This window comes from Drosophila novamexicana, unplaced genomic scaffold (assembly GCF_003285875.2).
Source record: "Drosophila novamexicana strain 15010-1031.04,08,12 unplaced genomic scaffold, DnovRS2.1 tig00001939-arrow-arrow-pilon, whole genome shotgun sequence".
Classification (NCBI taxonomy): Eukaryota; Metazoa; Arthropoda; class Insecta; order Diptera; family Drosophilidae; genus Drosophila; species Drosophila novamexicana.
Window position 1 is genome coordinate 75499 of NW_020824911.1, and position 72089 is coordinate 147587.

At 42.8% G+C, this 72089-nt stretch overlaps 4 protein-coding genes across 4 annotated transcripts; 1 reads left to right on the forward strand and 3 right to left on the reverse strand.

The window, feature by feature from the left end:
• Window positions 1-601: 601 nt before the first annotated feature.
• LOC115768691 (protein tweety) lies at window positions 602-31006 on the reverse strand. The gene is given in 10 exon segments (XM_030713378.1): window positions 602-4421; window positions 6480-6752; window positions 6818-7090; window positions 7498-7616; window positions 7688-7939; window positions 8008-8235; window positions 13567-13661; window positions 14609-14786; window positions 29417-29961; window positions 30976-31006. Coding segments are annotated over 9 exon segments (4314 nt in total). The 5' UTR covers window positions 29528-29961; window positions 30976-31006; the 3' UTR covers window positions 602-1636.
• A 2419-nt stretch (window positions 31007-33425) lies between these two features.
• On the forward strand, window positions 33426-34858 carry LOC115768693 (S-adenosylmethionine decarboxylase proenzyme). The gene has a single exon (XM_030713380.1). The coding sequence runs from the start codon at window positions 33744-33746 to the stop codon at window positions 34797-34799; it is 1056 nt and encodes a 351-aa protein (XP_030569240.1). The 5' UTR covers window positions 33426-33743; the 3' UTR covers window positions 34800-34858.
• A 214-nt stretch (window positions 34859-35072) lies between these two features.
• LOC115768692 (ATP-dependent DNA helicase DDX11) lies at window positions 35073-38562 on the reverse strand. The gene is made up of 3 exons (XM_030713379.1): window positions 36728-38562; window positions 36474-36671; window positions 35073-35745 (listed from the first exon to the last, which is right to left on the reverse strand). The coding sequence occupies exons 1-3, from the start codon at window positions 38474-38476 to the stop codon at window positions 35095-35097; spliced, it is 2598 nt and encodes an 865-aa protein (XP_030569239.1). The 5' UTR covers window positions 38477-38562; the 3' UTR covers window positions 35073-35094.
• An 8324-nt stretch (window positions 38563-46886) lies between these two features.
• Window positions 46887-57441, reverse strand: LOC115768689 (activating transcription factor 3). Its single transcript, XM_030713375.1, has 3 exons — window positions 57085-57441; window positions 56929-57018; window positions 46887-49150 (listed from the first exon to the last, which is right to left on the reverse strand). Exons 1-3 carry the CDS (start codon window positions 57295-57297, stop codon window positions 47540-47542), a joined length of 1914 nt encoding a protein of 637 aa, XP_030569235.1. The 5' UTR covers window positions 57298-57441; the 3' UTR covers window positions 46887-47539.
• Between the last annotated feature and the right edge of the window lie 14648 nt (window positions 57442-72089).

The following is a 72089-nucleotide window of genomic DNA, read 5'->3' on the forward strand; positions in this document are numbered from 1 at the left end:
GTATGGTATGGTATGTATGCTTGTATGTATATATATATATATGTATATATCTTCTTATTCTGTTTTTGTTTTTTGTATATAAAAGGAGCATATCTTTAACGCCTAACAAATTTGTTTTTAAATGCAGTTGTTGACCTGAACATTCGTTAATTATATATTTGCATTGTTATTATTATTATAATTATTCATATACGTATTTCATTAAGTTTTTGCATATATGTATGTGTTATGTTTATGTTTATGTATATTTATATATATTTGTTTTTGTTGTTGTTCTTGTTGTTGTTGTTATTTTGTTTTTGCTAGATTGTAAATAGTTAAACAGTTTGTGTTTTGCTTGGTTTTCTATGGCTTGCAGTGTTCATTTTTATTTTTTTATATTTATTTTTGTTGTTGTTATTGTTTTTTTTTTGTTTTGTTTTTCTGCTGTTTAACATTTAAAAATGGAATTACAATTACAGTTGTTGTTGTTGTTGTTTTGTGCTTTGTTTTGCTTTTGTTCACTTTTCTCTTTAGATTTCTGACGTCACAAAAATTACGAACTTTTCGCTGTTGTTGTTTGCGCTTTCGCAACGGATTTTTAAATAATAAACAAATTGAAAAGAAAATTGTTTTCAAATAAACAAAAAGGGGTCTATAAAAATGATTTTAAATGCAAATCAGGTATCTGTTTGGGCTTGAGGGATACGTGTGTGTGTGTGTGTGTGTGTGTCGATAAGGGGGTGGCAGGGAGTGGGGGAAGGGGCGGGCTTTGCTTAGTTGCATAAATAAATAATTATAGCTTAGATGGACTTAACGAGACTGCACTAAACTTAAATATAAACACATTTATGATTAATTATCGTTAATATCTATGTAGATGAATATATATATATATAAATATATTTAAAAAAAAAAAAAAGAACGAATTTTTCGTTAATTATATATAACAATAGGCAACAACACGGAGCAAAAGTTTGATTTGATGTTTCAATTGATAAATGGGGCAGCAGCTGCAGCTGCAACTGCTGCAGTTGGCAACTGTAACACATATGAGAATGAGAACCGAATAGAGCGGCGCATTTTGTGTGCGGGGCAGGAGCGCGGCATGTACAAGTATGTGTGAGCGTGTTGTGTGTGTTGTGTGTGTGTTGTGTGTGTGTGAGTGTGCTGTGTGTGCATTTGCATGAGGCACGGCTTGTCTTATTGCAAGTTGCACGTGCTGCACAACTTGCCTTCACTTTTCACTTAATTGAACAAATTTTCGCATCGATTTTCATTGAACTCTTCGCCAATATCGGCAATACAAATTGCTACAAATATTTTCGTTTACACATTTCAGGGGCGTGGTTGGCAGGTTTTGGTGAGGGGGCGGATCGTAAGTTAAAGGTGCATTCTGGACTCATATATAATTAGCTTTCATTTCGCGGGTGTGTGTGTGTGTGTGTGTGTGTGCAATTTTCTTATTATTAGAAAAATCCGCAACGCTGGCTGGCTCCAACGTCGTCGTCGTCGTTGCTGTTGTTGTTGCTTCTGTTCAGCGCGTGCGTCGCCTGCGCTTAGCTGCAACAGCAGCAACATCAACGCCGCCGCCGTCGTCGTCGTGTTTGTAGCCAACTTGTCGCGGGCTGGGCAATTTTTATGACGTCTCTAAAAATCATACTTTGAATGTTTTCTCCCGTCGCTGCTGCTGCTGTTGCTGTTGTTGCTGCTGCTGCTGCTGTTGCTGATGATGGCTGCGATGCGACTGCTGCTGCTGTGCGCTGCCATTGGCTGGCAGCAGGCTCATGGAGCCGGCGCTGCACAGAGCCGCCGCAGCTGCATCCTCGCAGGCATAGCTGGCAATGCGATGATCGCTGCGGGAACGTTCCCGGTCGTGTGTGCGATGATGATGATGCCCCTGCCCCTGCTGCTGCTGCTGTTGCTGCTGCTGCTGGTCGCTGGCTGCTGTTGCGCCATTTCGCTTGCTGCTGGCCGCCTGCTGCTGGGAGCGTCGATTTCCCAGACGCTTCAGCTCGTAGTCGCGCGCATCCGCCAGGTCAAAGGTGGCCGCGCGCTGCTGCTTGCCATGTCGTGAGCTCTGCTGCTGCGGCTGATGCTGCTGCTGCGATTCATATTGCTGCGGGCAATACTCGTCGTACTCGTGTTCATCGCACAGATTCGCATTGCAGGGCAGCTGCTGCTGTTGCTGTTGCTGCTGTTGCTGCTGCTGCTGCTGTGCGCGATGCTTTTTGGGCGGCAGCGGTATGGGCGCCTGGCTGAGCTGCGTTTGCGTCTGTGTTTGTGTCTGTGTGCTGGCTGAGGCTGCCGCCGCCGCTGCGTGCAGCGCCGTTGATGCTGCGCTCGTGCCCGTCGAACAGTTCGTGGCACGCCGCACATCAACGCCGCCGCCGCAGCAGGCGCACTCCTACAATTCCGTCACAGAATACAAATCGCTGTTGGCATGACCAGACGCTGTCACAATACCAGCTGCCACGCCCCCGCCACCTCCACCGCCGCTGCTGCGCTTCAGCGAGCGATACAAGAGCGCCTGTTGCTGCTCCACCAGCAACTGTTGCTGATGATGCTTGCTGCTGGCGCTGCTCGACACTGTGCCATGATAGTTGTTGTTGTGCTGCCGCTGTTGGTAGTAGGCCGCCTGCTGCTGCTGGTGGTGCTGCTGCTGGTGGTGGTAGGTACTGCTGTCGTAGGAGTGCTGCTTCTTCATGCTGCTGAGCAGGGGTTGGACTCCATATTGCTGCTGCTCGGCGTAGCTGCGCGCATTGTCCAGCGTTTCGGCGCGACGTGGTCGCTCCCGTTCGCGATCTCTTTCACGCTCACGCTCCCGCTCACGCTCTCGCTCTCGCTCACGCTCACGCTCTCTGTCGCGCTCGCGCTCATAGCCAAAGCTGGCGGTTTGCTGCTGGCGCAGGCTCGCAGATTTGGGCGGCAACGTTTGCATATGATTCGCATTGTTCACATCCCGCGAGTTCTTGTGCCTATTCTTGGGAGGCAGAGAAGGCGGTTGCTGCTGCTGCTGCGCGGCAAGCTGCAGCTTCTGCTGTGCCGCTGCCTGTGGCCGCTGCAGCGAGCGATACTGGCCCAAGGTGGCAGCGCACAGCGGCTGCTGAGATGAGATCTTTGACTGGGTGGCGGGCGTGCCGCTGTTGCCGGTGGGCGACTGCACGGGTATCTCCGGCAACGGCTGATTGACTATCGAGGCTGGGTTTAGGGAGCGCTGCACGCGTGGCGCCGCCGTTGGTGCTGCCTGCTGCGCCGCTGCTGCTGCCGCAGGGTAAACGCTGCTGCTCTCAATGCTGTACACGGCCGAGGGGGGCAGAATGTGTGTGGTCGGTGGATGATGATGATGATGCTGCTGCTGCTGCTGTTGTTGTTGTTGTTGCTGCTGTTGCTGTTGCTGCTGTTGCTGTTGTTGTTGCAGCTGTTGCAAGGCGAGCAGTTGCTGCTGTTGTTGCTGCTGCAGCGCCAGCAGCTGTTGCTGCTCCTTGGCATAGGAGCTGCCCACGCCCGTGGTGCCGGGTATTTCCGTAAAGGTGTTGACTATCTTTGGCTTGGGTGGCGGCGGTGGTGCGGGCTGTGGCTGCAACAGCTGCTGCTGCTGTGGCGGCGGCGGCGGTGGCGCCACCTGCTGCACCACCAACTGCATTTGCAGCTGCTGCTGTTGCTGCTGCTGCTGCTGTTGCGATGGTGGCGGCGGTGGCTGCTGCTGCTGCACCACCTGCGCCGTCGTGCTGGGCACCAGCATGTCCGTCGAGCCAGCGGCATAGACCTGCGGCATGCACTCAGCCTGCTGGCAATAGTCCTTGGACACCGTCGCTATGGATGGCGTCTTGGCGCTGCGCAAGTTGGGCGACGGCGAGGCGCCCTTCAGGGAGCCACCATAGCGACCCACATGCCGCAGCGTGGCGCACTTGTTGGCCGTGGCGGCCGCAACAATATTCAAATTGTTGTTGCCGCGCACCGCCTTGGGCCCGATGCTAATGTACTTGGGATCGAAGCGATTGAAGCTGTTGTTGGTGACATCGCGCGGATCACGATCGTCGATCAGCACATCGGCTGCGTCCAGGCCGTTGCCCGTCGACTTGCAAATGGCATTGGCCGTCTGTGCGGACAGCACGGAGCGTATGGAGCTGCCTGTGGAGCGGGGCAGCGTTGCCGATGCGAATATGTTCTTCAATGTGTTGCTGCTGCTGCTGCTGTGGTGTTGTTGTTGTTGCTGCTGCAGTTGCTGCTGCTGCTGATTGATGTTGCTGCTGTGCTGCGTGTTGTTGCTATTGCCTGCATACGTGCTGCAGGCAAGCGAATCTCAGTAGAAGTCGTTCGATTCGAGCGTCTTACACTGCTTGCTGAGCGTCGCATATTTGCCATTGTTCGGCCCGGGCAGATGCGACGCCGACTGTTGGTGGTGCGATGGCAGGCGACCCAGCGTATGGTGGCCCGATCTGTGAACACATAACGGTAAGCATATATATATGTGAGTAATATGTTGTTAATATGGCAGGCCAATTGCCACAGTTGCTAGGTTGTGTAGGCTAAAACGTTAACTAGTCGCAGCAACATTAGGGGTAGTCAGGCGATGATATTTCTTTTTGTTGGTTAGCTTTACATACAATATTGATAACATATATATTTACAATGAGCTAACGTATACAACAAAAAATAAATAATATTTATATCAATTTTTTATTAACTTTATCCCATTCTAATATTCTCATTTCATTCTCTAACATTGATGTTCTAGCCTAATGCAACTTTAAAAGATGTTTTCTACCTTCTTCTAAGCTCTATTTCTACAATCAAAATGAGTTGCACTTGAATCTCGCCTTTAATTAGAGGTACTCCCTCTATGGAGCTATGGTACATGTTTACACATAATGTCGCCATATAAAGACATAATTTTTTTTTTATCTTTATTAACTTAGAAACCTAATACTTAATGTGTTAAATATATAAAATATAAAAAAAAAAAACGTGCTTATGTTTTATGTAAAATATTTTCATTACGAATTGATTAGCTCTTACTTTTCTATTGGCAACTAATGGAAGTAACTGCTATAAGTTATAGAAAGCAGATCAAGTAGATCAGAAAAACCAACCAAGTAAATGCAAATCTGTACCATCAAGAGACTAAATAGTATGTATAGCTTTTCATTTTACTAAGAATCCTAATGACAGTTCATTATTTTTACCTTTTTTTCTTTTAATTTACTTGCATAACATCTGAAACAATAATATTTCTTCACTTTCCTTACAAAATGTTTGCACCCAAAAAGTAGATAATATATATTTATATAGGAATACTTGCAGCAATGGAAAATGAGCTACATTTTAATGAACTTTGAAATTCAATCCATATATCGTCCTTGTTTTAAATTTGTTTCAAAATTTAGGCACATGTTTTTGAGCATGAAAATCCTAGTTGTATTATTTTATGAATGATATATGTATATACATATAACACACAAATATATGTATATATCATGGTCAAATTCCTCTCATTGATAAAATAAAAATTATTATTACGATGACAATAATTATTGAAATCAAAGAGAAACCAAAACAGACTGAATGTATATGTGTATTAATTTGTGAATCCTTATGCATATATATTAAATAATAATATATATTATATATTTTTCCGTAGCCTGTTGTTTATAGGCAAGTTCTACTGTACTCATGGCAAGAAAACCAAATGGTGTTATTACCGCTGAACCGATCAAATTATAAAGCCGAATCAGTCGCAAATGGTGTTATATAGAATAGTTAAGTAATGTGCCACCCTGTTGCATGACTACCCCTAATGCCGGTGCATATGTCGTGTGTGCGTTATGCGTGTTGTCCATGTACGATCGAGATATAGGCATATGTACATTGGTATTGGTTAAATAGACTGTGATTTGAGCTACTACGAAATACGTATGAAATACATGTAAGTCATGCAGTTGGGCGTGGCCAAGTGCTGGGCAGAGGGCACACAACAACAACAACGGGAAATAAATGAAAAATTTGAAAATCGAAAATAATAATGAAATGAAAATAAACCAAAGACAACTGGATGAAACAAACATAATGTACACAGGACAAATAAAAAGTAAAATAAAATCTTTTGTATATATGTACATATATATATATATATATAAATATATATATAGTATATGGTAGATGTTAGGAAACTGTGCGATCGACTGTCTTTTAAGGCACTGCTACGACTAAAACTAAGACAAAACTAAGAAGTACACGAAACGAAATAAAAATCAAATTAAACTTCATGCCTTGTGCCATGCACCAAATCATAGCCGGGCGGCGGCGACGGCGAACGGCGGCCGCCATTGGAGCGGCTGGACAGCGATGAGGCCGCCGCCGCCGCAGTCGCCGCTGCCGCCGTTGAGTTAGTTCTATGCTGTGTATTGTTGTGGTTGTAGTGGTGGTTGTTGTTGTGGTGGTGGTAAGTTGTAGTAGATGATGTATTGTTGCTTGATTGTGATGATGGTGATGCCAACCCTTGTCGCAGGCCCGCTGTGCCATTCCTGTAGGGTCCGGCGCCATTGCCGCCAGCCAAGCTGTTGCTGCTGGGCAGCGTGCCCGTGTGCCCGGCTCCAGCGCCGCCGGCAACGCTGCCACCAATGGGACCACCATGCGCCTGCTGATGATGCAGCAGCGTCCGATTGATGGTGCCGGTGCTCATGGGCGCCGTTGGCGAAATGCTGGCGCTTGGCGCATTCGAGGCCGAGAACAGCGGCGCTGTCTCCGACTTGTCGCCATCCATTGTGGGCCTGCGATATATAAAATACAAAAGATCTTAAATTTGACTCAATTTGCCAATGGCCAGCACATTTACCGCTTGCTCAGATAAATCCAGGCATGCGAGTCCGCATAGACGAGTATCGTGAGCAGAAACGAGGTCAACAGACCGGCGACCATCATCAGACTGAGCCCGAGTAGGCCGCCGCCGCAGAGGCCGTGCAACGCCTCCGCATAGTGGCGATCGATGGCGCGTCTGTCCAGCGTGGCCGAAAGATTGGTCAGATTGCGTTTCGTCTCCTCCAGATCGTTGTCCATGGCGTTAAGCGTGCGCTGTATATCAATGCGTGGATACGTGTCCTGGCTCATGCTGTGCCAAATATACAAAATAGGTTAATATTAATGTAAAGGTGAATATTTCGCGCTGGGTGAAACATGGTTGCGTTTAAGATCTAGATCTTTGAAAATACGTTAGAAGCCGAACGGACAAACTCTAAAGTTGCTCCCTTATCTTCCACCTTGGTTGGCGGTTTCGATTGGGATTAGAATACGATCGTAAAGTAAATAGATATTTCACCTATTTTCCGCACGTGTATGTGAATATTGCGTTTAATTTCAGTAAGCTAGAGCTTGGAAAATACGTTTGAAGCCGAACGGACAACAACTAAAGTTTCTCCCCTATCTTCCATCTAGTTTGGCGGTTTTGATTGAGATTTGAATGCGATCGTAAAGTAAATAAACTCTCTTTTAAACAATTTCCACCCATGGTGTATTTACCGTTGCATCATTTCAACACTCTCACGGGCACGTTCCACCAGATCCCGGGACTCGTTGAGGCGCAGTATAAAGCGATTGCGCAATGTGCCACAGTTGAGGAAATAGACATAGGGACTGCGCTGTAAACACAAATAGAAAGAGAGGACATTAGGTGTGTGTGCGTGTGTGTGTGTATGCGTCGGGTACTTACCATGCCCACCTGGCGGCACATATACTCATGCGGTCGCATACAAAAGTCGCCGGCTGCCACGCTAGAGGCCAAGTAGATGCCAGCCAATAGCCAGCAGATGATGATGCAGAACAAACCCGAAACGCTGAAGAAAATCAAAGTGCAGCGCGAACGACGGGCAACGCCGATGACCAGCACGGTGCACAGGAATAGAAGCAGAGTGAGGAAGGCCAATGTGGCCGGCCAGCGTATAGATTCGTATAGGTCGCCCAGCTAACAGAGAGAGAGAGAGAGAAGCTATATTGAAAGGGCTCTTCAATTAAATGCCGTGAAAGACCTACGTGCAGAATGCCCATCAACGAGGTCTCATTCTCGCTGCCCTTGGTCTTCATGAAGTAGAGCACCATGTTGTCCAGCGAGGTGACCGCACGTGAGGTATTCTCCCGCACCAGACGGGACGTCTCGATGAGCAGCATGACAGCGGTTTGATTGTATTGCTGTCTCTCCACCTGATTCACAACGTTGTGCGAAGCCATTTTCGTTTCCAGATCGCGCTTGATGGTTTCAGTCTGTCAACAAGAGAAAATCAAAAAGAAGTTGCTGTAGATTAGATGTGATGTTGAAAATAAGAAATTCCAATAATATTTGCACATTTTATAGAAGTTATTTCTTGGCACGAGACTGCAAGCTGGTTCAAGTCCGGCAAGCTTTAACCGGCTTAGTTGAATTAAGAAGACCAATTCTGATGAAATGATTTGTGGCTCACTTTGGGCACTTTTGACAGAGTCAGGAGCTGAACAGAATATATGCGGCTTTGCCCGAGCACGAACTAAATTGCCTTAAGCCACAATTCCACTCAGCGGAGTGGATTTATCGCAATCACATTTCAAATGAAAATTGCAACTTGCAGTTTTACGCCCTTTCTTTATTTTGTTCTTTGAAATAGATTTAACTTGAAATTTTACCCTTACAACCTTTGGCCAGCCTTTTCCACTTAAGGGGGATGTATTTTTTGCGAAAGGTGTGAAATCGCTTTCTAAATAAATATTCACGAAAATATTTGAAATCAATTTTGAGGCCAATCGGATGTTGGACACAAAAGTTTCATCAATTTTCCACATTTACGTGTGAATTGAGCCGAAATTCCGCCTTGGCAGGAAATTCAACTGTTTAGCTCATATAATTATGAAGCCCAAACAGTCAATCAGTCAGTCAGTTAGTCAATCAATCAATCAGAATGAATCCTTTTCAATCAGAAATATAGAACTTTAAACGATTTTTGATCTGCTTCTACGCATTATAGTGCAGGAGGACTGACCCAATTGAAAGTGCGCACGATATGCCCTGGGCGAAACAGCCCGGCTAGCCTTTTCCCGGGCCGGCCCAACGCGAACCCTCAACAAGTAGAAGTAATTTGGCTAGATTAAAGTTGTTCTCGCTGACAGGATGTTGTCGCAGGTGATTATGAAAGCGATATCCGGCGACAACTACCCCCGAAAAGCCATTGAATGTGCGCATAATAGTTGGACAGCACGGGCTGGAATCCAGTTCGAGTCTGGGTTTGGGTTTGGGCCGTTCGGCTCTTTGTTGTCCCATTACTTAAGCTCTGGGCCGAGCCGCTGACTCACGGCAGCGGCAGGTGAGAGCAGTTCAAAAGTTAATGACCAAAAGTGGGCAAAGGGAAAGCGTCGCGCAAAAAGGACTCACACACACACAGGCAGACGCTACTGATAGAGGGGAGACAGACCCGCTGGAACAAAGGACGAAAACGTTGCACATAAATATAGTAGTTTTTTTTTTCCTTTATTTTTTTTATTTTCTTAACCCATAATGCTTTTGCTTCCGCACTTGTGCAAGGATTAAAGTACACAGCCAAAGCAAAGAGAAAGCATAAAAACGAAGGGGACTGCAGGATGCAGAAGGGCAGCACGGCAGCACGGCAGCACGGCAGAGGGGGCAGCGGTGCAAAGGGGGCGGCAGACATGGAAAGCGTGACAGGGCGTAGGGTCGAGAGCTTGCCTAAGAGCAGCGACAGCAGCCCCACGCACGGAGCCCCGCCCACCGTCTGGCAGGCACCCAAAACGTGTGTGTGTGTGTGTGTGTGTGTGTGTGTGTGTGTGTGTGTGTGTGTGTGTGTGTGTGTGTGTGTGTGTGTGTGTGTGTGTGTGTGTGTGTGTGTGTGTGTGTGAGAGTATGCGAGTGTTTAGTCCTGTGCCTAGATAATTAATAGCGTTTTACTCAAGGGCCAAGCAATGCCAGCCATCTGTTTGGGCCGCAGCCTCAACTTGTCCGCACCTCACATCTGCCCGCCCACCTCCCCACTCCCACTCCGCTCCACGCTGAGCCGGAGCACCACACTCCCCCCCCCCCCCTTCCTGCATTCACTTTTTTTGCTCAACTCGCTCTCTTAACCTTTTGCCTTATCGGCTTCTTTTATGTACGTATAAACATATAAATGTGAATGTCTACATATATAAATATATACAAACACATACATACATGAATGCATACTTATATAGACTATACACATATATATACACACACATGTGTGTGTCTGTAAGCTGACAAAGTTTATGAATAGCAAAAGCCAAAGCGTCTCCCCCGCAGCTCCGCTTATCCTGCCGCTGTCTACAGATGTGAGATATGTCTCTCTCTCTCTGTGTGTGTGTGTGTGTGTGTGGGAAGTTACAGTTGCGGCGACTTGGGCAAAGAAATCAGTGTTGGAAATGGGTGGGTTTGCGCTGTCTAACGGAATATATTTCAAGCACAACACCAACCCCCCCCCCCCCCCCCTCCTTCCGTACATCAACCCATTAAAAAAATTAGTTAAGAAGTGCATTAATTGAATGAAATATGTTTATCGATATCTGCTTTGGCGCCCACACTTAGCAAATGCAATTGAAATTTAATCTGATTTAATGTGATGAGGCGCAGCCAACTTAGCTGAGAAATGTGTAAAGTCTGGCAACGCCAGAACGCGAAACGGTTTAAACTCGTTTCAGCAATTAATGCGTTTGTGGAATTAATGCCATGTCCATTCCGGCCGCCTGGGCTTATAAATTAAATGCTTTTTTCTTATTGATTTTAAAGACTTGAAACTTGGAATAAATACTCAGAAAGGATCTTAATGCTAGATGTCGACTCTGGCGCATCTATCTCTTAATTAATTCGTCGTGTAGTCTGTTTTAAACCTTCACTCGACGGGCAACATTTGTAATTGCTTTTGGAATTTACAAGTATTTTTAACTTTTCGAACACATTTATCCGTAAGCTGCTTATTGCAGATAAAGTGTTGCCATCCTTTGGCAATTTTCGAAAAGTTGCATCTTTGGGCAGCTCTCTTTGTGCTCGTGTAAGTGCAGCAGCATTAGGCAAACGCATTTTAAAAAGACACCTGCATAAGCTCAGTGAAGTTATTGCATGTGCCTTCCGTTTCTCCAATTTGTAATGTATTGCCACACTTTAAGTATTTTTAAGGTATGGCATCTCTGAAACGTCAATATTTAGACCTTATTTTGAAACTTAAGAACACGTGAAAGCCCTGGCATTAGAGGCCTAACAGTACAAGCTACTTCTATATATAGAAACAAACCTAAGATTGCAAATTAGCAGTTTTCACTTATTTTCCGCCTTGTGAAGTGAATTTAATTTAAGTTCAGGTGAAGCTGCAAGACTTATCTACATGGATTTTCGTACATGAAGTGCAAAAAAAAGGTTAAATGCTTTCTATATTCAAACCGAATCAAAATTACAGAGATTAAGAAGACCAATCGAGTTTTGAAGTCCAAACTAATTCTTATTTTTAAATATAGCATAGGCATAGGAATAACCCAAGCGGGCCATGCCTTTGACTGTCAAAACTCGAGAATCGCGTTTACTGCGTTAATTCATTCAAACATAGAGCCTGTAGAGCTACACACCTGGAATTTTATTTTCATTTCACATTTTTGGAAGCCCTGGGCAAGTGCATTTCGTTGGCAGAGGATATACAATTTTTTTCTTGTTTTTAAAAATATAAAACACAAAACGTATCGAAAGTTTTTTGGCCAAGCGTGTGAAATGGACATTGAATACATTCGCCTGATATTTGAGATAGAGAAACGGCGCGCTCTTTGGACAAAGGCCAGGGCCATGCACCACATGCATTGGCCAGAGGTATCGAGGGCAGTACAAATGGTGGGTAATTGGAATATGAAAGAGCCGGAGCAAATCATGGGATATGGATTAAATTGCATAGTGCCCGAGTGCAAGCCCCGTTTCTGGGGGCTGCGCAACGTTTATCGCGACGAGATACGCAAAATCCAACAGAAACGTGCCGAGAGATCGAACTGGTCCTATTTCCAGGCACTCGAAATTCTGCGCAACGTTGTCGATCCCAGCAAGCTGGCGCCATGTTCACAGGAGCCCTTCCCGCCGAATATCGGCGACTTTACAATTATCGATAATAACCGATATCCAAATGGTGTGGGCACACAGAACATTGGATCGAATTTGTCGATGGGTCGCAATCGGTCGAATCGATCCAATTGGGAAAAGTCGCCGCCAATGCTGCCCATCGTAGCACACATGAGAGCAATGTCCAATGACAATAAGCCCAAGTTTCGCACGGAAATTACACGCGTTTTGATGGATCACGATCGTAAGGATGCGTAGGCGGCTTGTTAGACATATTCCATAACCTTTTCACTCTCATAATGACAGTGTTTATATAGAACAAAACAATCCTAAAATTACTTAGACAATAAAGAGTTTATCCATAAAACCGTTTTAGTTTCGGCTCTATTCGCAGGGTTGTATGCGGGCAAATTGCCAGGGCTGCAAAGCTAGTTACTACTATTTTATTAGGAATGCATCAAATAAGTTCGTCATTTATCAAATTAGAAAACAAGAGCTCCCGACTAGGGGATACCCTGAACCCTCTTCTTCCAACATCAAATGAATATATATATTCTATTTAAGAAGCTATATGTCAAGTCTGGTGACTCTAGCTCTTATTATTTACCAAAATTGCCCAAAAAACAGAATATCGATATTTTTATCGATTGCTTGGAAACGGAGTAAGTTATCGATTATCGGAAACAAACTGCACAGGCATTAGGAGGACGTACATCTAAAATTTCAAGTCTCTAGCTCTTATAGGTTCTGAGATCCTTGCGTTCATACATACGGACAGACGGACAGACAGACGGACATAGCTAGATCGACTCGGCTATTGGTGCTGATCAAGAATATATATACTTTATGGGGTCGGAGATGCTTCCTTCTGCCTGTTACAACATTTGCACAAATACAATATACCCTTAAACCTATTTTTATTGGTTTCAGGGTATAATTAATAAATTATCCATAACACATTCTTAATTTCTGATCTTTTCGAGTGCAAGGCCCATATATGTAAGTACAGGGTTGTGTGTCGGGAAAAGCGCCAGGGCTGCACGCCTTGTCATTCGCGATCAATCGATTAGCTACAATCGTTCGATAGCTTATATTGAACAGTCGGAGTCTTGGCTTTTAATATATGAATTAAAAATATACTTCAACTACATTTGAAACATCATAAATTCACACTGAATTAAGCACATATTGTAATTCTTAAATGAAATCAACAAAGAGCTTGAGCATATCACATATTCCTATCGATATTGTTTTTGCTCAAGAAACTAACAACTAAAAGGTGCTTTCCAGTAGATTGTATATTCAGCCAAACTTTAAATATTCAAACTTTGTCGGCAGTAGCTTAAATTCATGTTTCCCATTACGTTCAGGTTCTGCAGGCAACAAGCCAAGTAAATAGTTTTCAACAAAACAACTCATTAAGTATGCTCTATATATAAGTGATTTTCAATTATGTTTCCTGAGAAACTTTTACTTTGTTCTGAAACTTTTTAGGCATTACTTACCTCTTGTTTAAGATTGAGCACAAGACTCTCCACCTTCTTGCCGGAGCTGAAAGCCTGCAGCAGACCATTGTGGAAATCATCGTTGCCATATAAACCTGAAACGGCAAGCAGGGGAACAGTTAGCAGAGCGCCACTAAACGACTTTAACAAGTGCTTGGCATAGGGTATCCAAGTGGGGGAGTTAAATGGCAGCGTAAGTCAGAAGAGGCCGAGATTTACTTTTTAATCTGTACAGAATTAATTGGGCTGCCCTCAACCAGACTTCATGCAAGTTTACCAACATTTTCAGTGTTGCGAAAAGAGAAAAGTGTCAGAATCTTTCGATAAATGTATACGTGTGCTCAGATCGATGTGTGCACACCTCTTTACAGTTCTCGAGATTCTAGGAGCGAATCTTTAATTTGTTTCAGACAAATAGGGCTCTACTTGACAAGAGAGGGCGAAAGCGAGGGAGTATGAGCAAAGAGAGACATTTTTATGTATGGCAAGCTCTAGCTCTCTCACCGCTCAAGCTCCGGCGAGGTCAATCGCGATCGTGGACACATTTTTGCGTCAATTAAGTGCGCTAATTAAATTATTACTTTTATTGTATGCGTAGGCTGGATTATAATGATGCCACTCGCAGTCGCAGTTGTTGATGGGGCACAGCTCGATTTGACTTGGGGCATTACCTTTGCCACTTTGACATACTTTAGTCCGAAATGTACAAATTAAGTGGTCGACTCGACACTGTGCTGCCGGCTCAGTTGGGTTGATTTTGTTGTGGCTAGTTCCACTCATATTTCGCTCATGCCTGACACGTGACGCGACTCTGGCGGCGATCGCTCGCCCATAAATCCAGATACGTGCCAAAGCCCAAGCCGCGCACGTAATGAACCAAATGCAGGCGGTCGTCCTCATCGACTTTTGGCTAATTGCCAAGTTAAACACGCGACGGGTACGTGCATTTCTCGAGCTTTGGGCGTGGCCAAGTGGGAATTTTTGGCGTGGGCTTATAGTGTATGGTATATAGTATATGGGTTCAATGCACCCCAGCACTTACCTAGTCCAATGGCCGCACAGGTCATCAGCGTTATGATGACCAGCGAACAGCTCTGACAGCGCTGGGTGCTCGGCTTGCGCTGCTTGCGATCGCAGCAGCGCGTCAGCAGATACAGGAGCAGGCCGAGCAGCGAGAGTATCAGCAGGCCGGCGGGTATCGAGGCCAAGATGCCCAGGCTCTGTAAAGAGAGGGGAGGAAAATCAAAATGGTTTAATTTTGGGTGGAAACTTTTCAATGTTATCGCTAACTGGGAATTAATAAAAAGGTTGACTAAACTATCAAGACGAAAAAGTTGTTATATACTCCTTTTGGTGTTATCGATAAGTGAAAATCGATTAATGTAAATTGATGTTATCGGTTTGTCTAAATCGACCAACAATTGAAATATTTTCTTAGTTATCGATTAATGCAAGTTGATTTATATTTGTGTGTTCATTTTTATCAATAAATGCTATGCGATTAATTAGTGTTGTTATCGATAAATGTGATCGATTAAAATTATCATGGAAATTTATGTTACTCATTATCTTTCCAAATTTGGGTGCAAGCGCACCTTGACATTATCGATATATGCACAAATCGACCAAGACTTGTAATTGAACTGATTCTATTGATAAGTTCAAGTAAATCAATAAATCCCTTAACTAGAGCTGTAAATTTGGCTTCCTCTTATTATTGGTAAATGAAAAGCAAGCAATAATTGTAAGTATATTAATTGCATCGATAGATTAATAATTGAAAGGTAATTTGTGTCATCGATAAATGCAAATCGATTCATAGAAGTAAGTTGATTGATGTTATCGATAAATGCAAATTGCTCAATAGTTGTAACTTAAGCTGATTATGCCACAGTTTTTATCTTTAACCCCCTTTGTCGTGATTATCGCTCGTGTGTGTTATCTGTTATCGCTGTGTTATCGATATTCCGTACTTGATACTAAAACTCAAAGCGTTGCCATATTTTTGGCACACTTTGGAATTTATCGATAACTGCGCATTAAATTGTGCGTAATTAAATGGAAATTTGTGCTCATATTTCATTGCAAAACTCAGCCGACCTTACACTGTCCACCACCCTAAACCAAACAAGTCACGCTCCTGCGAAAAATTGCTTTTGTGCCCACTCAAAAAAAAAAAAAAATAACAAATGTAATCGATAACTGGCAAAACGATTAATAAACATCAGCAGAGCTGACAGTGTGGTCATATTTCCTTAAGTACTGCAGAACTGTCTGCTGTTATATTCGTACAGAAGTCACGTTCACGTTTACGTTCTTTAAAAGAATATTGACTCCGGCTGGCAACTGGACCAAGTGAAGCGTCCATTAGACCGGGTCGCCGTTCGAAGGATGCTAACAAAAACGAGGATGGAAAAGGGGACGAGCTGAAAGCGAGGGTAGACGAATTTGTTTCAGGGTATTGAGTGAACTTTTAATTGAATAACTTGCAGCTCGTTTTCTGCTGTTTGAGCTGGATGTTGTTTTTGTTGTTGCTGTTAGTTGGCTGCGCTGCCAATGAAAAAAAAATGAAAAATAAGGACGAAACCGAAAAACGAAACGAAAATGTGTAAAAATACGTCTGGAAAGTTAATTTTTTGTCGCTGGAGCCCATTTTGGGTGCAAAATTTAATTGAATTGGCAACACTGCGCCACGACACGACAACAAAAGCAACAGCAACAGCAACAACAACAACAACAACAAGGAGAACATGAACAAGGGCAGAGCAAGGAGCTGGCAAAAGTTTTGGACCGGAGTTGCCAGGGTAACTTTTAAGCTGGCCCCAACGGAAGGTAACGGTACAGAAAAACGGTTGGCTTAACGGAAATTTCATTGGCACTCATTAAAAAAATATGAAAGGTTTTTTTTTATGCTCAACTCGCACAACTATTGACATATCCTGTAATTGCGGTTGTGATTCAATTATCCAATCCAATTTAATTAGTGCAGAAAATTGCAATGAGAAAAGTAACGTGGAAATTTCTCAATTATAACGTTTATATAATAGGCGTTCGTTTGACAAGCTCGACTAGCGCTATACCCTGTATATGGCGAGAAAGTGAATGTTATATAAGGGTTTGTTTTGTAGAGATGACAAGTGCTATACCCTGGAAGACAACTGAGCGTAGTAGCTAAATATACCCTGTAATTGTAAAACGTAATTTGTTGTCCAATTAAAACGAGCTGTGTGTTAATCAAGATACATGTATGTATCGAGCGAACAGTTCGTCTTGTTGTATACCCTGTAATTGAATGAAAATGCTGTTATGCCAACTAGCAGAACGTTTGTGTGTAATATGAATACTTTTCTATAACAGAACACTTTATAATCAACATTTCTTAATTATAATCCCGACTCCCTAGCTGCCCCTCCCCCCTAGCACCGCCAGCCAAACAAACATATGCATACATCACATGTAACACGATGCTTACGCCACAGGGTGTATATAATATCTACCTAAGCATGCGTGGGTGCCTGGATGTGTGTGTGTGTGTGTGTGTGTGTTTCTTTGGGGGGAGTTGAGGGGCAGGGCGACAGGGCATCTGCTCGAATTTCAGGCCAGGTTATTGGACACCAACGCAGTCGGTCGCCAACTTTGGCTGGCTGCATGAGTCAGCGATCGAAGCTCGGTGCTTCGATGTGCCACTTGAGACATCGGGAACGACAACAACAACAATGAGAGCAGCAAAGGTAGCCCAACTTGTCAATCAAGTTCAATCAGAACCGGACACATACGGCCGGCAACTGGACGCAGCGCATTAGGAGCTTGGTCGAAAGCCTGGCCAGGGTAGTTGCCAGTCGGGGCGGGGCACATTGTTTATTATTTATATGCATGTTGCAGTTACAGTTGCCTTTTGTATGTGCAACATGCAAATAATCATTAAAACTGGCGAGTGCCGCCGCCGCCGCCGTTGTTGTTGCTGTTGTTGTTAGCTGTTTGCGTGTCCTCGCGGTTGAATGACACTTGAGCGGGCAGCCTGGTACCGTTTAACCTGCCCAACCCCAACCCCAACCCCAACCCACCCCACTCTTACTCTCTCTTGGCTCACAATTTAATGCTAGCTGCAAAATGAAGCACGACAAAACTGGCCCAAAAGCTGGCAGCAGCTGCCAGTCAAGCAGCCAACCCCCCCCCCCCCCCTCGCTCTCTCTCTCTTCAACCCAACCGGGTGGCAACGCTGAAGCCAAGGGTGGCAACCCTTTTGGCCCGCAAAATGACGCTTAAAATGGCAAATTGCGCGCTGGCGATGCTGTTAAATTGAATTAAATCAAAGCAAATTGCCATCAAAAACAGCAACAACAACAACAACAGCGACAGCAAAAACCTTGAAGCTGAGCTTTTTGTTTTTTTTCCGAATGTATTCCCCGCAGAGATATTGCAGGTCCGCGCATTTGTTTATCCCCCCCTTGTCTATGGGAAATGTGTGTGATTTTGGCTGCGCATATAGAAAGACACATGCAGCTACATTTATAAAATATACATACTGCTAGTTTGTGTTTATATAGCACAGATAGGTGGATGGTTGTGTTATTGGAATTAGCATTAGCTAATATTTAAAGAAAACAGCTGCAGCGAGAGCAAATCGCAGGCAAACAGCAATTCGACTGATGAATGCAAAGATTCAAAGCTTGAATCAAGCAAATAGAACATTAAATCAAATAAGCTACGCTTATATTTATCTATACACATACATATATTTGACTGTTTGACCTGACTGATTAACTGATTGACTGACTGATGAACTCACCGATTGACAGTGTCTGATTAACAGACTGTCTGACGGATTAACTGCTGCTGACTGAGTGATTGCATGATTGATTGACTATCTTTATGATTGACTAAGTAACAGACTAGCTGATTGACTGACTGATTGACCATTCGAGTGATTAGCTGACTGTCTGACGGATTTACTGCTGTTGACTGAGTGATTGCATGATTGATTGACTATCTTTATGATTGACTAAGTAACTGACTAACTGATTGACTGACCGAGGAACTAACTGATTGACTGATTGACTGACTATATGTCTTATTAACTAACTGTCTGACGGATTTACTGCTGCTGACTGAGCGATTGATTAACTAAGTAACTGACTAGCTAATTGACTGACTGATTGATAAACTAGCTGATTGACTGACTGACTGTGTGACTGATTAAGTGAGTAAGTGCTGGAGAGACTGGGCGACTCTGTGATTGACCACGTTACTGATTGAGCTACTAATTGATTGACTATCTTATGTACTACTTGGATGACTGACTGACTAACCGATTGACTGACTGACTGACTCATTCAAAACTGATTGACGGACCGCCTATGTAATTCACTGCATGGCTGATTGATTGACGTTACCGATTGACTGACTGAGGGACCAAGTAATCCCAGAACCATAAGAGCTAGCGTGTTGAATGTTTTACCTCAGTTACCCTAAGGGCTGCATGCTAAGACGGGGTTTTGGAAAATTCCGCCAGCAGATGGGAAAAACGTATGAAAAATGGTTGTACGGAAATTTTTAGTTTGCCATACAATCGGCTTTATTATCATTTTGAGAGATGCTGGTGAACATTTATTGGAATCGTGTATCGCACCGTTCGACAAACTCAGCCCACGTCAAATAAAATCGTCTCATCAACCAAAGCAGCTAAAGCGAATGCATAATGTGTCTGCTCCTAAATAAAAATGCGCTTTAGTTACAAAAACGAAAGGAATAACATTTTGCAGATGTAAATAAAGGTTGCTTAGCCTTTGAGTTATTTGTGCAATAAGAGATGTTGGCAATGGATGTAAATATTATAAAAGCTGAAGCTGCACAGCTGCAGCTTATATTTAAAGCAAGTTGCCAGAGCGCTCTCTCAATCTACGCTTCGAAAGGCGAAAAAAACTTTCATATTTGAAATGCAACATATCGAGTTGTTTTCGTCGTTGTTGTTGTATTTGTTGTTGCCAGTCTTGTGTCTCTAGTTGTTGTTTGGGGCAAATGTAGGCGTTGCTTGTGACTCTCGTAACATTTTTTTATAGCTGCGACAACTTTAGCGCTGTCCACCCCCCGCCGCCCGCCTGCCGCCCAGGCCCCTGCCTGGCCTCTGCCCTGGCTCTTAGCGTAGCGCCGAAATTAGAACGTCAACATAGACCGAGCTGAGTGCTGAGATCTAATGGAAAAACCAGTTTTTCCCCACGACAACCAACCAAAACAACAACAAAATAATAATAATAAAAAAAATGCCCTTAGTCAAACAACAGTTATGAGCGTAAGTGTGTGCACATACGCTTACAGTTCCGGATATACGTATGCGAACAAAGAGAGCCAGAGTTGTGGGACAAATGCGATATAACATCAGAATATCAGAATTTGCGCCTTGGCTCCATGACGCGCCGCTTCCGGGGGCAACCAACGAGGGCTTCAGCTAAAAGTGACTGCAACTGCAACTGCAACTGTGACTGTGACTGCGAATGAAAATGGAATTGGAACTGCAACTGCAATCAGCATTGCACAAGGCACAAAGCGAATGCCGCAATCTGAAGGCGATGATAGCTGAAACAGCATCAGAAAATGTGGCGAACATTCAGCCGAAGCTAATGATACCCTGCCAAAGGGATATCATATTTTAAAAAAGTTCCAAGGTCCATCCTATGCAGAGCGCTGTGACCATATGATATAGCAGTCCGATACTAATCTGGTTCCTAAGGTAACTATATGATATAGTAGTCCGATGTTGTTTCGACTCAGTATAAAAGGCTATATGATATAGTGCTCTGATTTTAATAGGATGACTCGTAAAAGCTTTTCTTTTGTCAATAGCTTCTAGATCGGGTGTCGACTAGTTCCATGCTAAGAACTAGAACTAGTTCAATTCACAAAGTCAGTTAGTATATAAGTACGTATATATATATTTATCGCATGTGCATTACAAGTTGCCAAACTTGGCGACAGAATCGAAATGCTGCGTGTTAGCATTGCATTGCAAGAATCCAGGCCCGTAGGGCACATGTCCGCCTGCACGACAGAATGGGAACAGATTGCAGCCAGACTAGGCGACAAGCCTGCGATTTGGGTAGCCTTGGCATGCCCAAGACCAGCAATACCAGGGGCTATACGAGGGCTACAGCAGCTGCTGCTGCTGTTGGTTCGCCAAACGGAAGCGTCATCGAGCTGTTGCTTGACGCATCGCACAGGAAGCAAAGCCGACAGTCCAAACTAGAAAACTACAAAACTGAAAACTTAAAACCGGCTAAAGGCAAGCCCAAGCCCAAGCCCAAGCCCAAATCCCAAGCCGAAAGCCATAGCCATAGCAATAGGCCAGCTCTATGGGCAGCTAGAGACTGGTTGTGCCCAATGAATAAATAAAAAGCCGAGGCAAACTATTGAAAAGCGTCGCTAGAGGAAGTCGAGGAAGTGCACACAAACGCCACGTCAAATTATGTACACAAACGCATATTGAGGGAACGGTGGGGCACAGGGCACAGGGAACAGGGGACAGGGAACAGGGGCAACTGGAGTCCGGACCATGGCATTTCATATGCAAATCACGTGACGTGAAGCACTAAAAATAATATACAAAATGAATGGGCAGCGGCGGAATTACAATTGCGCAATTTCTAGATGAGAACAAAGATCACACACACATATATATAATCGTATATATATATATATATATATATATATATATATATATGTATCTGCCATGTATCGGAAGAATTGCAAATGCAAATGTGATGGAAATAGCGAGAACAAAGAAATGATGAACTACAGAATATTGGTAAACTATCGACATAGAATATTTTATATGACTCTAATCCATATCCATAAAACAAAATCTGAGTTAAGCTGAGTTCGATTTGAATGCCCCAAACCCATTGAGACTTGAAACATGTCTAGTTTATCATTTTCATCGAATATCTTCTCTCATTTCTATAGCATCGATAATTATTGATTCGTTTTCGAAGGTTTTTCTTGCAGGTTCTTCTTCAGACTAAGAATATCTCAGCCTTCCCCAAACAAAATGAAATAACCAACTTTTAAGGCTAAGCTTAGCGCGTTTGTGTAGACAGACTTTTGATCGGACTTTAAACTCCGATCCGTATTTAGCGGCAAGCTGTTGAAAGTGTTACGAGCTCCACAGAGTCCGGGTAGCTGTATTTGCCAGGTCTAAGAGAACATAAATCGAAGGCACAGCGTGGAATGTTGCTAAAGGGCAGTTGAGCGCATCTCCTCGTCGGGCATGCCCTAATAGCAAGGTCAGGGAGAAGCATACCCTATGTATTAATAAGCTGAAATAGACAAACATTGTATTCTGGCTTATTGTAGAACTGGCGTGAAGTGCATTTCAAATGGGAGGTCAACCTTAAATGCCCATCGAATACGTTAATGAGAATGCCCTTTTTGTAATAGCTTTTCAGAGACCTAGCCTATTATCATTAGATGATCTGCTGCTTCGGGTCCTAAAAGCTTTCGTCACCAGCGTAAATTCCTAGCTAATGCATGGAAAGGGCTGTCGTATGTTTGTATTCATATGCTCCACATATAACTTTTATGGGTTCGTGTTAGCTTTCGAGAAAATCCCATATGCCGCAATCTGATCAAACAGTTCGTTTAAACCAACTAACATAGTTTCTCGGCAAAACGCATCAATAAAGATTCAAGCCTCATCATCGGCGAGTCGATTATGTTTGCTGGAACTGGGAGGGGAGATCGTAAAATCGATGCGCATATAAACAAATACGCGGTGCCCGGGCCCAAACAATGCACGAGATTTCTGCCCAAGTCAAAAACACGCCAGATATGTAGATATATATATATATATATATACATATGCAGTCGCATAGTTAGGGAGAATCACGCCTACGCCAAACTTTCACACAACATGAAAGAGGAGGGGCACATGGTTGGCGGGGGCTGAGGGTGAGATCAACAGCAAAAGCTGCCAACAAAAAACAAGACTAAAAAAATCGGTGTGAGACAAGAACAAGATGAGGCCGAATCGATTCCAAAACGAGCCATTTGCGACGCCCACAGACATCCAAGAAAATGAAATCAAAACGTTTTTGAACTTGAAATGTTTCTCGTTTTATATTGGGGGAGAGCAGAAGGAGGCGGGGAGGCAAAGCCAGTTAGTCAGCCAGTTGATCGTGGCGTGGGCCAAGGCTCAGATTTTCAACTGTTTTCGATAATTCAATTTTCAAATTCTTTCGCATCGACTGCGTGTGGTCGTTTTTTCCCCTTAAGGGGGGGAAATATGTAAACGACATGCGACATGCTTAAACTAGTCTCCGGGCTGAGGAAGTCAACTTCGATCTACGATGTGAGCTCGGATCTCGATGCTTAACTAAGTCGGCTCGGCAGTAGTCGAAGTATGTATTTATCAAAAGCCGAATAGATATTCTATATTCTATATCTCCTGGAGATCTCTGTGGTTCTGTGGGCTCAAAGTTCTAGAGTTCTACAAATGAAAAACTTGTCTTGTAAACAACTGAAATGCCGCATGTAGCTAAGTTGCTTGTGTGCTCCACTTTGCTATTTGCTGAGCAGATTTTGTTGAATGTTTTGATTTATCTAGCATAGCTGGCATATCAAGAGTATTTGATATTCAGTAAGCTTATGTTTAGATTTTCCTGGCGGTTGTGTATCTTCATGTATCGAAATCTAAACGAAATTAGAGCAGCCCCAGGCAAAAGGCAAAAGGCAAATAAACATTCCAAAGTTCCAAAGTCGACGACGACGCTTGTTGCACAAATAAACAACAGACCGGCCAAATGAGATAAATATGCTGCAGCAGCAGCAGCGGGGGCAGCAGCGGATCAGTTGCAAGGCATTCGATCTGAGCGGACGGGCTCGAGTTTGATTCTGAGTCTGAGTCTAAGGCAAGGCAAGAAGTCAGGCTAGGCACAGAGCACTGATATAGTATGCACTTTATATCTAAGTAGCCAAGTGTGTGCGCGTGTGTGTGTGTGATTGAATGACAGAAGTTTTATGACGAGCCGTAAAAGCGACAGCAGATACAAAAGTATCTGTAAGTAGGCACATGGCCATGCCATGTATCTGGCAGATGTATCTGGCAAATGTGCGGGCAGCTGCCAGCCTGTTATTGTTGTGGTTGCATTTGACAGGCAGAGAGAGGGAGAGAGAGAGAGAGGGAGAAGGAGAGAGAGACGGAAGCAGGGCATCTTGCATTTTCAATTGCAATAACCCAAAATGAAAGTCAGCAACAGCGAGCGAGTGAGCGAGAGAGAGACGGGGAGGGGGAGGGCAGGGCTGCGAGGGCGTCAGCCAGAGTGCCTGATAATTTGCCGGCTGATATTCCCGCACAGGGCCCGCTAAATATAGTCGAGCCGCAGTTGGTAAACTCTGACTTCTGAGCTCTGGCAACAGCTGGCGTCCGGCTGCTGCTGCTGCTGCTGCTGCATTTGTGGCGAGGGTAGCTCCGGCCAGTTGTCAAAGCTGCAGCATTTCGAGGTACTTGCAACACACTCGCTGCATTAACTGGTGGCAGCTGTGGCATGCCACTGGATAAAGCCGTGACGGGCACGCAGGGCAGGCATGAGAGCAGGAAAATATCAACAATTTCTTTGGTTCCACTCGATTAGATACCCTGTAGTTTCGCTTGGAAGTGGAGTTGCTTGAAGAGCTTCCTAGCGATGTTCAAACAATTTGATAAAACGCCATCGATAATTATCGATAATTGTTGCAAAAGATACCGTAATACCATCGACAATTATCGATAGTATCACTAGAAAAAGTATCGATAATTATCGATAGTAACAGTAGAAGAAGTATCGGAAGAACAGAAATATACTCTGGCGAATCGATAATTTTCAATTAAGCACATAAATTACAATTAAAAGGGAAACTTTTTTTATGATTTAGTTTTCTCGTTGGCTGTCAGCTGTAAGCTATCGATAACTATCGATTATAGCCTACTAAACAAGAGCGTAATTGTTAAATTTGGCGAATTGATAACTATCTATTATGAATATCAAGTAAAGTGATTTGTTTTTTATATTTGCGTATCTAATTATCTCTCAAATGGGAAGTGAAGCATCGATATTTATCGATAAATTGAAGCTACAAGCTGCACAACGTTTGATGCTTTCAGTCCGTCACAAACGTGCGCACAACTTTAAAATGCCTCCGCCGCCCGCTTTCTAATGGGTATAGAGCGTGTATAAATGAAAGCTAACAAGCATTGAAAATGCTGGATGCGAATCTATCTATAATATGGTACATGACATGCGGGTTCCAATGCGTAACGAGTTCCAAAGAGCTGGTATCCCAGCTCTGCGAGCTGCCCGCACGGGCAACAAAGTGCGTCATCACCTTGGGGCAGGCAGCTAGACAAGCAGCTGATGACACAGGAGGTGGCGTGAGCGAGACAGGCAGAGAGTGTGAGAATAAGGGAGAGAAAGATAGAGAGAGAGGCTCTCCATCAACACTAGAGGACAAACCATTGAGGTGGGGGGCAAACAGGTTATGCATGCCCCGAAGAGGTGGCTGTGGGGCAACACTCGTCAGCGTCAGCATTGTTGCTGTTGTTGTTGTTGTTGCTGTTGTCATTGTTGTCAAGAGCAATTGTGTAGCTATTTGAAGGTTAAATTGATCATCATCAACAGCAACAGCAGCGTCGACGCCAGCAGAATTGCAATGTGTGAACAGTGGGCAGGAGAGGAGGAGGCGGGCCAAAGGGTCGTACGGGCGAGGCAGGAAGCCTATATGACACGAGCTGATTAAACACAATTTGAATTATAAGAGGCTAGACAAAGTGAGTGCTAGCAATAATGTCGCGCCTAGAAAGTGGGCACTGCCAAGGGTTAGGGTAAGGGTTGGGCTGTGCTTCGGACATAGGGAAGGGCATACAGTTCCGGTCTCAATTCCAAATATGATAAATTGTTGTTGTCCCAAGAAATAACCGGGCGTAAGTAGAGGCATTTAAAAGTAAATAGCAGATGTTTCGCTTGCAAATACAGCTGAAAACTCAGCACATAACTAGGGAAATTATCTTAAATGTTCCTTTAATCAAAGTCCAATAATCTAAGCTCTGTTTGAATCGGATTTAAATGTTCCTTTAATCAAAGTGTGAGGGAAATAGCAGATGTTTCCCTTTCAGTTAAGGCTGAAAACACAGCACATAACTAGCGAAAGTAGCCGAAATAATCTTAGCTCCGCTTGGATCAGAGTTAAATGTTTCTACTGATGTCAGGCATGGGCCTTCTCCTAATCAATCAGCGTTAAAGAAATAGCAGATGTTTTCCCTTTAATAAAAGCTGAAAACTCAGCATATGCCTAGTACACAACCATGGCCAGTAGCTGGGTTAATCTTAGCTCTGTTTGCTTTGTAGTACAATTCTTTTCCCGTATATCATCAGGCTTGGGCCCTCTCATGTTCAGCTATTCCTAGACTGTAACTAGATAAAGCAGGGAAACGTCACTTGAAGTCGACGTGCAATGTTGCTTTAATATTGTTAAGTATGATATTTCTTGCTGTATTCTGGGCATTATGAGGGCCACTAGATATAGACAAAATGTGGAAGGCTTTAACGTATAGAACAAGGATTAATTCTCCGCTTAAGTTGTATGTGAGCAGCTACTCGCAGCTGGGCATATGTTAAATGTGAACTAGCACTAATTGAATAGGGAAACATCTTGCTTCTTACTCTTTCGTCTCTCCCTCTCTCTTTCTCTCTCTGGCTCGCTCCGTAAGCAGCTTGAACTTAAGCGATGGGGCGTACTTTGAAATCTATTACAATCGCAACTTTCCTTTTATCTCATCGTGCTGTAATAGATCCTTATGCAATTTCAGCAAATTTTGTGTCTCTTTTGGGCCGGCAGCCCATCAGCTGGTCGCGTTCCAGTCGATAAGCAGATTAGCTTAGTGGGCTCATTTGCCAGCCAAACGCAACCGCTAACAGAATTGGCTTAAGTGCTGGCTCATTGTCAGCCCCCATTATGGCCATGGGTAATCCCCTGTGACGTACTTGCCGCGACCCGAACAACTGCGCTGTCGATAGCCGGCGTAACCCACCTGCCCAACAATTTGGAGCAGCAGCACAAAATCAACCAAACCCTGCCTCGCTCCTGTCCTCGTTTTCTGACTGCGACTGCGACTGCGACTGTGACTGGGAGTGGAAGTGGAAGTGGGTTTGTGCCTGCTCCGGCGCTTTTTGCTGACGCGCGTAAAAAACTACGCCCAATGCAGCAGCAGCAGCAGCAGCAGCAGCGACAGCAGCGACAGCTGACCTACATCCGCATCCAAGAAAAAAAAGCCAAAGCCGAGCCAGGCAGAAAGCAACAAAAAAAACAACAACAACAAATTTGAACGAGCGTCGGGCTGGGGTAAGCTGACCTGAATTTAACAATGCCGCTGGAAGCCACCTCCTCATCCAACAGCCGGCGGCGGCGGGCAGCGACTAAAAGCTATTGCAATGGCCAGCTAATTTCAATCAAATCTCGCAGCTGGCACTCTTCTTCTCTCTCTCTCTCTCTCTGTCACTCCTCGTTGGTGCGGAAAAACCAACTGGAAAAACTGAAAGCCGACTAGAAAAAAAGAAGTGCATTTGGCATTTGGTAATTTGCATAAGGCTGGCTGAGTGGACCAGACCAGACCAGACCAAACCCGACCAGACCAGGCCAGACCAAAGCGGAGCAGCTGAGCTATGCCGCATCCCAAAGGACATAAAGGAGCGCACGTGCAACGCCTTTGGGCGTCGTCCGAGCCAGCTTCGAGCTCTGTTTCTGTTTCTGTTTCTGGCTCTTGGCCGGGTAATTGATGTTGACGTGGTCGTGGCCCGGCTCGGCCTTGTGCGTAATGGCGCTGACGTCGGCGTCGCACCGAGCACAAAGGCAACGTTTTCGGCTTTTTTTTCCACATTATTTCTGAGCATACCCTGCTTTTTTTTTTTGGGACATAACGAGTTGATTGTCTGTCGCAAACACTTTTTAAGGCAAGGCATGTCAAGCTCTTGCATAACTTGGTTTCACTAATCAATTCTTACAGTTTTGGAGCCAAAGTTTTAGAGTTTTGGAGCCACAGTTTTGGAGCCACCGTTTTAGAGCCATTCAGTTAGCTCACAAGCTTAAATAAAAAATATTTGTCTTCTGCACACTTTTATGAATATTAAGTCGCCACAGTTTGAGAGTCACCGCTTCGAACTTACAGTTTAAGAGTCATTGAATTGAATTGCATAGAAGCTAAGGTTTGTAATATTGCAAATCGCTCAGTTATATAACTATTACAGTTTTGGAGCCACAGTTTTGTAGTCTTAAATTTAGAAGAAGTTTGCGTATTTGCCCCAGTTTTAAGGTCAACATTTACAGTTTTAGAGTTTTTCAGCTGCTGAGTCACATTGTGTTTTGATAATGATTGTTAATGATCGCCTTGAAGAAATATAGCCACGCCCAATCTTTCATATCGACTACAGTTTGAGAGGCACACAGTTTTAAAGTCCCCGCACTTGTAGACAACTGATGAACATTAACTTATTGAGAGTAATTTTGGACAATCGAACAACTGGAATAATTTAACCCGAATTATATTAAAGTCCCGTCCAATCGTGCTGGAAACAGGGTATCGTTCAGTCGCATACGCTCGCGCGGTACGGTCTGGGTTGTTTTTTGTGCTGCCGCTGTTATCATGCGGACCACTGGCTAAAGATGCCGAGAGATAACCCGCGGCTCAAAGCGCTGCGCGTGGTAGACGTTAACGGGGGCGGGGGCGGGGGTGAAGGCGTAAAAACCCAAAGGCAGATCGTCAGCCAAACAAAGGCATCTGCTGTGCGTTCCCGCTGCGCATCGAGGTGAGTGGCTGTTGCCGGGGGGCTGTAGGGTTCGGGATTTCGGGCTCGGCTACTGGGCCCAGCAGCCATGCCCATTGATTCATGGCGGGGGCCGTAGACAACGGCAATCAAAAGAAACCAAACAAAAGGAATGAAAGAATACAAAAAAAAAGAATATGGGAAGCCGGAAGTGTGTGTACTAGCTGTGCGTCCACGCCCCCCGGCCACCAACCACGGCAAGGCAAGACAAGGCAAGGCAAGACAAGGCGAGGAGAGGCGAGGCGAGGGCGGAGGTAGACAAGAATCCGGGCACATGCAGCGCACATGGCAAGCAGCAGCAGCAGCGCGCGTTGTGCGAGCGGAACGTGTTGGGAATGGAACAAAAAGGGCTCGACAGACGCTTGCAGGCAACAAAAGGCGTAAACAAAATGGGAAATATCGAAATTAATCAACGCCGCGTTGTTGTTGCGAGTTTTTGTGCAATTGCAGCAGATAGAGCTAGAGAGAGCGAGAGAAAGGGAGAGAGAGAGGGAGAAATGGACCGAGTTGCATAGCTGGAAAGAGCGAGCGAGAGAGAGAGAGAGAGAGAGCGCGCTGCTTACAGGTAAATGAGAGCGTTTGTACAAAAAAAAAACTATAATATATATATATAAAAAAAAAGAGAGCTAGAAATTTATGGCAAACACTACAATAAAGTGTATACAACCCGAGTAGATAGATGTAAAACTAAACAAATCAAAATGCAATCAATTGTAAATGGGACGCACTTCAAGTGCATAATTGCGGGGTCTCAAGTGGGGCAAACACGCCAGCCAGGAGGCGGCGGAGGAGGAGAGGCAGGAGGAGGAGGAGGAAGAGGAGGAGGAGAGGCACCACTTGAGGCGGCACTTGCAGCCACTCCACAAATGCTACAGAAAATGAAATAGAAACCGTGGCGCTACTTTGGCACGCTGTTTGTGCGTGCGTGCGAGGGGGTGGTGTGAGGGGGGGGGGGGGGGGGGGTTGGGTGAAGTATTTACTCCTAGATCCTTGTGCGCGGTACTCACCTCTAGGTAAACATCGCTATCCGGATTGAAGGTGTCATTAACCCGACGAAATGTGTAATTCACATGCGGTATTGAATGCAGGATTTTAACGAGTATGCTCGGCTGTTCCATTTTTATGGCTCCTTTTGCAACGTTGTCGCTCTTCTTGTTCTTGTTCTTGTTGTAGTTGTAGTTGTAGTTGTTGCTCGCACAAAGCTAACGTTCTCTTTCTCTCGCTCTCTCTATCTGTCTCTCCCGCTCTTTCACACGTATTATGGCTAGTTGTCGTATTCGTTGTGCTGCCGCCGCTGCTGCTTCTTCTTCTTCTTCTACTTGGTTTTTTGGTATGTGCTCCTTTATATTGTTTTCGTATGCGAGTTGTGTGTGTGTGCGTGTGTGTGGTGTGTGTGTTGCGGGGAGGCGTCAGGCGGGAGTAGATATGGCAACGCTCCTGCTGCTGCTGCTGCTGCTGCTTTTGACGTCACAACGTCGCTGCTGCGACGACGACGACGGCGTCTCGTTTCAACGCAAAATTGACTTGAGAGTTTAGCGCATTACACTCACTGCTGCAAGAGGGGTAGAAGTAGTTGAAGGGGGGATTGGGCTACATTCGTATGCTTCCTTTACGCGCACACACACAAACAAACACATAGGCACGCACGCACGCACGCCTGACAATTGTGTGCGCAGAGCAGCACAAGGGAACCTGCGTGTGAGCGAGTGAGAGAGAGAGAGAGAGAGAGAGAGAGAGAGAGAGAGAGAGAGAGCGCCGGGCTGCTGCGGGGGTGTTAATGCGTGCGCTTCACACGCTGTGCCAAATTCCAAATTGTAGCGCCGACCCCAAAACGCATGCTCTCCTGCCTAGACACAAGCGCTCTCTCTTACACGCTCGCTCTCTTTGTTCTCTCTATTTCGTTTGTTTCTATGTCCTGTGGCAGCGTGCGTGCCCATGCCTGTGTCTGTGCCTGTGTATGTATGTGTGTGTGTGTGTGTGTGTGCGTTGCTTGGGCTAAATTTTCACTTTCACTTTTCACACACCCAAAAAAATAACAAAAAGGAATCACCAAAAAAAAAAAAAAAAGAACAAACATAAATTCTACACACAACTGTAGTAATATAACGGCATATACGCAGCCTTCCTACCTAACGGCACTTTGCAAAATTGCGAAGCACACAACAATTTTTGTTTTGATTTCATCTGCCGCATTCGCCGCTCGCTATCTCGCTCGCACTCAGCGCAGAAACATAACCATTCAAAAAAAAAAAACAAAGGACCAAATTTGCAGGCAAAAAAAAACTGCACACAATTTGATAAAAAAAAAAGGCGCTGCTTATCGGCAACCCCGCTGGAGATTTGCTTCGATTTATTATTGTTGTCAAAAATAAATGCACAATTATGTAAATTAAATTATCAATTATGTAAATGGTCGTTATTGTTGTTGTTGTTGTTGTTGCACAGCACGCGTTGTGTATTTTCTGTTTTTTTGTTTTTTTTTTTTTTGTCATTAATTCTTTCGTTTTCTTTTTGCTTTGGTTTCACCGACGCACGTTTAACGGCCACGGGGCGTTGTTTCATTTACCGTTTCGTTTCGTTTCGCAAGTAGCGTTGTTGCCGCGACTGCGGTCCAAATGCGAATGAATTGAAAAACCTGCGCAACGTTTTCGGCTGCCAAAGGCAAGAAAATGAACTCGACAGCGCTGCCGCGCTGCACACACACCGAAACGCGTATGCCCTACAAAGGCGTTAGAATGCATAAAAAGCACGAATTAAACGTTTCTTCTTCTTATTAGCTGATGTATGGCAGGAATATGTTAAATATTAGACTCGCATGGCTAGAAAGAGAATTCAGCTATTTTTAGCTCGAATTCGGCTACTTTTTTAAGCGCTAGCTGGCAACGCCGAGCCTAACTATCGGCTAGCGAAGGGTATTGCGGCGCTCAGTTACAGAGGGGCAAAAAATGGTTTGTGGGGAGAGGGGGGGGGGGGGGCAGCAGGAATTCAAATTGTGGCACAGCGCTATAGTTTAGGAACGTAAACAAGTCGGCGCATGATTCATATCGATAACGATAGCTGGCCAGCAGATATTCAAATGCAACTGCAACAGTAAAAGAGATGGGGCAACACTTTTGAGCGCTTTTCAGCTGAGTTTTCAGTTTTCAGTTTTTTGGTTTTCTTTTTTGTTATAGTAAAAATGTATAAAATGTGTGCCACTTTTATCATAGTCAGCGATAAAAACAAGTTTTTTACAGCAAAATAACAACAACTAACGAGAATAACCGCTTTAAACGCTGACTGCAGCTCCGGTGACAACTATTATGAGCAAACCTATCCAAGTTTCTGGCCGGGCAGAGGCACCACACACACACACACACACACACACACACACACACACACACACACACACACACACACACACACACACACACACACACACACACACACACACACACACACACACACACACACACACACACACACACACACACACACACACACACACACACACACACACACACACACACACACACACACACACACACACACACACACACACACACACACACACACTTTGAGAGGTACAAACGTTGTATGTGTGTGTGTGTGTGTGTGTGTGTGTGTGCATGTGTGCATGTAATCTGAGCAACCTTTTATAAAAATTCTTAAGCTGGCGTCAGCGTTTTATCGCCGCCAAGTAAATTGAGGCAAAATTATTATTAGTAATAAATATTTGTTCAATGGCGGCGACCAGTGTTCTAAAAGTTGTTGTTGCCATTACAGAGCGTGCCCGCCGGGTCGGCATATCTTGTTCATGAATCAAAGCAATGCGAAGGCGCGCGCACGCACACACAGAGGGAAGCGTAGTAGATATAATAAGCAAACAGGGGAGCCACCAGTTCCCGAGCATCTTATCAGCCCGGGCACATGTGAAAAGTAAATATAGAGGGAAACGTGAATCTCAATTTTTGAGTTTCCGATTGAAAGGCGTTCTTTTCTTTTGATTAACCGTTTATTCAAAGCTGGACTTGAACTTGGCTGCGGCTGCTCTTGCTGGGGGTCTACGCTGCAAAGCGTTTCGAATCGCATCGAACTGTAGCTGTTTATAACGAACCAAATGCATTTTTCAAACGTAAACCAACACACACACACACACACACACGCACGCACGAACAGGCACTCGACACACGCACACACTAACACACATATGTATATATACAGCGCGACACGGTTATTCGAATAAAAACACACGTTGGAATGAACACTGGAATATTCACCGATTTACGTACTTTGTGCACATGCAGCGCTTTTTAGTTTATGAAATTGTAATTAAAAGCTCAACTGTGCTTCACATATTCAATTTTGTTGAAACGGACGTACGACTATCTATCCGCTTTATGGAGTGCAGAGCGACAAACAACACACACATAAACGACAGTGTGACCGTGCGCAACTAAAGCAGAAAATACTCAAAGTGCTTGTTAAGCAGCTAAGAAATCGGCAATTTTAACTTAACGAAGTTCAAATACTCTTATAAATGCCTGCACACTAGGCCAGATTATATAAAAATTTTGCTTGTTTTCAGATTTGCTCCATTAGCGTAAAATTAATCTTTCAAATTACTTTCTAACATAATAAAGAGCTAGCTGCTCGTGTCAGCAAACACCAAGAAACATACATAAATTAAGAAAATGATTAACAGCTCTAGTATTGAAGTATTGTGGACAAAAAGTAGTTTTCGGTTTTACCTAATGCTCATTATGCGAAGAACATATTGTATATCCAGTAACATGTGTGTTGTTACTAAGCGCATGTATTTATGTATTTGCCTATTATCTTATGTATGCGAGAAATACCAAAATTTAATAAATACTGTATTTATGAAAAATATATCGATGTCTGCAAGCATGTTTAAGTATCGATACTGCCCGCTCACAATCAAATATTTGAATCGTAGTGGCTTAGCATTGGAATTTTATATTATTATATATTTTTGTTTGCTATATTCGCGTAAATCTAAACGAAATTTGAAGTATTAACCATGTAAGGTTCTGCTCAAGCTGCTCAGTCAAAACTAAGCAATAATCAAGCTACTACTAAAAAGCAATTTGTATTTTGTTTAAGAAGGCCAATCCGAAGCCTGTTCTGTCAATTTAGCTAACAAATATTAAAAAATCAGCTGCGATTGAACAGGTAGATATATCGGCCGTACGAATCGCCGTGCCGAATTGCCCTATCGATATATATTGCACATATCGATAGGCCGACTGCTGCAAAGTATCTTGAACTAGTGTGTGTAGTCGATGTATCTAGTGCATCCCTAGCTTAGTTGTTTTGAAGTTCTTTTATCCGATGGATCAAAAAGCCCTCGCCATGCCGGACATGGCACACTTTTTTGAAGGCGTTGAGAAGCTATTGGAGATATGGTTTGAGGAGAGCTCAAGTCCGACAGGCGACTTACGCAACATAACGCGGCCTGAATGGGAGAATCTGCTGCGCCACGTGAAATGCGAAATAATCAGCTTCACCAAAAATGATTTTATTGATGCATTCCTTTTAAGCGAGAGCAGCATGTTCGTCTCGAAGCGCAGATGGATACTGAAGACCTGTGGAACAACGACGCCGTTGAAATGCCTGGAGCAGCTGCTCAAATTGGCCAAAGTTCACGGTTTCAGTGTGATCAGCGACATATTCTATTCGAGAAAGAACTTTACCCGACCCGAGGTACAGAATAGTCCACACAAAGGCTTTTACGAGGAGGTCACCTATTTGGATACCATATTTCCCGAAGGCCGATCGTACTGCTTGGGCTCGATTAATCTGGAATGCTGGTATCTTTATACGTTCAGCAAGCCGGAGCTGAAAGCCCTGCCCGATATTATTGTCGAGGAGAACAATATAGATGCTGATCCCGATCAAACCATCGAGATACTTATGCAAAATCTAGACAAGAACGTGATGTCAGTCTTCAGCAAGACCCACTGCTCCACTGGGCCCGAAGCGACGGCACACTCTGGCATAGATCAAATACTGCCCGACATGGTCATCGACGACTTCCAGTTCGATCCGTGCGGCTACTCGATGAACGGCATCAATAAGCATGGCGAATACATGACCATACACATCACGCCCGAGGAGAAGTTCTCCTATGTGAGCTTCGAGAGCAATGTGGCGCTGAATAACTATACGAAATTGATTAATCAGGTTATCAAGACCTTTAAGCCGGGCAAATTCATTGTCACCATCTTTGCCAACAAATCCTCGCTGGCCTACGAGACAATGAAGGAGCTGGAGATTGAATACTCAACGCTATCCAACTGGAAACGCACCGATATGCAGTGCTGCAATTTTCCATCCTACAATCTACTCTTTGCCCAATATTCTCGTGCTGTTGAGATTTCGACGTGAAATCATTTTCGCCAATTCTACAAATTTATTGTTAATAAAAAAAAGTTTTTGTTACATTCGAAATTAACTTGGATAATACTTGGAATTTCTTTAAATGCGCCAACAGATTCGCCAGAGATTGATAGCCCATAAAGATTCTCGACCATCCTACCCCTGCCAATCCCATCGAGATTGTCGGGACTTTGACAATCTCTGACTGCTGTCAGATACCCTTCGCAATCTCAATTAAATTCTACACTCTACAAAGATTCTCCAGCAAATTATAAACTGATTTATAGTTCCCATCGTTGATTGTTTAGCTTCTGGCCTTAAAAAATCGCGCTGTGCGCGCTTGAACTGCTCCGAAGCCGTCGTTGGCCACCGTTATGTGCTGGGCAATCCAAGCTGGCAGCTTCTGCTGGATGCGTGCACTGGCATAGCGTTCGTCCAGCAGATAGACGCAGGCGTAGTCGTGTATGTGACGCACTGAGCGTCCGATGCACTGGTTGACGGCCTTCATGCAGAGATTCTCATAGTACTCGTTGCCGGCGCCGCTGCCCAGCGTATCGTCCAAGTGACGCATGCGCTCCTTGAGCTCGGGCGCCGTGCGATTCGGATATGGCATTCCCACCACGATCACGCCACGGCCCAGATCGTCGGCAAAGTTGAGACCCTCGGACAGCTTGCCGCCCACCACGCTCAGCAACAGGGCGCCGCCTGCGTTCTGTCCAATGGCATCGGCGTATTGCTGCAGCAGCTGCTCCACGCCGCCCCCGCCTCCGCTTCCGCTTCCGCTGCCGGCTGTTTCCCTAAAGATGCGCTTACGCTGGCCTATCCGTTGCAAGGCGCCGCTCTGCTCCAGATGGCCATAGACCGTATCCAGGTAGTCGTACGAGGGCAAAAAGCAGACCACGCCCGCGGGCAGCACGCCACAAAGATTCTGCAGCACCATGCTGAGCTCCTGCAGCTGGTGGAAAGAAACAACGATTGGGTCGAAGCGGCACACACATATTGAAGCTGTTTTAGTCAACCTTACGGTTAATCATTATTATGCTAGCTTTATCTAATCGATAAGAGCCATGGAGCACGAATAGATATTCGTTTCCCGTTTCATGCCTCTGGCTGTGATGTTAACTATGATCCATGCACTTGATTAACTCTGAGTTACATGAGTACATATATGGTATGAAGCCGCGCGGGAAGATTTCCTTGATTGGATCTTACAAAAATAAAGCTAAAGCTAGCACATAACAACTTCAAGCTTAAGTCATACTCGCCTATCCGGTATGAGAGCAGCTACATACAAAATTTGAAGGCTCTAACTGGCCCAGACCCTGAGATCCATGGGTACATACAGATATATACAAATTATATAGGACAGTTCTTGGACAGTTCCTGGCTGACTAAATCGGAACCTTCTTGGGTATATATAAATACAAAATGTGTTAGACAGATCAATGAGTGAGTTCTTAACACCTCAATCCAAAATTTTGATAGAGTCGATTCGAATTATAATTGATAAAAGACATAAAACTTTGAAATGTGTTTTGTTTTTACAATTACAGTTAACTAGTATAATGTTGTTTTGGAAGTAATACCCATTGATTTGTCTAATATCTAGTCTATCTACACCACGTAGGTCTTTCCGAGCTCGAAAGGAACTTATAGCTATAAGAGAACATGTCTGACACTCACCATGGCTGGGCTGGCGCGTTGCGCATAGTTGAAGCAGAGCTTGGCGCCCGTCGGTCCTGTGGGCAGGACAAATGGCTGGACCGCATCCGCTGGCACAACGTGGCTATAGAAACGCTCGACCACACGCTCGGAACAGTGGGCAAACAGCTGGGCGGTCAGCTCGTGCGTCGGCTGCATCGTGCCGCCGGCTATGATTAGCTGCAAATGAAGTGAAACATGAAAGGCAGCTTGAATGTCTGATGGCAACAACTTACAGCGCGCGCCTCTGAAACGATGTCTGCAAAATGCTCGGCGGGATTGAGCAGCAAATACTTGAGAGTGCAGGTCTTGGGATTGAGCAGCACGCGACCATCGGCTGCATTGCTGGTGAGTGTCTCCAGAAATGCCAGGAATGGACGCAAAGGCGACGGCACAGCTGAGCTGGGCATCACTGTTGACTTTGGCTGCGGCTGCGGCGTCACGGGCTCCTTGGCAGCTGACTGCTTGCGTTTGCCACCCGCCAGGCACTGCTGATGCTGTGCGGCCAGCCGCTGGAGCAGCTGTTGCGTGGGCGGCGGACGATTCTCGCTGGGCTGTGGCTCACGCTGCAGCCGCAGCCCAAAGGCGTGCAGCTTCTGGGCCAAGCGTGTGCGCGAGCAGAACTGCAGCAGGGCGTGCAGATCAATGTTGTAGAAGTCGCCCTCGGCGCTCAGCTGATAGGTGCGCAGCAGGCGCGGCTCGCCACTCGACTCGAGCAGCTGCAGCAGGCGGCGCACCACGAACAGCAGCTGATTTAGCCGCAACAAATTGGCGCTGCTCAGGCGACGCGCATAGCGCTCCTTGTAGGCGGCCAGCTGCTGGCGGGCCAGTTGCAGCTGGCCAAGGCTCAGCTCGCTGCTGTGCAGCTGGGCAATGGTGTCCAGCAGATTGTGCGCCTCGTCCACAATGATGATGGCGCCGCGCAGATCGATGCCCAGCTGCTGGCGCGCACTGCGCTGCAGCAGCAGCGAATAGGGCAGCAGCACCAGCTGTGCCTGCGCCTGGGCGGCGCGTGTGGCATAGTAAGGACAGGCGCCGCAGGCAGCGCCCGCCGCGGCCAGCTCCTCAATGTCGAGCGGCTCCGAGAGCGCCGCATCGCTCAGCTTTTGCAGCTGCGCGGGCGCCTTGTGGGCGCAACGACTAAGCGACTGCGACTGCGGTGCCTTCTTGCTGGCATTTGCATGGGAGCTAGGCTTGGCCTGCGCCATGTCCAGGCAGCGTTCGTTGACGAGCGCCAGGTTGGGCAGACGGCGCACCTGCGCATTGACGCACAGCTGCTGGCGGGAGCCGAGCGCAATGCAGCGTACGTGCTGGCCGTGCGGCGTCTTGCGCAGCTCGGTCACAATCTGCGCCAGCTGCGAGTGCGTCCGGCTGCAGTAGAAGATTTGCACATCACGAAAACGTTCCTCCGTTGGCTGCTCTGCCAGCGCGTGATCTGTGTGCTCATCTTCCTCCTCCTCGTCTTCGTCTGAATTCAGCTCCGGTTCGGTGGCAATGTCCTCAGCTGATGCCGCCGCCGCCGCCTGCAGCAGCAACTCGCCTGCTCGTCGCGCCGGACGCTGTTGCTGCTTCCGGCGTTGCTTGATCTGGTCCAGCTGCTGCTCCTTCTGCTGCAGCAGCTCGCGCAGCCGCAGCAGCTGCGCCAGCTCCTCGCGTTGCGTTCGCGTATTGCTTTGCGCCGTTATCCAATCCTCTGCCTGCGCACTGGCCGCCTGCAGCCTGCACAGTTCGGCCTCGACTTCGCCAATCCGCTGCAGCAGCTCGGCGCGCACCAGCTGCTCGTGCTGGCGCAGCCAGGTGAGTGCGCCGCAGGTGAGCGTCAACGACTTGCCGGTGCCCGTGGGACTCTCGAAGATGCCAATCTGCTTGCGTTCCAGCACCAGGAAGAGCTGCTGCATCAGCTGCTCCTGTATGGCGTAGGGCGTGTAGGGAAAGCCGAAGTCCTGCGCTGCAGGCGCTGTTAGTGTCTTGCGCGGCGAATACATGATCACAAACAGCTCCAATTGAATAATTAATAAATTGTTTACATCTAAAAAGTGGCGCCAACCGTTCTTGGGCGTCGCTCAGCGATGCGCTAAAAGCAATCGCATTATCGCGCAATTATGCGTTTGCTTGAAGTTGGCTGCGCGCAATTTTCTGCTCACTTGAAGTTGGCAGCGCGTCAAGCGCTTGTGCTTCAGACTGTCTGGCAGCACATTGAATTGCGCAGCAATTTGAAAATTGAAGCAATTGCAAATTGCGTAAATTACGAAAATAGATTGTGAATAAAGCAAAAATAGAAATACTAAAGCGAAATCAATCATATGCACAAACATCAACCGCAAAACATGACTAATCCACAATGCTCAGTTATGTAAATACTTGTTTTTTTGTTTTTTTGTTTTTATGTTCTTTTCGTTTCGTGTTGTGTTTTGCTCTCCGGCTTTGGTGCATTGCTTAGTAATGGCCGAAAGAAGCAGCAGCAAAACTTGATTGATTGCCAATTAGTCATGTGCAGTATTAAATCGTTTCTAGATACTAAATCTTTTTTAAGCCGCGCGTGTTTAATGCGTCAGCCTCAGCCGCACACAGACTTCCAGTCGAGCAGCGGACGCGCCTTCTGGAAAAAGAAAATGGCGTCTGGAACGACCTGGGGCCAAATCGATTTGAATATGCATTTTTCGCATTTAATTTGATTTTCAGCTAATAAGTACTTGCCACTCGAATGTGCGCGCTGTGGGCGTTCTATGGACTGGCGCACAGTGGCACAAGATATTTGCGCCAATACCATATTACTCATACGCAGCGCTGGCCAATGCTGACCTTAGCCAACGGCCAAAATGCGGCACGGCTGCACCTTGATTGACTGACTGATAGAATGCAACACTAATAATAATAATAATAATAATAATGGCAATGATTGACGGCCAAAGCGCATTCGTTTTTGTCACAGCAAAAACTTGCAGCCTGCAGCTGCCCTCCCCCCCTCGTTGGCCATCGTCACATCCCATTTGCTGCGACAAATGTTGCAATGCCTCAGCTAATGCCGCGTCATGCACCTGAACTTGTTGCCACAACATATCCATATACTAGAGTGCATGAGTGTACATTGCATATTATTCTAGCTTGCGTTAAATGTTTATATATAAAATCGTACAAGTCAGCACGAAGTGCGTATCGGGGATGCAAACAGAACTAACCTCACTAACTGACGCCGAGTTGCCACACTTTTCAAATCCGTTAATTAACGGCATTCTATATGAGCTAAGGTTATTTATTTACTATACGCTAGTGTGCTATCAATTTATTTATTAAAAATTCATCTGATGCGAAATATCTTTAGTTCACGATTGCACCTCAAGATAGATTTTACATTTACAGTCAAAATGTTAATGTAGTATTTTTCACTTTTTAGGTTAGTTGACTTCATAACCACACTTTTTATGGGAAATGGTTTTTAATGTAATTTATCTTGAGTGTCAAACTTGATGGAAAGCTAAAAAGGCTAAGTTCAAAAATTACAGCTTTTGGCTTTGTCAAAATGAATTAGGTTTTTATTAAATTCTACGATCATTATGTTTCAAGTATTTATCAGGGAATTTGAACTGATTTGCACAATTCTCATACTTTCTACACCATAAATTCAGACTTTCTCGGATTGTGAATGATTGTGTGTAACATGGGCGTGCCACGCCCACACGCATGACCTTCAGCCGAGCCATAGAATATGCAGCAGACAGCGGGCCGACAGTTTGGCTGACCGTGTGGTTCCGCTGGTTCGCCGATTCAATAGATCGAGCTGCCACTGGGCACTGGCCAATGCCAAACTCGAGTCTTTTGGCCGCAAGACAAGCCCATTTATCAACGGGCTGCACTTGTGTTGGCTGCCATTCGAGGTGTTTGTTGTTCTTATTGTTGTTGTTGTTGTTGCTTAGGTGGCATAATTGTTCACTTAACGCACGGCTAAAAATATACCAGAAAACAGGCACTTGTAAGTGTGTGTCTCGCTTGTCACTGTGATTGCTAATAGTACGTTCAATGATAATGCGTTTTGTTATTTATGGGTGGCATTTTATACGATTAAATACAATAATTTATCACTGCGCTCGATTTCCATTCGGTTCGACTGGCCGCACTCGTTTTGTTGGACAGTGTAACCGCTTGATTCTTGGACTGCCAAATGACGTTGACGCGACCCTTATCGGGCCGAGTCCATGCACAGATATTCCCCAAAAACAAAACCGATCCCAACCTGTCGCTGTGTCGACGTTACCTGGCGAGAGCTGGCAATAGAACAGATAGCCCCTAACCCCGTATAATCCGGCAGCAGATCCCTCCGCTTCTATTTCTAGCACACTTAACATTATCATCGGATGTAAGTTTCCATTTGTTAATCTTGTCAAATTCAGTTGAACCAGTCTGATTGTGGAACTGGTTCCGATTGGATTTTGACTGTCCGAACATAGCTAACATTATTCCTAGTCCACCTGACCTCAATATCGGAAGTTAGTTTCCCTTTGTTAAGCTAGTCCTAGTATACTCAACCTTACCATAGGAAGTTAGTTTCCCTTTGTTAATCTTGTCAAATTCAGTTGAACCATTCTGGTTGTGGAACTGGTTCCGATTGGATTTTGACTGTCCGAATATAGATAACATTATTCCTAATACACTTGACCTTAACATAGGAAGTTAGCTTCCATATTTAAATCTAGGAAAATTCAGGTTCATTCGAATAAGTGAACCAATCTGACAATGGAACTGATCCCTTCTCGCTTTTGACTGTGCGCACACTTGGCATTCTGCTATTGGAACTGGTTCCAGTTTCATCTACTCACTTTTCAAATTTTCGATTTTTCTAGAAGCCGCCTTTTTAAAAACCAGTTTCGAGCTTTTATTCAACCTACTCAAGTCCTTGCTAGATTCAGGAATCACTAGTTCCGTTTACGTTTGAGCCTTTCCAAAAAATAACCCCCTATCAATATTGTGCTTTGGTAGTTATGGTTCGGTTCAAAACCGACTGTCGAGTCTGGAGACTGATCCATTTCGTCGGCAAGCACTTCGGAATATTCCGGTACACAATTTAGTTAAATCAACAAGCTATTAAGTGTTACGCATCTGTCACATACGATTGGCTTCCAATTAGTGTTATCAGTGTTGGAAAATGTCAGCGATGATCGCACGAATGAACCAGTGAATGACACATTCTGCAGTCGCCGGATTTGCATATGGAAGGAGTTAACATATTTCTATTACTGTTATTGACATTCAATTGGCAATTAGGCATTAATCACGGCCAGTTTCATGGGGCAGCTGAAGCGGAGAGGGTGATGCGGGGGCGGAATACGAAAGAGGAGGGAGCCAACGTATTAATCACCCAAGCGCCGAACGCGGCGCCAAAGCCTTCAAGTTATGCATATCTGTAGGAGAGAAAGAGAGGGCAAGCGATGAGAGATCGCTGAGCAATAGAGAGACAGAGGGAGAGAGAGAGAGCACGCGAGAGAGAACAACTAACTAGACAGTGTTAGATAGAGCGAGAAAGAGGGAGAGAGAGGCAGGGAGCGCAGTCGGCGCCGATAGCTTAAAAGCTGACACACAGAAAAGCTGCTGTTGCCCCACTCAATGAAGCCGTCGTCTTTTTGCATAATAACATGATGTCATAGTCTTTTTATATGTCCGCCCATTCTTGACCCGCCCGCTGCCGCGGCGCCTCCTTCTGCAGCAGTTGCCGCGGCAATTGAGCTGCCAGATGTTGTCGTCAGTCCAAAACGCCGGCGGGCAGCAATCAGCGGCTGGCGGCCGGCAGTCAGTGTGTCCCACGCCCACGCCAAGACACGCGCCAAGAACAAAAATAATTGAATCTAAGCAATTGAGGCAGCCAGCGAACGATTTATGAGTAAGACGCGAGCAGTGTTGGACAACAGCAGCAGCAGCAGCTCATTCAGTGTTCAGCAGCAGCTCAAGACTATTCCACAGATCTGAATATGCAAGCTCCTGGACTTCAAGCGGCAGTGTTGAACAGCAGTTAGACAAATGTTTGCTCAGTGTTGACTAACAGCTTGCGAGGCACTTAAGTGCTGGCCTATTGTAGCGCAGCTCTTGACTGGATAACGTGTCAGTTAAACAATATTTCACAACATTTTTCCATACTAAAGGTGCGCCTTAAACAGTGTTGCCTAACAACTGATAATTCTTTTAAGGCTTTTAATCTGCAGCAACCCAAGGTTCAGTCGCTTTCACTTCTTTCACAACTACAAATCCACCTAGCTTCCACTTAAACTCATCATTAAAAAGCACATTTCTTGTACGTTTTTGATTTCGAAGCAGAACATTTATTTTTACATTTTCGCTTTTGTTTTGTTTGATTTTTTGTTGTTGGTATTTTTTTTTTTAGATTTTTTTTTATATTTTTTATTTTAGAAGAAAAAATTTGCCATTTGCTGACTTTTTATGTTTAATAATAATAAAAAAAAAACAAGTATTATTAGTTAGTTTTTAATTTTATATTTAGTATTAGCTGCTTAAAAGTATCAAAAAAAAAAAATGTTTCGAAATAAAATGTAATGCAAAAAGTTTCTTTTTTTGCATACGTTTTTGACATTTTTGTGGGGTTTTTATTTGTTGCAGGGTTTGTTTGTTGTTGTTGGGATTTCTGGGCATTTTTCGATATACATTTTGTTGTTTTTTTTTCTTTTTTTTAAGTAGCATAATAAATTACATATGAAAAATATTAAAAACATTTTCGCTTAATTTCAGCTTATAAAGCATTAAAACACAGTTAGCTGTGTGTGTGTGTGCGTGTGAGTGTGTGTGTGTGTGTGTGTGGGCGTGTGTGTGTGTGTGTGTGTGTGTGTGTGTGTGTGTGTGTGTGTGTGTGTGTGTGTGTCTGTGTGTGTGCGTGTGTGTGTGTGTGTGTAGCTGTCGTTGTTTGGCTTTGAGTTGATTTATCGTGTGCCTCTCTTTTGTGCTTTAATTATATTTATAAAATTAAAAAAAAAAAATAATAATAATAATAAAACAAAAATTGTAAAATTAGTTTTTTATATAACTTTTTAACAATTGCATTTTTCTTTTTATAACAAGTTAAACAAAAACAAATATCGAAAAAAGTAGTTAAAGAAAAGCTAAAATTAATTAAATAACAAATTGCTTGTGCTCAGCTTAATTAGTTAGAAGAAATGCTATATATATACATATATATATGACATATGTATATATATATATATATATTTCGATATTGTTTTTTAAGGGCGACAACTGAAAACGCAAATATTAATTTGCATATATTTTTGCGCTTGTCAAAAATATATAAATAATACTTTTTTTCTCTATTTTTTTTTTTATTTTTTTTTTATGTATTCCTTCTTCTTTTAGCACAGTTTATGGGAGTTTTTTTGAATTTCGTTTTATAAATATATTTATGTTTTTTTTTGTTTTTTTGTATGGAAATTGTAGATTATAATTGTAACACATGCATTTGTTATTATATTATTAGTTGCCATATAAGTATATAATCGGGCCTAGGCCAGATATCGTTGCGGATTGAAAAGCGTATCGAATGCATTTTCACTCGTTTTCGTTTCGTTTTGATCGGAAACGATATCCGGCACAGGCCCGTTAGTTTACATTAGGTTAGCTTTGTTTTTAATGGGCTTTACGTGCCTGCAGCTGAAGTTTTGACTGTGTGCCTCTATGCTCTTTAATTATTTAGCTATTTATTTATTTTATTTTTTTTTTTCGTTTTTCTTTTGTTAACATTTAACAACATTTATACATATATATGTGTGCATATATATGATTTATATAACATTTAACAGGTACTTCGTAGCGCATTTTGTTTGCTTTGCTCAACAAATTGTCGATTGTTGCTGTTTGTTGATATTACAAATAGTAAAAACCTAAAAACTAATAGCTACGGTTAAATGAGAGCGAGAACGAGACAGACAGAGACAGAGACAGAGACAGAGAGAGAGAGAGAAAGTATATGAGAATATGCGCCACTACTAGCCAACAGAAACAGTGTTGTCAAGTTCGCAATTTTTCAAGCTAAATGCGGCTATTTTCAGTGATTTTTAGCCAGACACATGTCATTTGCAGCTATTCTAGCCTTTATTGTGTGACAAGCGCGCTTAGCTATTTTCAACACTGTATACAGCTATTTTTTGAATGCGGCATTTGACAACACTGCACAAAGTGAGTGAGTGAGAGAGAGAGAGAGGAATGAAGCGAGAGAGAGAGGGATATGAAATATACCAAAAACTGAATTATAGAGCGAGATGTTGTTCTTGTTGTTGTTATTTTGTTGATGATATTTTGAATTTTGTTGCTTTCTGCTTTTGGAGACTTTATGAATTTAATGCTTACATAAGTTTAGACTTATAGAATTGAGAGCACAAAAAACTTCAGCCAGAGGCACATACAGACGCACATATATGCACAAACTATATAACTATGTATGTGTGAGAGGTATGTTCTTTTTATTTATAATAAATATGTTTTGTTTTATAGCCAATTTGGGTTTTGCACTAGAGCTCTTGGTTAAACATTGATTGCATTTATACATATAACATTTAAATGTTGTTTTTCTTTTTAGGCATTGCGTTTTTGTGTTTTTCTTACAAAAAAAACTTCCTTTATGAACAAATTAGACACAAACTTGACCTGAGCTTACATTTTTTTTTGTTTGGTTTTTTTGTTTTGTTTTTTCTTTTCTTTTCTTGGAAGCTGCACATATAATATCATAATAATATAATTCCTTTGATTCGCGTAGCTAGTGCTATGTACAAATTTTTGCTCTACTCTGGTATTTAATGCATTACGAATCCTATTTCCTTTCAAATAGGCGGGCATTTCTTTTGGGTTTCTTTTTCATTTTTGTTTTATTTATTTTTGAATTTCATTTTAAGTTTTACAAACAATTAACAATTTACACACGCATGACGAACTTCAGAGATAGAGAGAGAGAGAGAGAGGCAGGGGGAGAGCGAGAGAGAGCCAATGGATAGTTCAAATTGCAGGGTATCCTAGGGTATGCTACGGTTAGTATTTTACCATATAAACGTAGACAATGTACAACTACAAAAGCCGTGCTCACTAAATGCTAGGTTTTTATATTATACATAAATAGTTTGTAAATATTAAATCTTTAGTACAAATCGAGGCAATTTTTCTTTCTTTTGTTTTTCTGTTCAAGTAAAAAAGGAAATATATATATATATATATATATATGTTGGTATATAATTCGAAATAAACAATTAGAAAAGCACTTGATGATCTCTTTCGGTTAATGTTTAGGCCACTTTTTGGTGTTCACAGCTGTTTATACTTAGAATTTGTTGAATGCATAAACGAGTTTCTTCTTCTTTTTGTTCTACACACACATTTATACGCTATATAAGCTCCTATACATATATATATATATATATACACTTATATATATATGCATATAGCTGTAGATTTATCTGAGTCTGAATATTATCAAGCGGTAAACACACATACACAAATATTTTGAAATATTTTGTTTTTCCTTTTTCTTCTCTATACATTTAATATATTTAAGTTTTTTGTTGTAAATATTTTGCTTTTGCTTCTTCTTGTTTTTTTTTTATTTTATTTTATTTATTTTTATTTTGTCATTAAGTTTAATAAGGCGCTAGTTTTTTTAAAAAAATTTCTTGCAGTTTTATAGTTTTTTTTTTAAGAGCACATTTTTTAGTTTCGCACAAAAAATTAACAAACTTAGATCTACATTTATTGTGTTTTTTTTTTTTTTTTTTTTTTTTTTTTTTTTAGTTGTTCAGCTAACATAAGGCTTAAGGCAACAAGCTTTCTTTGTCTTAACCAATTCACATTTACAAAAAAAAAGGGGGAGAAAAGTTACACAAAGTTTTTTTAGTATATGTTTTTTAAAATAGTTTTTTTAATTAGATTTTTTTTTGTATGTTTATCACACCTTAAGCCTACATTGTGAAAAAAAAAAAAAATATCGAACGTCATCATATCGCATGGTTTTTAATTTGTTTAATTATTAATTTTTATGGTTAGCTTAAATATAATTTATATAATTTTTATCGAATTTTTTTTCCAGATTTTCGCCAGATTTTTTAAACGTTTTGCTGCATTATCTCGCACAGGGTGTGGGCAGGGTTAGTTGTGAGGGGGGAGGGGGGGAGGGGCAGTTTAGGTTTGTTTTAACGGAAATTAAAATTAATAATTACTGATGCGGCTGTGACTGCCAACAAATTGCCTGTTGCACGGAATGTTATCGATAAACATAAACATAAACATGAACACACACATATATACACATACACACACACACACATATATATATATATATATATGTGTGTGTGTGAAGAGAGAGATATACATACGTACAATATACACACATACAAATTTAAGGTTATGTACAGGTGTTTTACAATCTAAACTTTAGACGAGCGAAAAAAAAAAACAACAAAAAAAAATTAGTTATATTTATATTTTAAACAAAGTGCTTTAAATTTTAAAGGTTGTTTTATGAGGTAGTCAAGCCACGTTTCGGAGCGCCGCTCCAGACACACACACACACACACACACGCGCACACGCACACGTGTTGCAGGGGGGTAGGTTGGGTGCTTTATGATAAGTTGTATATTCGAGCGCGGGCGCAGGGCGTAGTGGGATGTGGGAGGAGACATTACTGTTGTTGTGGTTGTTGTTCTTGTTGTCGTTGTCGCTGTTGTTGTTGTTGTTGTTGTTGGAAGAACTTGGATATTTCGTTAGGGTTGTGTCCGTGTGTGTGTGTGGGGCGTGTGCCTGCATAACTGGGCGCGGCATTAGCTGGGCGTGGCAAGCGCCAATAGCTAGCAGCACACACACACATACACTCTCACACTCGCACACACCTCTGCCAGCTGCAGGTGCGTGTGCCCTAACACCAGTAGTCCACATGTGTCCAAGCCTGTTCCTGCTGCAGCTCATCCTCCACCGCCTGCTGCTGCTGCTGTTGCTGCTGTTGCTGCTGCTGCTCCTGCTGCTGTTCGTAGGCCAGCAGCAGCTCGTGATCGGCAGCACGCTGGGCAGCCCGATCTCACGCCAGGCAGCCGCCGTTATGCATAAAGGCAGCGGCGCCCGTATCTAGATCCACAAAATCGGTTTCATCGCCCAGCTGCGACAGCAGATCGTTGGGAAAGCAGCTGTTCTTCATGATCAACAGCTGCTCCTCCTCGTAGACGGGCGTCATGATGCCGACGCCGACGCCGCCGCCGTGCGGCAGGCCATTGTGGAAGTCCATCAGATGGCTGTTGTTGTTGTTGTGCACGGCCAGGCTGGCCACACTGGTCATGTTGTTGAGTATGCTGCTGGGATGCACGCTGACCGCATGCTTGATGTCCGGGAAGCCGTCGCTGGACTCGAACAGGAAACGCTCCGCGCTTAGCGCTGTCGTATATGGGCTCTGTGAGTCAACCAATTCGTTTTTCACGAATTCAATGGCGCTGGTGGGCGTGGTCGCTGGCGGCAGAGTTGTTGCCGGCGGCAGGCTGGTTGTTGCTGCTGCTGCTGCTGCCAAGGTGTTGCTGCTGCTGTGATTGCTGCTGGTGTTGTTGCTGCTGCTGAGACTGCTGAGGCTGCTGAGGCTGGTATTGCTGCTGCTGTTGGTGGGCGTGGTGATGGCAACGGCCACGGCGGACAGGCCCAGGCCAAGGCTGAGACCCTCGCAATTGGGCACATAGTCCGAGACCTGTTGGCTGACCACCAAATTGCCATTGTTATCGGCATTGTTGTTGCTGTTGTTGCTGGCGGGATTCAGTGACGATTGCTGCTGCTGCTGTTGCTGTTGCTGCTGCTGCTGCTGTAGTTGCTGTGGCAGGCAGAGCGCCTCCTGCGTTGGCGAGCTCAAGTAGCCCGCATGCTCAAACTCCTGCGGCGAGGGCGAGGGCTTGCAATAGCCATTCGGCAACTGTTGCTGTTGCAACTGTTGCTGTTGCTGCTGCTGTTGCTGCTGTTGCGCCTGTGCTGCTGCTACCGCTGCTGCCATAACTGCTGGCGTCTTGCTGCCAAACTTGAACGTCGACATGGATGGTATGCTCTGCATGCGCTGCTGCTGCTGCTGTTGCTGCTGTTGCTGTTGCTGCTGCTGTTGCTGCTGCTGCTGTTGTTGCTGATGTTGCCGCTGCGTGGGCGTGTTGGCTGCGCTGCCTGCCGCATCGCCATTGAGCAGCCCCTCCAGCTCCAGCTCGGCCAGATACTTGGTTGCCGGCGATTGCAGCAGCTTGGATGGCAACTGGCAGCCGCCGCGCTTGACGCAGCCCGGCGAATGCGCCTGCAGCATCTCGAGCAGACGTCGCCGATCCGTTTCCAGGGTGCGCACCTGATTCTTCAGGTCAACGTTTTGGGTATCGAGCACCTCGGACTCTTTGATCAGGTTCTGGGTGCGTTCGCGCTTCTTCATGCGGCATTTGGTGGCCGCGATTTTGTTGCGCTCGCGTCGCCGACGCCGGCGATCCTCATCCTCGGGCGTCAGGCCCTTCGGCACCGACTTGGTTTCGCTATCCTCATCGCTGGACTCCTCGCAGTCCTCGTCGCGCCGCGAACACTTTGAGTTCGGTTGCTCGGAGCCGGAGCTGGAGTCGCATGTGGACAGCTTGCGTTTGCTTTGAATGGACAGCTTGAGGCCAGCTTTGATCAGCTGCGAACAGGTCTACAGAGAGATAGAGATAGAGAGAGAGAGACAGACAGAGAGAGAACGATTAGTCAAGGTCCAAAAGTTGTTTGTCACCAATAGCCAAATTGGCTGAATCCCATGTGGCGCCGCAGTTGGAAGCAGTGCTGTCAATTTGGCCATTTTATAGCCACATTTAAGTGTAACTGCTGCAATTCTGGCTATTTTTTATTGCTTAAAGATTTGCCATGCACAAGACTGATTTAACTTGAAATTAACTTCAACTTAAATTTACTTTTTTCAATCGCAACGAAAACCTTTGGCAACCCTATCTAAGGCCCATTGATTGCGTAACATCACATTTGTGTCATCTCTAGCCTAACATGTACCTTGCCAGATGCTACAAAGGAAGCCTCGCTAAAAGGTGGCAACCCTTTCACCCATGTGAATGTAATTTAGCTATTTCTAGCTACTTTTTCGCAGCGACAGTTGGCAACACTGGCGCTGACAGCACGAATTGCATAAGTCAAGTCTTTTGGCATCGCGCATTGTGGTATCGAGTAGCGAGTATTTTGAGTGCTTGCCGCGGCGCACAACTCCAATTCGGGAAATGACGCGTTGACATTTCTGACTGACCCATTTGGCCAGAGAACTAACCAAGTTCAACCAGATCTCACTTGACTCAGTGGCCACGCCTCCCCCCCTGCACCGCCCTGAGCGGGCCAACCCTCACGAGAAATCAACAACAAATAAAGTACTTGACATGAGTTTTGCTCAGCTTGGCGCATTCCTTGGCCACACTTCGGATCTGGCCCGGTTATTTTTTGGCTGGGCTTGGGCTTGGGCTGGGGCTGGGGCTGGGCCTGGGCTTTGCGCTGGGTTTTTGGGATTTTTGGGTCTCGCCTTTCAGATTATCTCGGCGGCATTTGTTTTGTTAACTTTGTGATTTACTTGAAGGCAACTCTCGCATAAATTTTAAATATTAAAGTGAAAGATAGAAATCGGTATTTTTGTTTTTTTTTTCTGTTGTCGACCCGCCCAGTGCCCAGACTACTGGGCAGGACAATACATATAAAAACAACAAAAACAACAACAAGGCCACAACAGGTTGCTCAAGTGCAGTCGCAACAGTCAACCTCCGCCCGGTCCGCTCCCCTGGCCATAAGTTTCCAGTCTTAAAGAGGTGGGTGGGCAGCGCGTCAGCGCCTTTTATGGAGTAGAGGCAACAGACAAACAGATGGTCATCACGTCGACACGTTGTCAACTTTCATTTAAAAAGGGCCCAACACACATGCTTGCAGTTCGGTTAAGTCAATGCGGCTGGTTGAATGCCACACATTGAAATTGAAATTGACAAGGCAAAGAGGAAAGGCTCAGATTGTACAAATAATTTCAGCTTTGCACACCCAAAAGTGAAACGTTGAGTCAATTCAGCTCATTGAAATTGAAATTAAAAATTGAATTGAAATTGATCGAATTCAGCAGACGAATAGTTGAAATAACGAGTCAGCTATCAACTAGCTGAAAGTTATCGTTGAAATTGAAAGCAAAAATAATGATTGAACTCTTAATTAATAATATTCAATATCTACAGATAGTTAATGTATATTGAAATTAAAGTAAAGTCAACGGTTTAAATGACCCACTCTTGTGAATTTCAATTAAATTGAATTCGTGATTGAAGCATCAGTATAAGTGCTGATTGAAGCTTTGATTGAAGCGCTGATTCAACTTTCGATTGAAACACTGATTGTAGAGTTGATTGAAGCCTTAATAGAAGTGCTGATTGAAATCTGCTGAAAGACTGCTCGCCTCACTCCACTCCCCACTTCTCCCACTCTAGCTCTCTACCCTGCTGTCCCCCTTTTTGGGCAGCCCACTTCAATGTGCAGCTCAATGACAGCTCATTCAAGTGTCAGACAAGCCCAGACTATCTTTCCCAGCCCCTCTTCACGATGATCATCAACATGATTATCATTATCTTGAGCTTTGCGCTTTTTATTTGCTGTCTGCTCGAGAAATTGTTCAGATGCCACTGTCCAACGCCCACTCCAAAAGCCCCTCCTCAGCCCTATGCACAGCCCAGCCCCTTTTTGCTTCTGCTATTTTCTGTTATTTTCGCCAGCCGCTCAACGCATTGTTTCATTCAAATTTAAGGCACGCTGCCTTTTTATTTATTGACCCAAAAAGCAGATAAATAAATTTTGTTTCAACCAGAAAAAAAAAAACCAACGAGAAAAAAGAAACACGCATAATCATAATAATCGCATGCGCCAACGACTGCGACTGCGACTGCCGCAGCTACTGCGGACCGCCCGGCGACCATATGGTCAAGAAAAAATAAAAAAGAAAAAGATTTTGTTGCCTTCAACTCGACTTGGCAGACTTCTCGAAAATTGGTGCGTTTTCTACTTGACTCCAGCTGCTGTTGTTGTTGTGCAACTCTCTATGCGTGTGTGTGTGTGTGTGTGTGAGTGTGCCTGCTAGTTGTCAGGGCATTCCAAATGGTCTGCGTGTGGGGCCAGTGAGTGTAATTGGAGCAAGCAGTAGCAGAAGTAGGCTGCCCAAGGGTCGGGGGAGTCAGAAATGCAATTCCACAAATTCATATATCCATATATATATATCTATATCTGTACATACTAGCGTGCATTCTTCGGCCTTGCCCGGGGCCAAGATGTTCGCTACAAATATTCAATTTCCCTCGTCAAGCACTTTCCTCCCGTGAAAATGTAAGCTACATTGCTTTTATGGTTTGGTCTGTGCGTTGATGATCAATCAGTCAAGCAGGCAGTCAATCAGCCAGTTAATTAATCAGGCTATCATTATAAGATTAGAAGAGGTCAGTGTTCAAGTATGCAGATCAGCTTTTTGCTGTTTAAAAAAGCAAAGAGAAAGAAATTGGTAGAGAGAGAGAGAGAGAGAGAGAGAGAGAGGAGGATGGGGACAGAGAGAAAATGAGAAGAAGAGAGTCCAAGACGTTTGACTAAATTTGTCAAAAAAACAAGTCTTGAAGCGATCCAGAGACAGAGAGGGAAACAAAAGTAGGGAGAAGCAAAGAGAAGATAATATAGTTCAGCTGATCAGAGAGCAAGATAGAGAGAGAGAGAGAGAAAGGGGAAGCATAACCAGAACTAAAGTTTGGAACTGATCTAAGTGAGATAAGACTTAATCTAAGTTTGATAAGCAAGCAGGCCAGATCGAAACAGAAAACATGAGATAAAGAAATCGCAAAGATAAGCAAATGCCCAACAAGGCTTCACATATATGCAAGCATATAAGTCGGGCGAACCCAAGTCTTTGGGGCCGATTTCTGAATGCATAAAGATACAACTTAATGAGTGCTACGGGCCAAGTTTATCCAATACCATATCTAAGCCCTTCTTTGTGATTCACCTAGTTGCCTAAAGATACTGTATCTGTATCTATCTGTATCTGTATATGTATCTGAATCTGAATCTGTATCTGTATCTGTATCTGTATCTGTATCTGTATCTGTATCTGTATCTGTATCTGTATCTGTATCTGTATCTGTATCTGTATCTGTATCTGTATCTGTATCTGTATCTGTATCTGTATCTGTATCTGTATCTGTATCTGTATCTGTATCTGTATCTGTATCTGTATCTGTATCTGTATCTGTATCTGTATCTGTATCTGTATCTGTATCTGTATCTGTATCTGTATCTGTATCTGTATCTGTATCTGTATCTGTATCTGTATCTGATCTGTATCTGTATCTGTATCTGTTCTGTATCTGTATCTGTATCTGTATCTGTATCTGTATCTGTATCTGTATCTGTATCTGATCTGTATCTGTATCTGTATCTGTATCTGTATCTGTATCTGTATCTGTATCTGTATCTGTATCTGTATCTGTATCTGTATCTGTATCTGTATCTGTATCTTATCTGTATCTGTATCTTATCTGTATCTGTATCTGTATCTGTATCTGTATCTGTATCTGTATCTGTATCTGTATCTGTATCTGTATCTGTATCTGTATCTGTATCTGTATCTGTATCTGTATCTGTATCTGTATCTGTATCTGTATCTGTATCTGTATCTGTATCTGTATCTGTATCTGTATCTGTATCTGTATCTTATCTGTATCTGTATCTGTATCTGTATCTGTATCTGTATCTGTATCTGTATCTGTATCTGTATCTGTATCTGTATCTGTATCTGTATCTGTATCTGTATCTGTATCTGTATCTGTATCTGTATCTGTATCTGTATCTGAATATGTATCTGTATCTGTATCTGTATCTGTATCTGTATCTGTATCTGTATCTGTATCTGTATCTGTATCTGTATCTGTATATGTATCTGTATCTGTATCTGTATCTGTATCTGTATCTGTATCTGTATCTGTATCTGTATCTGTATCTGTACTGTATCTGTATCTGTATCTGTATCTGTATCTGTATCTGTATCTGTATCTGTATCTGTATCTGTATCTGTATCTGTATCTGTATCTGTATCTGTATCTGTATCTGTATCTGTATCTGTATCTGTATCTGTATCTGTATCTGTATCTGTATCTGTATCTGTATCTGTATCTGTATCTGTATCTGTATCTGTATCTGTATCTGTATCTGTATCTGTATCTGTATCTGTATCTGTATCTGTATCTGTATCTGTATCTGTATCTGTATCTGTATCTGTATCTGTATCTGTATCTGTATCTGTATCTGTATCTGTATCTGTATCTGTATCTGTATCTGTATCTGTATCTGTATCTGTATCTGTATCTGTATCTGTATCTGTATCTGTATCTGTATCTGTATCTGTATCTGTATCTGTATCTGTATCTGTATCTGTATCTGTATCTGTATCTGTATCTGTATCTGTATCTGTATCTGTATCTGTATCTGTATCTGTATCTGTATCTGTATCTGTATCTGTATCTGTATCTGTATCTGTATTTGTATATGTATCTGTGAATGAATCTATATCTGTGTCTGTATCTGTATCTGTATCTGTATTTGTATATGTATCTGTGAATGAATCTATATCTGTGTCTGTATCTGTATCTGTGTGTATTTTTGTATTTGTATCTGTATCTGCAAATGTGCGATGTTTGTCGAGCAGCGCCTAAAAAAAAACTCACATTTCGCACGAATCGTCTCGCAAATTTGCATCTTTTATTTGGCCCCGCATTTTGTTTGTTCGCCTGTTTGCCAGTTTTTCTCTTCTTCATTTTTTATTACTTTACTTTTTATTTGTGTTCCGTTTTTGGAAAAATACCCTTGAAATGAAAGGTATCTGAAATTTGTAGCTAAACGTTTGCGTGCTTATTTATATTGACAGTCTGTGCTATTCGAGCTGTGTTTTCAGCGAAGATGGGTTGATGGAACTTTGTATAAGTGCTTTTTAATGCTATCTGAAAAACATATGCGCGATCCCCTTTAATAGGTCGTACTATATATGTCCTGTGGCTGGAATTATGAAACGTTCCGATATTACTGCAGATTTGTGTTTATAATTATCTTCAACTATAGCTAGGGTATTCAGTGTACGGTTTGTTTGCAATTTGTGTTGTCTTCTCGCCTTTTTAAGTATTTTTTTATGTACGACTTTTCGACATTCAATATTTGCCATTTTGAAATTTGTAGTTTTTTATCAGCCGTTTTCTTTCCACTTTTTTCTCACTGTGCATTTTGCGTTTATGAGAAATGTGCAAAATACAATTTAAACATTTGTGCAAATATTTGCGAAAACTAAGAAGAAGCAGCAGCAGCAGCGGCTGTGCCAAAAAGTGCAATAAAAACTGTGGCGAGTGGCAACAGCGAAAAGTTAGCATTTGCCTGTGTGTGTGTTTGTGTGTGTGTGTGTGTGTGTTGGGCTTTTATAATTTATGTGAAATTTGTTAGAAAACAAATTGAAAAGTGTTTAATTTTTATTTTTTGTAATATTTTGCACTTGCGCCGTCGTCGACTGGCGGCAATTAAAATTTGCGGCAGTTCAATGCCTATAAATTCGTTTCAAGTAATAATCATAAATCACACACACACACACAGAGTGAGAGAGAGAGAGAGACACACACACACACGCACACCTGCCAATTAGTGCAGCACACATTTACAAATACGCAAATATATCCAAGTATCTGCTGGATGCGCCCGGGAGCTGTGAGCTCTGCTCGAATGGCATTTAATTGCCGCGTGGCAAATGTTATTCATATGCAATAATCGCACCCGCACTCGCCCCTCGAGAAAACACGCCTGCCCCTCCCAGCCACATTTCCACCTACCTATCCTCACTGAGCTGAGCTGCGTCAGCTACGTGCCTCATTAAGGCCAATGTCAGTCAAGTGATTCTGTGCAGCCGCACACAGATGCAACAGCTATAGATACAAATGCAGCAGCTAAAGATACAGATACAGCTGCAGCTACAGCTACAGCTACAGCTATAGATACAGATACATATACAGATACAGATACTTTATTCAATTTCTGTTTGCATACGAAAAGTGAAATCAATTCTGGCTGCGTTTTGCAATTGAAGCGTCAACAACGACGCCCACGAGCTCAGCGCCAAAGCCAAAAGCCTGACCCAAGCGACAAATCGACCAAATGACTAACCGACTGTCGCCCGGATTGAAGGCGGGCTGGCGTGTAGGCGCGGGGGCGCGGTAGCGCGGGGGAGTGCTAGCGGATGCCGGCCAATGTCCGGAGCTAAAGCCGGAGCCGGTGCAGCAACTGACATTGCGTGGGCATTTGGCACATCGTCGTGCGCTGCGTGGGCGCCACCACATATGCAATTCGGACATTGGAAATGGAAAACGCACGCAAATGTTGAACAATCTTGTTGATTGTCGTTGAATGGTGCGGCCAGATTGAAAGGGAAATTGAATTCAATCGAATTGAATTGCATGCACGCGTGCAGTAATTCAACACATGCCAGATTGAAAGTGAAAATTGTGCAATGCGTTGTCAAGTTAGCCAAAGGCCATCAATCGTTTGCATCAAGATAATTGAAAGTAAAATTTCAAGCTAAGCTCGATTGAATTACAATCTTAACTGATTGTCAATTGTGACGGAATGTCACCATTTAATTGAATGTGACCTGAAACAGCAATGTTCGATATGAAAATTTGATTGAAGGAAGGCAAATTGATTGAAACACCTTTGTCTTGAGATTGAAAGTAAAATTGAAAGCTGAGCTCTATTGCAATTTAATTTGATTGTAAACTGTGATGGAATGTCATCAATATTCCATTGAACATTGCGATTGAAAGGAAAACAGATTGAACAGCGTTTGGATAATTGAAGAAACTGCTTAAGATTAAAAATAAATTTAGTCTATAATTATGTTTAAACTGAATTTCAGGTCGAACTGATTGTCAGCTATGACAAGATTAAACTGAATTGAACGATCAATCAAACCGTGTTGGGCTATCTATGAAGCAAGATAAATGAAAATAGAATAGAAGTCAAATTGTAAATTATGCGAGATATGAACTATATGTCCAATTGAAATATTTCATTGATTGAAAAGGCTAATCGAAAGCTAAAAGTTGCACCTGAAGGCCACAATCAATAGATAAGATAATTGAACGAAGAGCTGGAGATTGAAAGTAAAATTGAATTACGGAATTAAAAGTTGAACTGATTGTCAAATGTTATATTGAAGTCAAGTTGAAAAGGACTACGTATTTATTGAAAAGGATCCAAGATCGAAGGTATTAAATTGAAAGTCAAAAATTGAAAGTAAAATTTGGTGAATTGATTCCGAGTCTTGCGCGCAAATTTTAGTGCCACGTTCAAAGACAATTATAAAATATCCCCCTTTTGACAGCCCCATTTGACACCTACCTGTTGCACACTGGGCGTGGTCGCTGTGCCCGCCGGCGAATCGAGCGGCGATGCCGAGCAACTGGAATGACTGCTGTCCTGCGAGTGCGACTGCAAAAGAAAAGACACCACAGCTGAGATTAGGTAGGCCGATCAACGGGCGCCAGCGCTACGCACCTGTCCGTTCGCATTGCCGCAGAAGTTGCGTATGGTGACCACCGGCGTGGAGGCGGCGCTGCAAGTGCCGGAGCCATTGAAATTGAAGTTGTCCAAAGGATTTGTCATCGCGATCAGCGAGTTGAGTATCTCTGGAGTTTTGGGCGTGTGAGCGCCAAGGCCGCTGCTCTCGATGCTCAGCAGCGCGGCGGCCGGTATATTGGAGTTGAACATTGTGTGGCTGCTGCTGCTGCTGCTGCTTCTTATTGGGGCGCGAATTCTAATTGGATAACGAATCAACGCACAAAACGAAACGTAAATAATAATAAGAATATCAAAAAAAAAGCACTCGTAACTCGTTATTTTATTTGTAGAATTCGTTTTTTTCTCGCCACTTTTTTTATAGTAGAACTTTGTTTAAACTTTATTTGTTGTTTTGTTTGTTTTTTTTTTTTTTTTTAATATATTTTATTTGTAAATCACAGTTGAAGGCCTACGCGTTGCATTTGTTGGACTGCTTTTTGTTGTTAATTAAATATTTATTGTTTTATTTTTATGTTTAATTATTATTATTATTAAGTTTTTGTTGTGTTTGTATATGCGCTTTGTATAAATATAGATATATATTTGGATATATATATTTTTGTATAAGTATATAAATGTTGTTTTTATTTTGGACACTCGCGTCTACTTGTTGTTGTTGTTGTTGTTGTTGTCTCTCTCGGTTATCACAAATTGTTGTTAATAAAACGTTTTTTCTTTTTAGCTGACTCTCGTTTGTGTTTTTAGTTTTTGTTGCAGTTGTTTTTGTTGCTCTTGTGCAAATATTGTTGTGGCTTTTGTTTCTTTAGCTGTTGCTGTTGTTGCTGTTGTTGTTGTCGTTGTCGCTGCCGCTGCTGCCGTTGCCGCTGCGTCGCGACGCGGTTCCATCGGCGCTTCCAGCGTGTGTTGCTCACAGCGTTGAATTCAACTGAATGTTTTGGCCACCGGCACCGGTCGACATCCACATCCACATCAGCGACATCCGAGACATCAACCGACGACAGCGACGACCAGCACGAATCGCACGCTCGCTCTGTACGAGAAAGAGAGAGAGAGAAAAAGAGAGTGAGAGAGAGAGAGAGAGAGAGAGAGTGGGTGAGTGAGTGATAGGGCAAGAGAAGTGTGTGAGAATTAAAAAAAAAAAAACAACTGAAATCGCGCCCGTATTCGAGCTTGTGTGAGCGTAAAACAGCTCATAAAAAGCCAGTTAGTGTAGCGTACACTGCACGACTTTAAGATACCCTGTAAACATTGCAAATCGAAATAAACATTTGTTTTAGGCATATTTTAGTGCATGACTGCAGCATATTATAAAAACAAATGCTGTTATTAAACAATTAAGTGCACTCCACAAAGAACTGCATAACTTAAAGATACCCTGTAATAGGCTATGAATTCTTTTTTTGGCTCTATGTTTGGGGCGTCTTTTATGACACAGCAGGTGAGCTCTTACAAGATTGCACGATTAACAGATACCCTGTAATCAGCTATGAATTACATTAAATCGAATTAAACACATGTTTTGGCTCTTTATGCAATATTTGGAGCAACTTTAATGAAACTTGTGTGCTCTACACAGGTCTTAATGACTTCAAGATACCCTATAATGAGCTAAAAATTAGTTCATAGGAAAATGAGGAAAATGTAGATTCCGAGATTAAAGTGTCCATTGCATATTAATGCCCAATAAGAGGCTGCCCCACTGAGTTGTTTCGTTGTAGTACAGGGTATAATCCTAAGCAATTTAATTATAAAATAAACGTAAGTAAATCGATTTATGTAAGCATTGAGCAGCTGACAGCTGACTGATTGACTGACTGACCAGCTGACTTACTGACTGACTGACTGACTGACTGACTGACTGATTGACCCAATGCTGTTCGCATTTGCTGTGCGTAGTTTAGTTAGCCATGTTGATGTCTCAATTAAGAACTTAATCGTTTAATTGAATGCAGAATGCACACATTTTCATAGATGCCTGTTAGCCAGAGACGGCGGATCTACAATTGATCTACATTCGAGTGTGTGTAATAGCCCAACGGGTATGTGCGGTCAATCACAGTTGAAGGTGAAATGCAAACAACAAGCACATGCATTCCGAGCATTGCAAGTATTGCAAGCATTTCAGCTATGCAATAGGTCAATTGAGACTCTATGCATCTGCTTATTCAAACTGCAGCTGAGATCCATTCAGAATCTTGCATACAGTCTTTTTTATAGGCTTTCGTCGAGCCCAAACCCATATCTCATTAATTTATGTTTTAAATTCAATTAGATTTAAGCACAGCCAACTTAACAAGTGCAGCCAACTTAATAGGGCAGACAACTTAATAAGGCAGCGTTGCCATATGACAGAAAGGCGCCGTTTCTATATTTTTTATATCTATATTTTTATGTCTCCAAATCGCGAATTTCCAATTAGATTTGGTATATTTAAGCTAAATTTGAGTTTGATTTCAACTTAGGGCAAGCAAAGATGTTTGCAAAGCGTTGCCAGATAGTTACTGCGAATGCTAATTCTGGCTTTGCTGCTGCAGCGTTGCCAGACGTCTTGAAATCAACTCATAATAGCATTTTTCTAAGACACATGAATTTTAGCCCAAAATTAAGTCTGATTTTGACGCAGGCTACTTAACAACTCGCTGCGTTGTGCTTTCGCAGCGTTGCCACATGGCACATTTATATTATATGAAGTTATATTATTTAATTTTAGTTCCCAGTGTTAATTTGGGTTTTTTGGTTTTCGTTTCTGTTATTATTATTATTATTATTTTTTTTTTTTATGGCAATTTGTTGCCCTTTCTGTGTGCTGCCATGTTTCGCATTTTGTTTTTTATATTTTTTTATGGTCTTTGAGGTTTTTCAAGGAATTCAGTTATGCGCTTGAATTTGTGTGCGGAATGCCATAGCCAGAGATTGGGTTAAGCTAAAACTTGACTAATTATGCGTTCTGTATAACTAAGTAGTTTTTGAGGGACATACGACTGCGACCCCCCGTCCCCATCCCCATCACAATCCCTCACCACTCCGAAATGCAAAAGCGAACCAACCCCCAGTCGCCTACATAGAATATTACGAGCAGCCACCCCTTCGGTGCTCGATCTGTTGTGGCTCTGCCATTTCTAGTATTGGCTTTTGGGCCATTTATCATTTTGGCAGGAATGTTTGTTGCGAATGCCAACCCCTGTGCCCCGCAGCAGCTACAGTTGCCTCGAAAAGTTTTAGTGCCACTTTTATGTGCCTCACACACAGCCACACACAGCCACACACAGCCACACACACACACACACACACACACACACACACACACACACACACACACACACACACACACACACACACACACACACACACACACACACACACACACACACACACACACACACACACACACACACACACACACACACACACACACACACACACACACACACACACACACACACACACACACACACACACACACACACACACACACACACACACACACACACACACACACACACACACACACACACACACACACACACACACACACACACACACACACACACACACACACACACACACACACACACACACACACACACACCACACACACACACACACACACACACACACACACACACACACACACACACACACACACACACACACACACACACGCACACTTGTGCAAATTGAAAGTCAGTCAAGAAAAACAAATTAAATTTTAAAATGAGAAAACAAAAAGCGAAAATGTACAACGAAAAACGTAAAACTTGAGCAACAACCAAATGAAAAAAGCCAGAATAAAGAATTATGATTTATGGCTTTCGCATGTTTTCGTGTGCGTGTATGTGTGTGTATGTGTGTGTGTGTTTGTGTGTGTGTGTGTGGTTTAGCTTTTGTTCTGCTGGCTTTGAAAGCTTTGAAAGCCTTTGCCTTTGATGTGCGTTGCAACTTGTTCAACGAAAATCTTTTTTGACATTCGCCAAACGCCAAATGCTAATCGCTACACAAATGCTATTTTAAAACCCTGTGCCCATTGAAAATGCCTCAAATGGGTATATTGGTTAAGTGCAAATTAATGTGACACGCAGAACGCAGCATCTTCAACCCCATAAAGAGATCTGACTCGATGTACTTTCATTTTTCGATATACCCTTCCATGTTCATATTATCGATAAATATCGATTTGAGACACGCGTCTTTAGGCATAGCTCGAAGACTTTAAGAGATGGTTACCCCAAACTTGGTAAGTCAGCTCTTGCTGTCGCTAGAAATCAAAGCTAGATTGTATGTCCCGCAGCTTGACGCTGGGTAGAGGGTATCTGCTCGTCGTGCACTCCCGACTAGAGCACTCTTACTTGTTTTTCTTTTTTATTGCGTTTCAGTTTCTATCATTTTGACCAAATACGGCGCATGCGTACAGCCGCAGACCCCTTCTGGCCAAGTGCCCACCGGCCCACCTGTCCGCTCCTCTAGAACCGAGCTTTTGAGGTCACGGCAGGTGGCTGCACGTTGCGCATACGCCGCGTTGCCAGCTTCGTGCTGTTTTGTGTTGAGTTGCGCAAACAGTTGACAATCGCTTGACTTGACTCGATTGCTAATCGATAACCGCATCGAAGATGAGCTGACAGCTGGCAAACGGCCCAGCAGGGCGCGCACAGCAACTCGTACTTAGCTTTTATTTTATTTGATTTGTGTTTTTGTTCTCCTCTTTTTTTTGTATTTTTTGTTAGCCATTAAAATTCCTAAGCGGTTTTTTATTATGAAGCGCTTTTTTTATGTTGTCTGTTTGTCGCCTTGTCGCTTGGATTGCTGGACTTGTTGAATCGCTGGCATTTTTCGATTGCTCTCAAGTGTGCGAAATTGTTTGCTCGTTCGATTGGAAATGCAAAGATCGCATCAATCAGGCGATAAATATATAGCGGGCGAATGAATTGTAAAGGGCGAACTTTAATTTGCATGGAGTTGATTAGCAATTGATCGATAAGCAGATGTTATCGATAAATATTTTATTTGCAATCGATCAATATATTCGATTCTCTCTCATTGTGATGTATTTCTCTGGGCCAATGCGAAAGTTATCGATATGTTCTTCGATCAAAATTAATCGTTTCATTTAACTTTATTGACGCTCAATTAACCTTATTGACGCTCTAAGCAATTTATCGATTGGTTTAATTTCTGTGGTAAGTTAATCGTTGTTCAACTCATATAAATTATCGATAAGAATGATGTTGTATAATCGATATATTTCAAATATCTGTTCAATTGATGAACTGAATAAGCGCATGTCGATCAAACTGTATTGATTTATATATAACTTTTTATATATACAAATCCATGTACTTGATTTATCTGCATTAATTAATCAATCATCAATATATGTTCGTGTCTTGAACCAGTTTGCATAACATTATACAACAAACTCGAATTAATCGATGCAAGTCTTTGAAACAATCTTAAACAAAAACCTGAATACCCAAAAATAAAAAATAAATTATAACAAATATTATAACAATAAACAATAAGGCACAGTTTGCACAAATATGAGTCAGAGAGTAACAAAAAAAACCGCACAAAATTTCGTTTGATAATTACCAAACAAATTTATTGTCTCTTCCTTGGAATAAATGGAAACAACCGCAATGTGAAATGTGCATAAAATAATTTACTAGCAAATTGTATAACACCCATATTCATATTCATACATTATTATTATTACTTATACGATTACGAGTCCAGCAATGATTTGTTGTGGAGCGAGCGCCATCATATTCATCGGATCGGTTCGGATCGGCTGCGGATCAGCCGTGGATCGTGTGCAATCCGAAAAACATATATATTGCACATGCATATGATATTTTAAATATTTGTTAAGCATTTAACATTTTTATCATGCTGTCTGTGACCGTGTTTTTGTTGTTGTATGTTTGCCGTACGTGCCTGGGCTGCACTCCACATTTCACACGATTCGAGCGAACGTACGTCCGCAACAAGCAAAAATCGAGAGAAACGAACAGAAGAAAAGACACACACAAACAGCAATTTGCATTTCAAGTGATATTTCGAAAATGTGTTCAAATCGAGCATAAGTATCCAGATGGTAGGTCCAAGATGGAACCGAATAGAACACAGACCGAGCGTTAAGCAATCGAAAACCCTATTGATATCGATAATATATCGATCACTTGCATTAGTTTAAACTTCTTAATTCCCAGTAAAGAGATTCTCGATTAATATGAATAATGTAATCGATAAGACAATCTATCGATGATTTACTCAATTTGAAGGCAATGTGATAATCGATTAATCTACTATTTTACCGATAACATATCGATAACACCAATGCTCATAAGTTGTCATATGATTAGCTAAAGTTATATTTCTTAAAATCGATCATATTTTTGTTGCATTCTATTATATTTAGAATATGTATATCCTTGTACAGGGTTTATACATGTTTCTACCAATCTTCAATATATCTTAACTTTCCCCAACATGCACTTTATTAAATGGAAATAGGCCATATATATGTTAGGGTATTTAATATTCGGCATGTAAGAGCTGAAAATAATTGAGAGCTATTCAATGTGTTTTGTTTTTAATGAAATAAAAGCCTTCGGCAGGGCAGAAGAAAAATATGGAGAACAGAAAGGGAAGCGAGAGCGCGAGCGAGAGAGAGAGAGAGAGAGAGAGAGAGGGCAGAAAAAAAGCAATCATTGGCTGCTTTCCATTTGTACTTCTTCTTTTCCCCTGTTTCTCTTTGTGTTTCTTTTGCACTTTGGCCAAAACAAATTTCAGGTCCGGCTACGAAGGAGCTTCGGCCTGGGGCCGGGCTAGGGGCTCATCAAAATAACTGCGGCAGCTCGCAGCTCGCAACTCAGTTCTCCGCTCTCCGCTTCTGTTCTCGGCTCTGGGTGTTCGCTGCTCTCGGTTTGGCTTAATTAAAAGCATTGCGAAAGCCAAACAATCGCCAGAGTCAGGGGCACGAGCCAAAGGCAAACAGAAGACGTGCAATGGCAAAAGTATCTTTCAGATACAAAATTGCCACATTAATGGGCCACAGGCTGTGCGGCTTGGGGCGACGCCTGAGCCCGCGCACACACAGCTATTTTCTAATTAAGTGTCATTGATTCGGCGTCAACCCCGCCCCCTTTTCACCCTACCGCCGCCCAAATGTCTGTCTGAGGGGTGCGGAAACATTTGGTGGTTGTTCTGTGTTTAGCATGCACATCCACAGAGAACACATAAAAATGTTATAAAAATTAAATGCGCACAAAAACTCCGCAAGCATTTCGCACATAGAACGGCGCGTAAAGCCAGCGGCCGCGCCCTGCAGCCCTCTGGCAACACAGGCCAGTTGCTGCCACGCTGCCAGTGTTGCCAGCTGTTGGCCCCGAAAATAAAGTTGCTAAAGCCAATATTGAAAAAAGGCTAAAAATAGCTGAAATTAATTAGCAAGCTGCTTTATAGAATGAAGTGCACAAAGTTGAAGCACAAGAAACGGCAAAGTGTTGCCAACTTCGGCGCAGTTCACCTTGAAACAGATTGGCAAGGCTTAAATTATATGTGTTGGAGATGAAACACTTGCAAAATTTTGGTATCGATAGACGATAAGCAGGGTTGCCACAAAATAAATATTTAAAGCACTCTGAAAATAGCCAAAATTAGCTAAAATAAAAAACCGCTGCATTGGCAACACTGGTTGCTGCCCCGCTGAATCCCCTTAGCGGGTCGTTGTCGTTTTCGTCGTTGTGCCAAAAATGTCCTGTTTCATGAGCTCGTTTTTGGGAATGGTCACTGCAGCGCTTGGGGCAAGGGGCACAGCGCGGTGGAGGTGGGAGCTGCCACTAACTTATGGCGAACGCGTGGCGCAAGTTTTACAGTTATAAACATTTCTGTGCACGTTTCGCGCGTTAAATTTAGGAACTCGTAGCTAAAAACTTGGAAAACCGACAACTGAGAATTGTAGAAAGAAAAACAAGCATAAATATGCCGGTCGGGTGTAACCGACTGCGCAATGCTCACACACAGTCCCAAGTTTGGCAACTGCACGGCCAGCTCTACGTTTGTGGCGGGAATCGAATATACACACTTTCACTTTATGCACAGGGTATTAAAGTACAAAATGAATGGAACGAGCAAATTATGAAATGGCATATTTATGGAAATATGCTTAAATGAGCGAAACAGGCCACAGGCATTAAGTTGAAGTGTATGAAGGGGGGCAGGGGGGGGGGGGGTCAAGCACATCAACAGACTTCAGAAATGTTATCGATTAAACGAGTGCCTGAAGCAAATATGCATATACACTATATTTGATTATACTCAATATTTCGGGCAAATAATGCGCAAACCATAAACATAAAAGGGGCAATTTTCATAAGATATGCAACTATCGATAAATTGCCAATTGGTGTATCGATAAAAGCCAATTAATTGCAGCTTTTATAATATTTGTATAAATATCTATCGTTTATTTACATTTATCGATAAATTGCACAACAAACTGCAATTGAAATGAATGCGTCAGCATAGTTCACAATAATGCGTTAGGCAACACACGTCTGTGAAATGCGTCAACACACCTACAAATATACGTGTGTGTACACTTGTACACTTGTCTATATACACATATGTACAAAAAGATTCATGAAGGTATGACTATCAGCTACTTAGTATCTATGTACATACTTATATTTATATATAGGTATGTGCATACACGGCGAAAAAGAAAAGTGATTAAATCGAGAATATTTGATTGAATGCTGAAAATTCAATGAATCTGTTATCGATCAGATCTCACACATACCTCAATTGAATTCCAAATTGAAAATAAGACTTGATTTGGGTCGAAATTTAAAAGCCCATCACATTGCTGTGTGTCTTCTTTTAGAGATGGTATAGCTTGTAGAGAAAAACATGTGCCTACAACTTTAGAGATTTGAGAAACATATTTGGACGATATTCATCTTATAGACAATTCATTTGATTAAGTAAAATTACAAATCAAGATACATTCAAAATTATATTCAAAATATGACACTTTACAACACTTAAAGCTTATCTTGTGTACCTATATGGGCTTACTATAAAATCGAATAGGTATTTTGTTCACAGTTGTTTTAACTAACTCACACACTTTACAGCACTTGAGCTTTGAGCTTTCAAATGTTAGCTTACTTTAAAGCTAACTTTTAACAAATATGTTTAACACTACTTTCAAATAAACTTGACACACTTGCCACTTTACAACACTGAACAGTGAACTGCGCTTTTCAACATGGCGCTGCTTTTCGCTCAGTGTATGTGCAGTTATCTTTTAGCTATTTTTTTGTTAGCCGTATCTCCGTGTAGTACATATGTTTCTTTTTTTTTTGTTTTGTATGTATTTATGCGTATCTACTTGGACATTTAACCGCCTCACGACCACGCACCTTTTGGCATTAGTCACAAATTAGATAAGCTCAGGTGCAGTGCGTGAGTTCTGTGTGTGTGTGTGTGTGCCTAATGCAAGGACGTTCGCAATCACAACTTTCAATACACTTTTTTGGCTTTATCAAGAGCTTATCAGTTGCTATTGTTGTTGTCACTTTATTTTTTTTTTGGCCTTTTTTGTTGTTGCTGCTGCTGCCTTGTCTTGTGTCAAAGATGTCTTATCAGCAACAACATGAAATACAAAAAAAAAAAAAAAAAACTGATATAAAAACAAAAGAAATCAAGTGAGAATGCGCTCGTCGGGTGTGCCTGGCGAGAAGTTAGGTTAATTTTCGAGCTATGCCGAAAAAATCAAGTCTGTATCGATATCGAATATCAAGTTTATAGCTCTAATTATCGATAACGATATATCGATAACAATCAATAAGACTGATAGTCGGCGCTAGCTGGATCGACCCTGCCTTCGGCCTGACCAGGATACACGTCCTATCCATTCTCAATGCGTACAGGGTATTCAAAATTCTTATCTAACGCAAAGTTGGTTGCTGTAGCTCTTCCAGTTGTTGTTCTTGTTGATGTTGTTGGCTGAGAAAATCTAATTAATTTTGAGACTTAATACATGTGTGACATCAAAGCGATTTATGTTGATTATAGCCGACCGTCATTGACACTATCAGCTATCAGTTTGCAGTCCGTGTTAACTTGGCCTGCAATGTGCCTTTTAATTTATTGATATTTATGAGTGCGTGGTGTGTGTGCGTGTGTTTGTGTGTGTGTTGTTTTTTGGAATTTTATCAAGCAATTGCTTGGGCTTTATGCTTCTATTTTTTGTTTTTGTTTTTATATGTTTTCTTTTTGGCTCTTGTCTTAAGACATTTAGTACACTTTTCACACCTCGTTTTATGTGCGGCATTTGAGTGTCAGATACATTTGTATCTTTGTATCTTTTGCCAGCGTTGCCAGTCATTGCCATGCGACAGCTGTCAGCAGCAGCAGCAGCAGCACAGCATAACGACCAACTGTTGATGCTGATAATGATGTTGATGATCATGATGATCGTGATGATGAATGACGGCCAACGGGATGCGAGCGGCGGGGCAGCGACCGGCGCTCGCATCAACATGATTTTTATGAAGGAATTCGCATTAAAATTGTTTATTGTGTTTATTTATTGCAAACGAGCATCAAGCAGCGGCCAAAATGGAAAGAACAACACACACTAACACACCAACACACAACAAATCTAATGGAAATTTTGTGGCACTGCGTCGCACTCGTTATCGCCCCCAAGCTCCATCAGCTCGGTGGTTTTCAGTGGCTCCAGCAGCCGCAGCCGCAGCCGCAGCAGCAGCAGCAGCAGCTGCCCAGTTGCCACTTGCCAGCTGCCAGTTGTATATTGGAAATGTTCTAGGAAATGCTTTGTGGCATTCAAGATGCAAAACAAAAAAAAAAATGGAAACCGAAACGTGCATCTAGTGGCAAGCGGCCTTTTGGCTAAGTAAACACATTGGCCAAATACTTTTGTTTATGAACCGCACGCGTCCGCAGCACAAGGAGCGGCATCCAGTGGCATTCTATAGAAAAGCGGGCCAAAGATTAAGCGAAAAACATACCATACAAATACACACACACACACATATATATATATATATATATATATATATACATTCATATATGTGTATATAGATCCGTGGAAGAAAACTCTTTCAATAGCAGAAACATATTCAAAGTAGTTGTTTCATGCAGTTTAAAAAGTTGCCATTTTTTTGTATATATATATTTTTTTATTAATTTAATATACATATTTAGCTTTATATATATATATATATATAAATATATATATCTGTTTTCAATATGCTTCAAGTCTTTTCCCTGGTGTTTCGATCCGCAAACCTGGTTTGAGTCCAGGCCTTGGCTTGCCCTATTTTAGATGAATTATTTCAGTTTTTGTAGGGTATCTTAATTCTGACTTAATTAAAATTTATAAAAGGCCCAAGATACCCTGCGTGTAGCTTAGAGGTGTTTTTTCAGTAATTTGTATACCTTATGGCTACGGAGTTGCCTTCTTCTATGCGTTCTACATTTGTAATGTTCTGTGATGACATTAATTTGGCTAAAAAATTGTGTCCATAACTCTTAAGTCCACTTCAACTTCATCTGCCTTGCCACCAGCCTAGGCTCATCATATTAATCCATTTGGACTGACAAGAGCTGGCAACTGGGCGTGTGCGCAACTTCTCCTGGGAGCAGAGACAAAATTTGAAAATTTATGCGACAAGGCGTGCCAAAAAAAAAAAAAAAAAACAAAAACGGGGGAAAAGAAAAGAGAAAACAACCTAAGAAGAGAAATGGGGAAAAACGACTGTGAAAATATCAATTAGTTTGTGCTCCAAATGTGTCCCGAATGTCGACAAAGGAGGACGAGGCGGAGGCGAAGCGGAAGGTGTGCGAGCTGTGTGTTAACTGCAGTAAGGCACGCCTACAATATACAATGTATGATAGTCCACACACACACACACACATGCACGCACCCTCACACACACACATACACTGGCTAATGTAGAAATGTGAAGCGCTCTGTTGCCGCATGTCCTTGACACATATCCCCGCTTGGCACGCACAACATCTCTCTGTGTGTGTGTGTGTGTGTGTGTGTGTGTGTGCGTGTGTGTGTGGCCAACGCCTTGTTGTGCTTCCGCTTGAAGCTTGGCCCTAATCCATTTGAACTTTTTACGTTTCAGCTGTGTCCTCGCTGCCAACTCTCTGCCAAGGATAATAAAAGAAAATTCTCCTTGTTTATGGGCCAGCGCAACTTTTGTGGCTTCCCATCTGCCAATGTGTGTGCGTGTGTGTGTGTGTGTGTGTGTGCCTGGTAATATAATCCTAATGGAATTTACACTGGAAATTTACAGTGTTATGGCCATAATAGCGAGGAGCGTGCAACGTGGCCTTTTGTCATGCGACCGCGATTTTCTAGAACATTTTCGCTTTTATTGAACACAAAGTTGAATAACAACTGAATTGAGATTGAATGAAGATTTCAATTGTTCAAAGTTGAATGAGAAAATTCAATACAACAACTACAACAATTGTTAATCAGTTGAATCATAATTGAACAAAAATTATTTATAAGATAATTTGCAACAAATGTCAAGAAATTGATATTGAAATTGAAATTGAAGCACGGATTGAACAGATAAAAATTCACTTAAAAGAATGATATAAACAAAATTAAATGCAAATTGAAGCTGTAACTTGACAAATGACTCATTATAAAGTTTGAATGGGATTTAAACGAGTTTTGACACAAATTAAAACACATTTCTATTCAATTCAATTGAACTGAAATGTCAATTAAAAGCATATTTTAACATACTTTTGCCTAATATAAGGTTAATGCAAATTTTGAAAGTAGAATCGAAATCAAATGTAAATTCAGCCGAAAGAAAATTAAGGGCAAATTTATATGTGATTGTAATTGAAAGACAAAGCTTCTAATTGAAATTAAAGAAAAACTCAATTAAATTGAATTGAAATTGAAAGCTAAGAGAAAATTGATATTGAAAGACAAAGTTATATTGACATACGACTTAGGAGTATGGTAAGAGAGTTAAAATAGATAAGAAATGGAAAAGAAATGCAAATGAATATTTGACTAAAATTGAAGAAATAACGAAAATGAATTGCAAACAAAATTGAATGGAAATTGAAAGACAAAGTTAATAGTATCTAGCATACGCTGGGCAATTTAATGAAATGCACTATTATATTCTATTAAAAATTAATTCAAATTTCAAGCAAAATTACGTTTAATAAGTTTTTGTGTATTTCTTGCCCGGAAGCCTTCGACTAGATATTCGTTTTGGCTGTTTCGCTTCGTCTGCGTTGGATGCAAAATGGAAAAGAACTTGAGAATATTTTTTATTATTTCTATTTCACACATATGTATACATATATGTGTATATATATATATATATATATATATATATATATATATATATATATATATATATATATATATATATATACATATGTGTGAAATAGAAATAATAAAAAATATATATATATATATATATATATATATATATATATATATGTATATATGTATATATGGTCTTTTTTTTGGCTGAAGGTCAAGTGCATTAAGGCGAAACGGAAATGAAAATGTGAAATAGATATAAAAATAGTCGAAAAAAAAAAACGAAAATGAAAATGAAAACGAGCGCCAGGGCGACGTCGACCATTTCTATATATCAACAATTTGCTGGCTCTTGCCAGAGTTAGGGCCAACAATTGGGTGCAAAGGGAAAGAGGGGGGTTTGGCGGCAATAAAAAGGGAGGGAGAAGGGGGTTGGGTGGCAGAGCCATAGCTAAAGCATAAAGCGTGCGTGAGCGTAGTAAATTGTATTTTATTTGATTTGATTTTGAAAAAGCAAAGCTGCAGCCATCGCCTGACGCGTTTATCGTTTATCGTTATCCTTGAGCCGAGCTGAGCAAACAGCAGGAGCGAGTGGGCAGAGAAAGTGGAAGAGAGAGTGGGAGCGAGTGTTGGCGCTGGTGGCACTTAATTGTGCGTGTCAGGCAGCCACTACACGGACACGGACACGGACATGGACATGGACATGGACATGGCCATGGATGGCACCCACACACGTGCCCACATGACGCCCAAGCGCTGGGTGTGTTCAAGCCAGAGATGTGGTTAACAGGAGCGGGGAGGGGGTAACGCTTAAAGATGTGCTGGCGCAGGGCTGGCCAGGGGAGGGTGAGACGCAGCGATGTTCATAAAAACGGAAATGCTGGCGCCGACATTATCATTTCAGAGTGTGTGTGTGTGTGTGTGTGTGTGTGTGTGTGTGGGCGCAATTATGATAATTGAGCAAGCGAGAGACACAGCAGCAGCAGAGAGACAAAGAGACAGAGAAAGAGAGACAGAGAGAGTGTGTGTGTGTGTGTGTGTGTGTGCTGCATATTGGCAGACAGGTTAAATTGCGCGTAACTCGCCAGCAAGCGGGCAGATTTTCTACGCTGTTTGATTGATTTGACGCCATTTAGGGCACATGCCACATGCCACACGCAGCAGGCGGCAGGCAGCAGCCGCTACAAGGACATCAAACTGGCGCCGCTTTGTCTGCTGGACCCCCACCTCGTTGCATGCCACAACATTCGTCAGCTGCTGCCGCCGCCGCCGCCGCCTTGCCACACCTTGTGGCAGCTGACGCACACAGCCTTTGCCAGATGGCGTGCAGCAAATTAGCTGCCTTTGATTGATTTCGCGTGCCACGGTGCGACGCATGCGACGTATACGCAATATTTTTGTTGCCAGCCCAGGAAGCTGCATTTAGCAGGGGACCCGCAACGTGGAGGGGGGTTAGGGGGGGAGGGACATTCACTAAATTTAGCCAACAGCCATTTGCCAGCTTGTTTACAGTGAACATGGCCAAAATGGGCTACCGGGCAAAACGGGCAATGCCCTGACATGTAAACAGAGTATTTTCTTTTCTCGTGCATATTTCACAAATATTTGACATAGAAATGGAAATGGAACAGAAATT

What these genes read in the sequence shown, in the direction of transcription:
- LOC115768693 (XM_030713380.1), top strand. Translation starts at nt 33,744, where the DNA reads ATGGATCAAAAAGCCCTCGCCATGCCGGACATGGCACACTTTTTTGAA.
- LOC115768692 (XM_030713379.1), bottom strand. Translation starts at nt 38,476, where the DNA reads ATGTATTCGCCGCGCAAGACACTAACAGCGCCTGCAGCGCAGGACTTC. An exon ending in TCGTTTCAGAGGCGCGCGCT is followed by an intron (nt 36,672 to 36,727) that starts GTAAGTTGTTGC and finishes CTTCATTTGCAG; the next exon opens with CTAATCATAGCCGGCGGCAC. An exon ending in AACGCGCCAGCCCAGCCATG is followed by an intron (nt 35,746 to 36,473) that starts GTGAGTGTCAGA and finishes TCTTTCCACCAG; the next exon opens with CTGCAGGAGCTCAGCATGGT.
- LOC115768689 (XM_030713375.1), bottom strand. Translation starts at nt 57,297, where the DNA reads ATGTTCAACTCCAATATACCGGCCGCCGCGCTGCTGAGCATCGAGAGC. An exon ending in GCGGCAATGCGAACGGACAG is followed by an intron (nt 57,019 to 57,084) that starts GTGCGTAGCGCT and finishes TTTCTTTTGCAG; the next exon opens with TCGCACTCGCAGGACAGCAG. An exon ending in CCACGCCCAGTGTGCAACAG is followed by an intron (nt 49,151 to 56,928) that starts GTAGGTGTCAAA and finishes ATCTCTCTGTAG; the next exon opens with ACCTGTTCGCAGCTGATCAA.